The sequence below is a fragment of the Podarcis erhardii genome, assembly GCF_964252035.2.
Source record: "Podarcis erhardii genome assembly, chromosome: 6".
NCBI classification, from domain to species: Eukaryota; Metazoa; Chordata; class Lepidosauria; order Squamata; family Lacertidae; genus Podarcis; species Podarcis erhardii.
In genome coordinates, this window is record NC_138510.1 from 57391919 (window position 1) to 57455507 (window position 63589).

General features: G+C 42.4%; 3 protein-coding genes across 8 annotated transcripts; 2 read left to right on the forward strand and 1 right to left on the reverse strand.

Moving 5' to 3' along the window:
• Window positions 1-3006: 3006 nt before the first annotated feature.
• Window positions 3007-12847, forward strand: GPX7 (glutathione peroxidase 7). The gene is made up of 3 exons (XM_081865306.1): window positions 3007-3272; window positions 8936-9197; window positions 11325-12847. The coding sequence occupies exons 1-3, from the start codon at window positions 3030-3032 to the stop codon at window positions 11486-11488; spliced, it is 669 nt and encodes a 222-aa protein (XP_081721432.1). The 5' UTR covers window positions 3007-3029; the 3' UTR covers window positions 11489-12847.
• A 3049-nt stretch (window positions 12848-15896) lies between these two features.
• On the reverse strand, window positions 15897-42390 carry SLC26A8 (solute carrier family 26 member 8). 5 transcript variants are annotated; one of them, XM_081866881.1, is made up of 22 exons: window positions 42251-42378; window positions 41436-41584; window positions 40926-41028; window positions 39772-39959; window positions 38069-38208; window positions 36692-36808; window positions 34630-34805; window positions 33419-33583; window positions 32006-32155; window positions 30509-30591; window positions 28929-29076; window positions 28315-28428; window positions 27466-27543; window positions 26508-26603; window positions 25601-25707; window positions 23944-24013; window positions 23130-23222; window positions 22563-22694; window positions 20542-20871; window positions 18898-18952; window positions 18581-18774; window positions 15897-16405 (listed from the first exon to the last, which is right to left on the reverse strand). In XM_081866881.1, the coding sequence occupies exons 4-22, from the start codon at window positions 39942-39944 to the stop codon at window positions 16151-16153; spliced, it is 2676 nt and encodes an 891-aa protein (XP_081723007.1). In that variant the 5' UTR covers window positions 39945-39959; window positions 40926-41028; window positions 41436-41584; window positions 42251-42378; the 3' UTR covers window positions 15897-16150. The 5 variants fall into 5 exon arrangements, with proteins under 5 accessions (XP_081723007.1, XP_081723006.1, XP_081723008.1 ...); XM_081866880.1 differs by lacking the exon at window positions 41436-41584 and having other exon boundaries at window positions 42251-42383; XM_081866882.1 differs by lacking the exon at window positions 40926-41028.
• A 2703-nt stretch (window positions 42391-45093) lies between these two features.
• SHISAL2A (shisa like 2A) lies at window positions 45094-58823 on the forward strand. Of its 2 annotated transcripts, none has more exons than XM_081866964.1 (4): window positions 45094-45430; window positions 48484-48629; window positions 51858-51940; window positions 56142-58823. In XM_081866964.1, exons 1-3 carry the CDS (start codon window positions 45249-45251, stop codon window positions 51887-51889), a joined length of 360 nt encoding a protein of 119 aa, XP_081723090.1. In that variant the 5' UTR covers window positions 45094-45248; the 3' UTR covers window positions 51890-51940; window positions 56142-58823. The 2 variants fall into 2 exon arrangements, with proteins under 2 accessions (XP_081723090.1, XP_081723091.1); XM_081866965.1 differs by having other exon boundaries at window positions 56145-58823.
• Window positions 58824-63589: the final 4766 nt, after the last annotated feature.

A 63589-nucleotide genomic window follows, 5' to 3' on the forward strand; every position in this document is an offset into this window, starting at 1 on the left:
TCTGTTCCACGGCTGACAGTCCCCTCCACGCAAACATATGAAGTAAATAAAATGAAGCCCGGGTTAAAGTCGGTTCTGCGCTGACTGTGAGCTTTTGCTGAAAGGAAACCGCACATCCTAATCATCCAAACATTTTCTCGCACCAGGACTTTTGCTTTGCCTCCTTAATACAAAACACGGACCTTAAAAACTTGAGGCGTAGAAAGCAAGCAAGCAAGCAAACAAACGCGTAGCTGTGGAACAGATCCTCCTGATGACGCTCACAAGCAGATTCCGAAAAGGGATTAAGCGCAGTCCACCTCCATTGCCAACTATCTGCTCAGTTTTTAAAAATCGTGGGTCGAGAGGGCAATGTAGCATCGTGCGATAGATGAGGGATTTGTGGGACAAGCATGCTGAGAGTCATTTCATATGGTGCATCCAATCATGAAGGCCACCCAAACTGTTTTCTAGCACCAGTGCTTCTCACAAGGGCTGTAATGTTTGTAACAGCCTGACCATACATGTATTTCTTTTGAATTAATATGTGTATGAAGATCCTGGGCTGCTCAGATGATAAGACCCAGCTCATGGCCTCACTGATGTGGTCCAAAGGAAAACAAAGCAATACATTGACACCAGCATAGCTGCAGGAGTTGCTGGAAGGAGGCATACAAGACAGCATCCAACCATCTTAGGGACTCTGCTCTGGATTTGTAAACATCACCAGCACTCCATATATCAGCTCTGGTGACCACACATTTGAGGAGATTTTGCCTACCTGGGTTCCACCATTACCAGCAACCTTTCAATCGATGCTGGACAAGGGTATTGGCAAGACAGCTACTGCAATGGCTTGCCTCTCCAAAAGGGTATGGGAGAACGTGATGCTAATGTCCAATACCAATATGAAGGTCTACCAGGCCTGCATGTTGAGCATGCTGCTTTCTGGAAGTGAGCAACTTACAACCACCAGGAGCGATGCCAGGAAGATTTGGGGCATTACACTCCCAAGTCAGCGATGTCTATTCTGGCTTGGTCATGTCCACAGAATGGAAGATGGCAGGATTTCCAAGGATGTGCTCTACAGGGAGTTGGCTTCAGGCACCAGGCCCACTGGCAGATCAGCTCTGCATGACAAAGATGTCTGCAAACATTACATGAATGCTGGAGGAGCACAGAGAGAAGAAACACCATGGTGCATCTGCAGCCACACAGCTAGATGCCTTCATCTGCCCCAGCGGTAACAAAATATGTCTCTCTCTCCACAGCCACAGCAGGCACTGTAACCTTCCTACAGTTTGACTTCACACCCAAAGGTGTACTCTTCCATTGTTTCCCAACTGCTGAATTCAGTGACACTGAATTCAGCACAGAATTGTAGCACTTATCCTCTTACACCAGCAGTCTCCAGGATTTTTAAGGACACTTTCAGTGCGACCAGGCCAAGATGCACACTAAAAGCTAACAAATCTTACACTGCGGGTTGCGCTCTTTTCATGTTGCGAGTGGGCCTCCGGAATGGATCCCGTTCACAACCAGAGGTACCACTGTAAATAAATGTGAGCTCAGCTCTCCTACAAGTCCAACATTCTCTCACTGCACCACTGGGATTTATCATGGTCAGTGACTCCACTACATTCTCACTCTTTCATTTTATTTTTAAAGAAAACAAGAAAGAAACAGGGAATTCTAACCCCCACCCCCCAAAAATCGGTGCAGTTTTGAAAGCAGTTGTTAAAAAGCAGTGATTAAAATCAGTTATTTTGAAAGGTTCAGTCTGCCATCTTTATTCAAATGGTGCTCAGTTGTGTCCAAACATAGATGAAAACTTACTTCTTGATCTCAGGAACCATGATGCAGAATTTGGTTACAATATCTTAAAAGAGGTGTCCAAATGCATGGTGAACTTTCCAAAATATATCATATATTGTATTTTATTATTGCAAACTGCTTTAGGGGTTGAAAAAATACATATAAATGTCATATCAATATTGCAATAAATAAATCCTGCATACACATATTTATTCTGCCTGCTTCATTTATAAAACTAAGAGTGGTTTTAGATGTAGATGGAACATGAATGTGGATAGAACAGGAAATCCCAGTGACCCTGGATACAAGGACAGCTTCTGTCCAAGGATCAAATGCTGTTTCCAGACTGTTGCTTGCTGAGATTCAATCACTTACTGGCAGGTTCAGGTTACACAATTTAAGCTGATTTGAAGCTCTTGCATAAAAAACCCTTTCCCTCTTGGAATCAGACTTTTCGCAAAAAGGGAAGTGGATAGGAAACTTGCCCGTTTATTTTTACCTCCTGCTAAATGCAGAAAAGCAATACCCTCAGTCATGGGCGTAGCCAGGATTTATTTTAGGAGGTGGCAGGCTTTATGTTGGGGGGGGTGCGGTGCGGCAGAACCAAGTTATCTGTGACACAGTTGGTCAGTTAGTTAAGTATTTTTACTTATTTACTTGATTTAGGGGGGGGGCATCTGCCCCTCCCTGCACCCCCTGGCTACGCCCATGCTCTTGGTGGTGCTAAAGGGCTTCTTCACTGCTGGATGTAGTGGCCTCATGGAGCGGAAGCAAGAGACACCTGTGCTTCCTGGTCACCCCAATCATCAGTCATGGTCAAAGCAACTTTCAAATATATATCTCAAACTGGATGATGACAGCTTTTTTTTCTAGCTTGGGAATTTATGGTTCACTTAAAATGCATCTTTGATTTATTGGATTTATGTGTAGAGATTGTATCAGTCTTGTATAAAAGGCCAGAAAGATTACTGTACTAGTCTGGAGTTTTTTGGGTTTTTCAGCCTGAAAAGAGACTATTAGCCTTAGAGCCCTTTGCAAAACGAAAAGCGTGCACTGCAAATCTCAAATCAGGCATTTGATAGGCGAGATCACTAATAAACTGTTTAGGAGATTCCCTTGGGGGGGAAAAAGAGGGAGAGAGAGAGAAGATGTGGATCGCTTTTACACGGAAATAGGAAAAACTGTTGCAATTTCTTTTTGCAGCAGGCGACGCTTCTTTCCGGCTGTGCTTTGCGATGGTGGAGGACGTCAGTGCCGGGCTTGTGTGCAGTATGTTAGACCCTGAGGGCAGTGTAGAGCACAAAGCGGATCCCTCCTTCCCCAAAGTTTTTCTTATCCCCTTAGCCATGCTGATCGTCATAGGAGCGTTGCTCTTCTTAGCATTTTCCGCCACCGAACCGAAAGAGGACAGTTTTTACTCCTATAAAGTGGTGAACATCAGGGGCAAGCTAGTTTCCCTGGACAAATATAGAGGCTCGGTAAGTTTGCAAGGAGAGCTGCCTCTGCTGCTGCTGCTGCCCCAGCTAACCAGCGAGTCTCATCGGCATGCCTGCATGACGGACGGTGCGGGGGGAGATAATGCATCTTTTAACTGGCCTGACCGGTTTGGGAACGGTCTCGTTTGGGGCGCGTTGCCTGCGGATCGGCGCCCACGGCTCTGCTATAATCTCTATTAAAGCGCCAGAAGTTTGCTGCAGTCAGGTCCCTTTTCTGCTTGTTCTTGCATGAGATGTTCCTTTCCCACAGAGTATTCCGCGTATACGTGGCAGGCAGGCAAGACGCCTTTCATTCACTCGGAATCGCAACGCCTACGTTATTTTCTGGCGATGCCACTTGTTGAAACACCATCATCGGGATCCATGCGGGTTTCCCTCCTCTCTTTTAAAAATAGTTACAGATTGTCATTGCAATATGTTCGCTGCCTTCTTAAGAAAACTTCATTTTGTTTAACTGGGTGGGAGAAGAAACGGTGGGCGGGAGAGGCCCAGTGCTACAGAGGGATTCAACAGGAAACATCTAATTTGACATTTTATAACCCTGTCAAACTACCGCTGCTCTTTTAAATTTTAACATTGGTGTTATGTGATGCGGAGGATTACTTGAAGAAGAGGCACTTAATTTATCTGTTACAGATATTAAAGATGCTATATATGTTCTTTTTCTCAAGGTCTGAACTAGGTTCTACTCAGAATAAACCCGCTGAAATTAATGACGCTAAGTTAGTCATGCCCATTAATTTAGGTGGGGCTACTCTGAGTATGATACACATTAGATTCAACCCTTAACTTCATATTCTTGAAATGTGCTGCTTAACATAAGCAGTAATGTATATTTGCATATTATTCTTAAAAAAAAAAACTGCAATGGAAGCTGAAAAGCCTATCTTTTTCTGCAATACTGTACTTAACTTTTTTTAAAAAAAACAACAACCCTGTTCTAACACTCTCCAAGACAGCAGGCTGTAGTTCAGCCTTTGCCAACCTGGTGCCCTCCAGATGGTTTGAACAACTCCTATCAACCACAGTCAGGCTCTGTTGGCTAGGGATGATGGGAATTGTGGTCCAAAACATCTGAAGAGCACTAGACTAGGTTAGCTAAATCATTTCCTCCAGACTTCCCTCTTTCCCACCTCTGTCTATGCTGAAACAGTTTAGGTGGTCAGAACATATGGCCATCAATGTTCTGACAACTTGAACTATTGTATTTAGGTATAATTCTTCCCTTTTCTGGGTATAAACAACTGGTACTACATACAAATTAATTGCTTTAGTTTCATCCTCACATAGCTATTGCTCCCTATTTTCTTCACCCATACACCCTTGGACATTTCTGAAAGAGCAAAGTGTGAGGTGCTTACAGTGGACACTAGATGGCAAACTTGATTCACAGTAATTATGATATTCTAAGTATATCAGCTTAGATATTCTAAGTATAATAATATAATATAATATAATAAATATAATATAATATAATATAATATAATATAATATAATATAATAGTATAGTATAGTATAATATAATTGATATTCTAAGTATAATAATTCTAAGTATAATGGGACGCAGGTGGCGCTGTGGGTTAAAGCCTCAGCGCCTAGGACTTGCCGATCGAAAGGTCGGCGGTTCGAATCCCTGCGGTGGGGTGCGCTCCCGCTGCTCGGTCCCAGCGCCTGCCAACCTAGCAGTTCGAAAGCACCTCCGGGTGCAAGTAGATAAATAGGGACCGCTTACCAGCGGGAAGGTAAACGGCGTTTCCGTGTGCGGCTCTGGCTCGCCAGAGCAGCGATGTCACGCTGGCCACGTGACCCGGAAGTGTCTCCGGACAGCGCTGGCCCCTGGCCTCTTGAGTGAGATGGGCGCACAACCCCAGAGTCTGTCAAGACTGGCCCGTACGGGCAGGGGTACCTTTACCTTTAAGTATATCAGCAGATAATTGCTTTTGCTCTTACCGGCTGTCAGAAGCTAGAAAAGGTCCATTAAATCCTGAATTTAGGGTGCTTCCAAACAGATTTAATCTTGCATATTGGTTGCTGAGGTATCACAAATTGATTGTTGGTGGCAGGTTTTTTTTTTAATTACCCGATTTTCCTCTAAATGGGTAATTTTCAATTAAATGGACAAACTAATGCTGGAAATTATGGGTACTGCAAAGAATGATCCCACTGGAAACTCCCTCTAACTCCTAGGGCTCTGAGAATCTGAGCTCTAAGGGACAGAATCAATCCATCTCCCAGAGAAAAACTTGGGATTTCCCTTTCTGCCCTGGATGTATATACAATACATTGTTCAGCATAACAAATAAAGACACTGCTAATTTGAACTGGAAATGTATCATCTAGGGACAGAGTGCTTTGCATAGGACATTGCGTTTCTGCAAAACTCACTCCCACACTTGCATTCAGACACTGCCCACAATGTGTTCAGAAACTATTTATCCCTTATCCACCCCCCAACCCAAGGAAGCAAATACACAAGAGAGCTTGTTATAGAAAAACTATTGAAAATACCTGGCAGGGTTTTTTAAATGCAGTGTTGTCAAAGTCAGTCCTGTTTGTGGCTCAAGAGTGTTTATGCGTTCACACTGCCCTTACGAGCATGTCCAGACAAAACATTCTCATGCTCCTAGTCCAGCATTGTAGTCGGCCGTACCCAGATCCTAGAAAGCTATGATATATTGTGGCCATCTGGACACAGACTTCACTGACAAGCCTAGAGCCAGTGTGGTGTAGTGGTTTGAGTGTTGGACTAGGCCCTTGGGAGACCAGGGTTCAAATCCCCACTCACCCATGAAGCTCACAGGGCCAATCACAGTCTCTCAGCCTACCTCACAGAGTTTTATGAGGATAAAACATGGAAGAAGAAAACCATGTAGTACGCTACCTTGAGCTCCTTGGACAGGCATAGGCAAACTCCGACCCTCCAAATGTTTGGGACTACAATTCCCATCATTCCTGACCACTGGTCCTGTCAGCTGGGGTGATAGGAATTGTAGTCCCAAACATCTGGAAGGCTAGAGTTTGCCTATGCCTGTCCTTGGAGGAAAGTTGGGATGTAAATGCCAATAGCAACAACTATAGGCTTCATATTGGCAGGCCATTCCTAACTAACTCTGTGATGGATGTGGAACCTGTAGCCCTATGGATGTCCCCTCCCATCATCTCCAGCCATTGACTCTATTGATTAGGCTTATGGGAATTGGAGTCCAACATGTGCAGGGCCACAGATTCCCTCCCTCTGCCCTTTGTGAAGAGATGCTCCCAGTCTGGGGATAGCAAAGCTAGGCTGAAAAGCTCTGGAATTTTTAATGAGTTTTAAAAGAGAACAAAGAGGCCTGATATAATGCAGAGAAATAAATTGCATCACACTGAGAGTAAAAAGCAGTTATTGCAAAGAAGTCATGGGTCACAACAAGGGCGGCACCGGGGGGGGGGACGACCAGGGGGGCAATGAAGGAGCAAAGTATCTAGGTGGATCTCTCCAAGAACCTGATATCTGCATACATGGGACTCTCAGGAAGTTTTCAATTCAGCTCTTGTTCAGATCTAGATTTGCTTAGCTTCAGAGATAAAACTACATCTCATTGTAAATAGTACATTTATCAATGTCACATTGGTCGCCTGAACGAGAAAATAAGTCTGTGTGAGAGAGAGACACACACAGAGAGAGAATGTTACTTGCACACATGTGTGCATACGCACACACATGAGTCCTGCAACAAGATTTCGCACTGCTGAGTACTCCAGTTCATGAATCTTCATCCAATTTTCTATTCTCCCATTCCAATAGTCAGCCATCATTCCATCTCCACTGAGGATACTTTTTGGTCTATTTTAGTTTTTTCTCTCCCCCCTTAAATATATTTTATACTTCGGAAAAATGTGGCAGTTCCCAAGTCTGCTAATGCCTTCCTCTTCAGAACATTGAAAATAGAGGGAAATCTGTGTCATGATGACCTGCACTTCAAAATGTGCAACTACATTACTGCTAATTAACTCATACATTTGTGCCAAGGCCGCCTTAAGTGAGCCTGCTTGGGACTTCATGGCCTCCATAACAACCATGAAACTGTCTCTATTTGTCATTGACCTGATGCATAGAGCAGGGCATGTCTTCAATATACCTCTTGCCCCAGGAGATGAAAGAGATAGGTCTGGAAAAGGAGGGCTGGAGAAATTCCGTTGTCCTTCTCAGACCATTTCCTGGTGAGGTTTGGTACCAGAGCAAAAGTATTCTCCTACAGGAGTAGGGACCCATTAGAATGGTCTGCCCCCAGAGATGTATGGAATCCATGGAATTTCTGAAGGCTCTATGGGGAATTTTCTGCAGATAGAGCTGGGGTTCTAGTCGTTGCTGTAGTCTAACAATATGTATCAGGCAGTCAACAAAATCATTACAGTGGTACCTCGGGGTACATACGCTTCAGGTTACAGACTCCGCTAATCCAGAAATAGTGCTTCAGGTTAAGAACTTTGCTTCAGGATGAGACCAGAAATCATGCTCCGGCGGCGTGGCAGCAGCAGGAGGCCCCATTAGCTAAAGTGGTACCTCAGGTTAAGAACAGTTTCAGGTTAAGTACGGACCTCCGGAACGAATTAAGTACTTAACCTGAGGTACCACTGTACTGAGTGACCTCTCTGGGGTTGTAGTAGATGGCTCAGTGAAGACGTTGACCCAGTGTGCAGTAGCTGTGGAAAAGGCAAACTCTCTGCTGGGGATCGTTAGGAAAGAAATTAAAAATAAACTGCTGGTGTAGTAATGCTGTTCTATAAAACTATGGTGCAACAGCGTTTGGAATACTGTGTTCAGTTCTGGCCACCTCACCTTAAAAAGGATATGGTAGAGTTTGAAAAGGTTCAGAAAAGGAAAAGCAAAATGACCAAGGGAATAGAGTGAGCCCCCTGTGAAGAAAGCTTGCAGCATTTTGGAGTTTTTAGTTTTAAAAAAAGGAAAGCAAGAAATGGCATGACAGATATTTATAAAATTATGCACAATGTGGAGAACGTGGATCAACAAAGGTTTATCTCCCTCTCTCATAACACTAGAATTCGTGGACATCGAATGAAGTGGAATGTTGTAGGACAAACAAACAAAAAAGCACTTCTTTATGCAGCACGTAATCAGACTATGAAATTCGTTCCTACAAGAGGTAGCCATAGCCACCAACTCTGATGGCTTTAAAAGAGGATTAAAGAAATTCATGGAGGCCAAGGCCAGGTTATGTGAAGGACCTACCTGTTCACTGAGATATGCAGAGGCTCTCCTGCCCTGCTGAAATCAATATTGCAGCAATATGGGAGAGGGCCTTATCTGTTGTGGCACCCAGCTTATGGAATCACCTCCCCTCTAAAGCAAAGCAAGCATCAACAGGGATGAGTCTTCAATGCCTGCTGAAGGTTCATTTGTTTACCTGGGCATTATCTGGTCATTAATGCCAAGTCTGTAGCTGGGTCTGGCTTACTGTGGGCATTGTTGCAAATGTTGGTTGCTGTATTTTAATGTTTGAATTTTAGTGAGAATGTATTTATAGTACTATGAATTGCCCTGGGTTTTTAAAAATGCAGGGATCTATATCTATAATCTGTCTAGCTAGCTATCTAATAAGTGAATTAAATAATATGTCTCCTCATTGTTATTTTCCCTTTAGGTGGCCTTAGTTGTCAATGTTGCAAGTGAGTGTGGCTATACAGACAGCCACTACAAAGCCCTTCAACAGCTGCAGAGAGAACTTGGCTCATATCATTTTAACGTGCTGGCATTCCCTTGTAATCAATTTGGACTTCAAGAACCAGGCAGCAACAAAGAAATTGAGAGTTTTGCCAGGAAAACATATGGAGTCACCTTTCCCATGTTCAGCAAGATAGCAGTCAAGGGCACCGGGGCAAATCCAGCCTTCAAATATTTAATTGGTGGGTACAGCAGGCATTCTAAAGCAGCTGACATTGAATCTGCTTTGCCCCCAAAGTCGTAGATGATTTATGATAGCAAGCGGTGCCATTTCAGATGGGGGGGGGGATCAGCAGGGAGGTTGGCAATATTCAGCAAGGTGTAAGGGCTAGTTCTTCAATTCAGTCAAGGTTAAATGGTGAAAAGGCAATCTCTTTCTAGAGCATCTGTTGTGATTATGTTCTATCTTCTTTTTTCTATCCCCCAGGAACTCAATATGAATGACAGGAATTCAGTTGAGGTTTAATTGCCTTGTCCTTCAAATCAAAGTAGTACAAAAACATTCAAATCACAGATGTGTGTTCCTGGAAAAGTGTAGATGGCCTCCTCTGCAGGTTCCACTTAAACTTTTCCAGATATTGTTTGTGCAGTCTTTTGAATGTAAGCAACAGTTGGAGCTTATGCCTCCTGGACTGTGTCCGAATGAACAACTGTTTATTGAACATTTATCCTGATTTATTTACAGGGAGGTTAGACAACAGTGCATCCCACACTTTCCCCATCACTTTCCTTACTGCAAAAAAGTCCAATCATTTGGGGAAGTGGATTTACTGCACAGGACTTCCCAATCAACTATAAGTGAGCAACCTGAATTGGTTGGTATGTGACTGAATCTCACCCAAGAATAGCGACAGTCTGAAAGCGCCCCTACAAAAATGAGAGTTATAAGATGAGGAAACTCATCCTGCCTCTAGCCTTCTACCAGAAGCAGAATGACTGAAAGGAGCCCTTGTAAGAATTGCTAAGTGATCTCTTCAGCTCAACAAAAAGCAGGATGAGAGAAACCCAGAGATTCCCTAGAAGAAGGCTGATAGCTTGTACCCAGAGAAAGGGTTTGCATGCTCCAGCACCTGATTACTCGCAGAAGCTGTCAATGAAAATAAAGTTTTGGGCATTAAGGATAAAAATGCTAAACCTCAGCATTGTGTCCCACAACGTTTTCTCTGGGGGAAAGCAGCAATACAAGAGGAAGTGTTGATAAGCCCTTATAGCATATATTTAATACATATCCATGATTTCCCTCAAATAATCCTGGGAACTACTGTTTGTTGAAGATGTTGGATCATGTGCTTTGGAAGCCATGTGATTTAAATCACATGCTCGCAGGGGCAAGACAGTTTGATCACATTACCCTGATCTTGACTCAACTGCACTGGCTGCCAGTTAGTTTCCAGGGCTAATTCAAAGTGCTGGTTTTGACCTAGAAAGCCTTAAATGGCTCACAACCACAATACCTTAAGGACCGCCTCTCGCCATATAAAACTACCTGGACCCTGAAATCATATTTTGGAGCCCTTCTTCATGTGCCTCCTGCATGAGAAGTCCAGGGGGTGGCAACACAAGATAGGGCCTTTTTTGCAGCAGCTCCCCATTTGTGGAATGCTCTCTCTAGGGAGGTTCAGCTGGCACCTTGATTACCGTATTTTTCGCTCTATAAGACGCACCAGACCATAAGACGCACCTAGTTTTTGGAGGAGGAAAACAAGAAAAAAATATTCCGAATCTCAAAAGCCAGAACAGCAAGAGGGATCGCTGCGCAGCAAAAGCAGCAATCCCTCTTCCTGTTCTGGCTTCTGGGATGGCTGTGCAGCCTGCATTCGCTCCATAAGACGCACACACATTTCCCCTTACTTTTTAGAAGGGAAAAAGTGAGGCTTATAGAGCAAAAAATACAGTATATACCATCAGCTGCCAGGCGAAGACATTCCTCTTTAACCATGCCTTTGGCTGATTGACACAATGCCCTTTTAAATGTGTTTGTGGACAAGGGGATTATTGATTGGTTTTCATTCTTATTTTTATTATGTATTTTGTGTTTTTTACATATATAGTAATTTTATGTTGTGAACTGCCCTGTGACCTACAGGTATAGAGTAGTATACAAATTTAATAAATAATAATAAGAAAGTAGATTGGATGTTCTTTAAACGTGTGGTGTGCCCATAGTTTTTCCAAAGATTTTGCTTAGCCTACATTTTTATTTTGCTTAACTTCTGCATTGATTTTGACAATCAAATCCATCATTAGTATCTTTTTTCTTTATAACTGAATAATAATCAAATTATATGTCATTTCCCCTTCCTATGTAGATTCCACTGGTGAGGAGCCAACCTGGAATTTCTGGAAATACCTTGTAGATCCAAATGGGAAAACGGTCAAGGCTTGGGACTCTACTGTCCCTATTGAGGAAATAAAACCTCACATCACTGAACTTGTGAGGAATATCATCCTGAAGAAAAAAGATGAACTGTGATTACACCCATACCCACACCCACACACCCCACTAATTCTTTAACCTCTGATTATCATTTGGACCATTATTTTCACTCTTTTCATTCCTAAAAGAAAATGTAATTTAAAAAAAATTGTCAATATGAATTCCATCAACATGAGTTAGCTCCATCCTCCAAGTACAATACTGTATTTTATTTTTTGGTCTTGCATTCAATCCATTATTCAACCCAGAAGGAACTGGTTCTTTTCTCAGGGGAAACACACCAAAGGTCTGGGGTTTATTTCCCATTTCAAGTCACTTCTTGATTGTGGTGAGGTGAAGAACCAATTAGGATCTCTCTGTAGGCAAATAACCTCAGCACTCTAGGATTTCCTAGAGAAATATTACTAATAGCTACTCTATCATGAACTTGTTCATCAAGGGCATTTATGAAATGCAACCCAGAACAGGTATAATAGATCTTAACCTGCATGTGGTTTTAAGATGCAGTTTTTATGCTGGGAAACAAGAGCACATTGACACTATCTGTATCTGCACTCACACCAGTCACATTCATTTATCCCTGAGAATGCATACACTAGGATGGATCTAAGAATCCAGTGACTGTAGTTCTATTCAATGAAAATGAGATTTTTCCTGCCAATTATTATTATTATTATTTTAAAAACCTGTTTGAGAGGATTGTCGGAACCTCTCGAACAGAATGGAAGAGAGTATTGGGGGGCTATAGTTGGAGGACAAGAATCCTGTTAGCAGGAGCCCCTATTGGACCAACGTCCCTTTTGTGAATGGAAGGAAATATTTGGACCCATTAATCCCAAACTGTTGCATTCTTGTGTTCTGTCTGTTGTCATTCAGCATTTTGCATGTACTGATTTATTGTGATTTTTAAAAAAATAATAATAATAAGCAACTTCCTTTCAATTGCCGCAAAGTCCTCTTAGGTGTGAACTGAAATGTAGCATTGTTAGAGCAGAGGTGTGGTTGGTGATGTTCTTGATGGCATGTCTTTTTGGTTTCCTACCTTTCTGGCCCTCTCAAGTTCCAGAGGCATCTACCCTCACCATTAGTCATGCTAGCTGTGACTGATGGGAATTGAAGTTCACAACATCTGGAGGCCTCCAAGTTGGCTTCCCATGGGATAGAAACTAAGTAATGCTCAAACAGTGAATTAGAGCTCACATAGGGCTTTAAAAATATTTTTGTTGTTGTCTGGAAGCATCCATAGATTTCCTTCAGTTGTAATCCGTGTTGTTGGAATTAAGTGACTTGACTCAGAAAAGGAAGTACATATGTCAGTTTATAACCACTGGTGAAAGGAGTGGAGAATTTTTGTTGACTGAACCAGAATAAAAGGCGATTCCTACATCATTTTAACAGATGTTTGCGAACTTCCATACATTACACACAGTTTGCTTGAATGTGATCCATTAGAATCTTAAAAGAATCAAGCACCTTGAAGAGAGAGACCAAGTTTTTTCATAATAGCTTGGCTCATAATAACTTGTTGCCTAGTAACAGAGTTGAAAGTGACCATTATTCATTGATCCTGCTGATTAATACTTTGGACAGTCCTCCCTTACTCCCTCCACAAAATATTATAGAGGGTACCCAAATTGGTGAAAGACAAATTTGCAACCTGCCTACTCTCTTCTATAACTGAATTACTTGTCAGGAACCCTTTGTCAGTGGACCCTGCTATTTTACAATTTTACCCTTTTGAATAAGCCCCCCTCTCAAAATAAAATATATACAATAGGTTCCCACCAAGCGGGATGATCCTCCTGCAACACCCTAGTCTGTCAACCTGTAGGGGGCATTTCTGAGCTCTGTTTCCCAGGAGCCCATCTCTAGGAAGGGAGCTTTAGACCTGTGTTCCCAAAGACCCAAACACCAAATCTTACACAATGATCAGTAGAAAACGGCAATGTAGCTCAGGTGTGTTGTCATGGTATATGTTACTTACAGCCCACAGTTAAAACCACTCAAATGTATCACCTGTGATATATAGAAGAAGAAGAGTTTGGATTTGATATCCCGCTTTATCACTACCCGAAGGAGTCTCAAAGCGGCTAACAATCTCCTTTCCCTTCCTCCTCCACAACAAACACTCTGTGAGGTGAGTGGGGCTGAGAGACTTCAAAGAAGTGTGACTAGCCCAAGCAGCTGCATGTGGAGGAGCGGGGAAGCGAACCTGGTTCATTAGATTACAAGTCTACCGCTCTTAACCACTACACCACACAGGCTCTCACCTCATAGCCTAATCTGGATGATGATACATCCCTCACACAGACTCTGAATGGCTGACCTGACTTGCTTACAGACAGCTCCCCCAACTTAAAAAGAGCTGCTCACAGGCAACCAGTAGCACCCTAGCCTGTCTTCAGCCCCACCCCACCATCTCATTGGGGGGACGGGGACGTTCAGCAGTGGCTTCCAGTGAGATCTTATGGAGCTCTCACAAGAGTTCTATGAGATATCTCATAGAAATATCTCACCGGAAGCCACCACAGCTTCTCTGGCAGCAGCAGGGCTGGGTGTCCATGGGAGTACTGGCTCATGGGATTCTGCCGCCTGAGGCAGCTACTTCAGTCCACTTCATGCCAGCAACTACAGGCTATGTAACAGAGAGACAGACACAAGGAACCTGTGGCAGACCCAGCTGCTAACTCACCATGCCAACTCTTACAGGACCTAATGGCGTCACCTACAACATCAGGGCTTCATTAACCTTCTCACCTTCAAATACAATAGATTTTTATTTCTAAGGTATTCCTAATGTCCAATACCAAGATGAAAGTCAACCAGGTCTGTGTGTTGAGCACGCTGCGTTATGGAAGTGAGTTGTGGGCAACTTACAACCAGGAACGATACCTCACCGCCTTCAACATGTGCTGCATCAGGAGGGTTTGGAGTATCACATGGCAGGACAGAATTCCAAACAAAGATGTGCTCTCCCAAGCCTATATTTCCAGTATGTTTGTACTCCTATCTCAACAATGTCTACACTGGCTGTACATTCTGTTCACAGAACGGAAGATGGCAGGATCCCCAAGGAAGCTATAAAGATGACTGCAAACATGACATGAAGGCTGGCAACATCAACCCTGACATGCTGGAATCCCTTGCAGACAACCACAGAGCCTGGAGACAGGCAGAGGAGAAATGACTACTGGGAGAAGCACAGAGAGAAAAAACCTCCAAGGTGCATCTGCAGCAGCAAAACTGGATGCCTTCATCTGCCCCAGCTGCAACAAAAAACAGGTCTCTCCCGCATTGGCCTCTACAGCCACAGCAGGCGCTGCAGCTTTCTAACAGCTTAACCTCACCTGCAAAGGCATACTCCTCCAGTCTCCCAAGACAGACGGATGCCAACAACAACAACCACCCTCTCACAAAACATCAAGGCAGTGTTCAACAATGTAAAAATCTTCAAATGCAATACAAAACAATCACTAAAATGGCGGGCAGCTCAATTAAACTTTTAAGCTCCATAGGACTATCAGCATAAAAGGTCTTCAAGAAATGCAAATTAAAAGTGAGGATACCTGCTGAATCTGTGCTGGAAGTGTATTCCACAGCATGGGTCCAGTGACACTAAATACTCGACTTCAGCAATGCTTATTTAGAAGTACATCACTGCAAACAATGCACAAAGTAAGCAAGCTGAAACAGTTTCATTTCCCCCTACTGTTTTTCTTATGTTTTTGCCTGGTACTCATCATGAAGTAGGCAAAAGGGCACAAGGGAGCTATTGAGTTGGTGTAAATTTGAATATAGATAGCAATAATGGAAATCACTTCCTGCTTTTAGCACTAATCTTTCACCTACATACTATACTTTTATCTCAGTCTAAAGGTGAAAGGCTTCTCATTATCCACAGCAACTCATGCTTCTCCTTTTTCTCTCATTTTAAATTCCTGATGCATCTGTCTTCTTGGTATATATCAGGACATAGCAAGCCCCACCCCCTTTATCAGGATGCTCTTGGAAGAGATCACACGGCTGTCTCTCAAAAGAACTCCAGATCCACCATTGCGCTAACCAGAGATTTTCACTGCATTGCCAAAGCTGTGCGGCCTCATACAGATTCTGTTTCACCTTTGACAAGTCCTAAATCTTAAGGCACCCCGGCTCAGTTTGGGATTGGTCTGAATGAATCTGGTGCACACCCTTAGAATCCACTGCTATTGCCAGCAGAGGAGAAACATGGTACTGTTATTTGGCCACCAATGGGTCTTTCATGGCTTCTCTTTTGCTCATTCAGTTGTTCAAAATAGGCTCTAATGGAGGGTTAGTTAAGGTTTCTCAGCAGCACAGCTTCTTACAAGACAGTTCCTTTTCTAGACATTCCGGAGACTAAAAGTAGGGAGTCTTTTTTGTGAAAAGGTACTCAACAATAACACATGGCAAAATGCACAAAAGCTTTGGAAATTAAACAATTTAATTAATGGTTCTAAGTGTCATAGTTAATTTCATTTCTCTCACTCTTTCTCAATGTGTTTCTGATCTGCTCTGTATGTACAACAACATTTCCTTCAGCGATAGCTGGGAAAAAATGGTTAGCTATTTTAACAACATTAATTTAAATGCAGAATTTCAAAAAGGAGCAGTACAGACCTGAATCATGTCACATATGCACCATTTTTTAATGTAGCTAATTCTAATAGATCTCATAATTTAGACATCACTGTTATATTTCCATTTTCCATCCCAGTCTTGATCATCTTCATCTTCCTCAATGGGAGATGTTTCAAGCTGAGGGAGTGCCTCTATATCACTCTGGAGAGAATAAGTGCGGAAAAGATCTGATATGGGCTCATCAATGTAAGTTTCACTCCGTGCACTTTTGATTGAGGTAGTTTCTCTGTTCCCATTGGACTGCATGCTCCTCCTATCTGAATGAGGACTCCTCCCTGAGTGTTGACTCCTATCCTGAAACACGCAAAAATGCACAATGCCTATATATATATTATATTCCCAGTTAATGTTGCTGGTCCATCCAATTGGTTGCCAAATAGGTACTACATCTTATATGTTCGTAGGCGTCCCCATGGCCATGCACCGTTGCAGAAAGCCATAACTCCACAAACTTGCAATTTAGCTGAGGAAGCTAAAATAAAGATGCTCAGTCTGTCCTGTTAAAAGACCACAGGCAACCTTCAGAGAGGAGGGAATTTCTGAAAGCTACCATCTTTTTCACATTTACTTAGAAATAACTCCTGTTGACACAACAGCTAATCTGTGCCTTACTAATTGCATATTAGTCCAAATCTCTTGGGTTCTCTTTGGCAATGCAGAGTAAACAGGCAGCTTGATTCCTAAAGGCTGCTTTTATGATATTCTTCTCAGACTAGCTTGATGCCCAGAAGCATTTTCTGCCCTGAATATGTCTCCTTCCAGGCAGCGCTCAAGAATGGGTGGAGGTGGAAGAAGGGGAAACCAGTAAACTAACCACAGTGGGTGGGGAAGTGGTCATGCTACATGTTCCACATGTTCAGAAGACCTGCAACATCAGGACTGTATAGATAGAAACCTTTTGGCTGAATATGCAGACATTAGGGATAGGGCCTAATGACATGGTGATATTGGGGTCAGGGCTAGCAGTGAAATCCTGACTCAATAAATTTAGCCCATGCATTTAGTCACATTTGGATGTGACCATGCTATTTCAAGAACGGTTAGTCCAAGTGTTTCCAAGAGTATTTCATGTGCACAGGAGGGAGGAGCTATCAGGCTGTGGCAGCTGGCTGGTAGCCGCAAGGTCAGGCCAATACGCTTTGCAGCCCAAGGCAAAGGATAAGATGACACCTTCCCATTCCCATTCCATGCACAGGGGCTGGTTGTGCTGGCAGCTAAATCTTACTTTCTGAGTGATAGGACTGTATCTTCCCCTGCACATACATTGCACTTGTACAACTTCTCTCCACCCACAGCATCAACTGACATTAGCACTTCATTTTACCTGATAGTGAATGATACGGCCAGCCTTGGGCAGCATACTAATATTGAACATCATGATCACAGGGACAATGGGAAACAATGCTGCTGGCATTTATAGGCTTCAGAACATTATGTGACTACATGTGTTAGCCCCCTGGTCTTCCAAAATGCACGGAAAAATTAAATGTGAGGTCCCAGGGAGAAGGTAGATACTATAGCTAAAGCAGGAGTGAGGAAATCCAAGCCTGTGGGCAACTTTTGACCCACCATGCCTCCCCAATTGGCCCATAAGGCTGTTTTAGCCAAACCACACCCACCTGCACCGGAGAAGGGAGGGTTGACAGTCAGCTGGTTATTACCACAGGCATATTAGTCCCAGCCTAGTTAAACTTTGGTGTCAGATTCAGCTTGGGCCAAAGGTGCCTGGGGTGACAGACCATTGGGAGGCTGGTCTCAGGGCATTCCCGCCCCCATCAAAAAATTACACTAGTTAACAGGGATCCCTGACACTTGTGCATTTCACATAAAGGTAAAGGTAAAGGGACCCCTGACCGTTAGGTCCAGTCGTGAACAACTCTGGGGTTGCGGCGCTCATCTCTCTTTATTGGCTGAGGGAGCTGGTGTACAGCTTCCAGGTCATGTGGCCAGCATGACTAAGCCGCTTCTGGCGAACCAGAGCAATGCACGGAAACACAGTTTACCTTCCCGCCGGAGTGGTACCTTTTTATCTACTTGCACTTGACGTGCTTTCGAACTGCTAGGTTAGCAGGAGCAGGGACCGAGCAACGGGAGCTCACCCCGACACAGGGATTCAAACCGCAACCTTCTGATTGGCAAGCCCTAGGCTCAGTGGTTTAGACCACAGTGCCACCCACGTCCCATGCATTTCACATAGTACTCACAATTTAGGTGTTAGTAGAGGAGAAAGGGGGAGAATTTATTTTTCCTAGCAGCAAAATATTTGGGACTGATTCCCTATTGCAGGAAACAGATAGAATGTTCAATGCTACTGGGCTTAATAATTCATCTGGAAAGATCTTTTACTGCTAAAAAAGCCACTGAAACAAATCATTTATGTAACTCCTAGTTGAAATGATCAGACTGCTTTTCTGGATTAGCATTTGTCAGGTCATTACATTGATCACGGGTCTCAACCAACTATTATACCTTTTCCTCATTTAGAGTTACTTCAGCCAACACTTCCTCAGGCAGGATAATACTAGGTTCCACTGGCACAGTCTCTTCCAAGAGTTCTGGCTCCACTGCATAGAGTACTGCATCATGTAAGGTTGGAAAGAACCGTGCTTTAGTAACACACTGGTCAAAAAAGTCATGCTTTTCAAAGGTCCTTATTACAGTGGCTATAAGATTAAAAAAAAGAAAGAATAATCACACAAAACAGCATGATGTGGCTTTACAACAGCATTAATCATACAAACAATATCCAAAATTGCTAATTTAAAAAGTGCAGTGACTATACTCACGATGACAGGCAGCTATCAGGAGTGTGATGCCAATATTCTGAAATGCGTGACACAGCTGTAGAAGGGAAACAATGTATTAAAATGGGTGATGTTTTCAGTTTCTAGATCAGGGGTGACTAACACCTGGTTCTGGGGCCTGATTCCGAATCCCAAGCAAATTTTCCTGGCATGCCACCAATATTGGCAACAGTGAACATACACCAAAACAATTTATAGCAGAAATGGTGCAGGGGTGGGCAGAGAAGTTCAAACTTATCCACCTAATTCAGAGCCCTGATGGGGGATTCAAACTGCATAAATTGCATAAATTATGTAAGTTAAGTACTTTTGCTACAGAAGACAGAGAGACAAATAGTGTAGTTTTTTTAGTGTAAGAAGCACTGCAGCGGAATGAACACAGTACTGTATGTGACGAATACAGAGCAGAATGGAAAACGATGCCTTCCAACATCCCTACTTCCTAGTAATCAGAGGAATCATTTGATAAGATGGTTTTGGCTTCCCCCCCTTGCTTTTGGTATTTATTTTTTTAATGAAAGGCTGTGTACAAATAATGAAAGGCAGGTATACAAATAACTGGAGGAATGAATGGGTACTAAATGGTGGAAAGGCATGAAAAACAGAAAGGTCAAATCTGTAGCCCATTAGGTGAGCAGTAATGTGTTTACAGTCCATATGAAAACCTACCGTATGTTAGCGAAATGCATATATTGTTGGGCAATTTGCCACAGTGATATTTGTTCTTTTCTGAGTCATCTTTTCAACAAAATGACTATTGCTTTGATGATGTAACTTCTTTCAACCCCTCTTTAGTACCTTTTGTTGTTTCCAATTCTTAAGCTTTAGGACGTTCATTTTCAATGCTTCATGACTGCACTTGCTTTTTCAGTTTTGTGGAGTTTTTTTTCCCCTCTTCTGACTCAGTTACGTTCTTAATCTGATCTGACCCCTGTGTGGTTCTTAATGTTTGGGGGATTTTTTTGTTCTTTAATCCTTCCTCCCATCCTTAATCCAGGCAGACTTACATCCTAACACTTTTGGCAAACATCAATTCTCGTTTGTATCTAGAAGCCCAAGTTATGCTCCCAGTTTCCCCATCATCTTTTTTTTTGTAATTGGCATTTATAAATAATTCAATTCTTAAGAAACTTATTAAACATTTGGCTACCAAGACATTTCCTGCAAGCCCCATCATCTTTTTTTTTGTAATTGGCATTTATAAATAATTCAATTCTTAAGAAACTTATTAAACATTTGGCTACCAAGACATTTCCTGCAAGCCTGAAAAACTCACCTGCTGAATGTAAGTGGGCTTGGGACTTAAACATGTGGCAGGATCATATTGCACATCAATCCTCCCTTAAGTAACTGAAAAGCTATTGTATTAAAATATCCCCCCCCCCCACCATTATGGGTAGGAAACTGGCTATCTGAATCATTCTAGTTTCTCCTAAGACTTAGTTTTGCCACATTGCTTGCAGCTGATCTTGCTTCTGCTCTCGTATAACGTGTTCATGACCACCCATATTATTATTTTTTAAAAGGACCTTTAAAAATAAGAGCATGAATGCAAGAGAGCACTAGTTTAAATGAATACTATAGCAAAATAAAAACCACTAAGCTGCAATAGTTCAGGCAACTTACCTCTCGTAACAAATAGGAAGCTTGTAGATCTACAAAGTGTACCATACTGAAGTCTAAAATAATGGTGTGGATCATGTAAGTGGATGTCTCTGATTCAAGTGGGTGCAAATGAGTTGTGGATCTCGTGACAGGGGGGTTTGAGCAAAACCATAACCTGTTGAGATCTTCTTTCCTCTTTACATACTCCTGTCCTGTTTCCCTTTCTATGTAATGAATCTCAGAAGGGTATCTGCTCTCAATTCTTGACCAGCGTATTAATGCCAAAGAAGAAGCAGATGATATCTCATTAGCTGTACGAACCCGCCTTAGAAGCTTCTCTGTGTAAGGTACCTAGAAACACAGGAGAGATGAGGTTCTAGAGCAGGCTAGGACAATACTCAGCTTCATTTATGCATTTTCCCTTTCTCCTGTTAAAATACGTTTCAGAAAACTATGCCTGTGTTACAAAGATATGTTAGCATAGCCTGGCTAAAGCAAGAAGAACCCTCACGCACCCAAGAATTCTGCCATTCTCAATTTAGGCTGCAATCCTACACACAAATTTCACTGAACTCACTGAGCCTTGCTGCTGAGTGGATATGCACAGGGAGGCACTGTTAATCATGCCTCTTAGTGCTATCAAAAGCATATTAATTTTAGAAACTATCTTTGTAAAAACACCCCTGCACTGAGTTTAATGTCCAGCAGCCCCAATTATTTCAATAAAAAAAGAAACTGTGAACTGGATGAGAAATCCATCTGACCCTGTCCCATTTACTGTGGGGTGATTTTCAACAGGAATTCTGATCCAGATATTGGATGGAAAAACTAATGTGGAATTTTCATTCTGACATATAGGTTTGAGTGCTGTAGGTTTGCAAAGCCACCAAAGCTCAAATGTCTAAATGCATAAAATAAAAACCTTGGTGCATTTATGATGGGAATGGAAAACCCACTCTGTTGACCTAAAGGAGAAGAAGGGATTGAAAGGAAGTTTTCTTCCCTTCCCTATTACATGCACAGTATTCCTCTGCAGCATACAGGCTTTCTGCTTGCACTGAAGCATCAACAACAAAAAGCCTTTTCTATGGCTCACAGTGGGACCAGCTCCCACCACTACAGCAAGGGAACAGAGGTCTGCTTGCATTAGAGGCCATTAGCTCAATTACACTTCGAGAAAATCATGTAAGCACAGCGTAGGATAGGCATCTCTTCTTCATGTATTCCTCCACTGAACATCTAGTTTGGTCCTAAGGAATGCCATGTTTTATATAAAGTGATAAATGGAGCTAATAATAATAATAATAATAATAATAATAATAATAATAATATATTATTTATACCCCGCCCATCTGGCTGGGCTTCCCCAGCCACTCTGGGCGGCTTCAAACAAAATATTAAAATACAGTAAGGCATCAAACATTAAAAGCTTCCCTAAACAGGGCTGCCTTCAGATGTCTTCTAAAAGTCTGGTAGTTGTTGTTCTCTTTGACATCTGGTGGGAGGGCATTCCACAGGGCGGGTGCCACTACCGAGAAGGCCCTCTGCCGGCTTCCCTGTAGCTTTGCTTCTCACAATGAGGGAACCGCCAGAAGGCTCTTGGCGCTGTACCTCAGTGTAGAACGATGGGGGTGGAGACGCTCCTTCAGATATACTGGACTGAGGCCATTTAGGGCTTTAAAGGTCAGCACCAACACTTTGAATTGTGCTCGGAAACGTACTGGGAGCCAATGTAGGTGTTTCAAGACTGGTGTTATGTGGTCTCGGCAGCTGTTCCCAGTCACCAGTCTAGCCGCCGCATTCTGGATTTGTTGTAGTTTCCGGGTCACCTTCAAAGGTAGCCCCACGTAGAGCGCATTGCAGTAGTCCAAGCGAGAGATAACCAGAGCTTAGGTATTTTTCATTGAGTGATGTGTAGATGTATACACCAGGCAGGTGTGGGCTTTTGATTTAGGCAAGGTGGAAGCAATTGTCTAAGTGACCCCTGTATGGGAATTCTAAGAGAGTTCTATGTAAAACAAACAAAGAAAGAAATCTCTCACCCTGGGTAATGGTTCAGGTGGCTCACAAACACAGGTACAATTTAAATCCTTTTTCTGTCTAACGCTAGACATACTGACTGAGATCAAAGCTCTCATTTCATTTTCATCAAGTGGCACAGCCTTCAGGTCCATCTGAAATAGAAAGAAGGATAGATTATCAGATATGGCCAGCTTTGTTTACTGCAGAGGTTCTGAGTAGGGAGGGCAAGCCTGTCATTTTCATTTTCTCCTTTTTCCGATTTTAAATTTGGTTCTCCACATTTCCACATCTGTTTATGATTATATGCTGTTGTCAAAGTCCTCATTAAAATTCATAAGCATTTAGTATAATTCTCCTAATACACACTTTGGTATGCAGCTTTGCCCGATATACACATTTTTGCAAAGAAACATTTTCCAATAGAATGCACTTTTGTATATTATTTTCACTAATATGTGTATTAAATGCACATTTTTCCCAGTATATGCACGTTTGTGCACACTACAGAAGAACTGCACCTCAAAATTCAGAAAAGTGCAATTTTGGAAGGATCTTTATCTAATAATCATTTGGAGGGCACCATTTACCTTATGTAAAATGTAGGATTTGAAATGTTTCATGTTTGCAGTTGAAATGGAGGCACAGCACTGGAACATTTTCACCCCCTGAATCTCAATAGCCTAAAAAGAGAAATAAAATTTAAGTCTTCCTTAGGGGAACCTGCAACAAAATGTTGCAGTGTACAGTGCTCCAGTTCAGGATTCCTGCTGCGATCTTTCTCAGAATACAGTTTACCATTCCTCTGTAGCCCCAAGAGTCCATCAGCATTCATTGCCCAATAAGTATGCAGAATCACAGCAGAACTGTTTTTCGATTTCCCTCCTGCTCCATGGATTAATTTTTATCTCCGCAAACTTTTCCCAGTCCTATCAATACCTTTCTTCTGTGCACGGATGACACCATTTGGCTACATAATTCACATTTTTATTGAGATTAGTTGCTAATAAACTGGCACCCTGCAAAGAAGAATAATTTGCACTATCTAATACCAGAGGAAGCCAGACATATAAAACAACATTTGGACCATGCAGAGATTGAACAGAGTATATAACACAACATTTGTGCTACAAATCTGCTTTCATTGCTCATGTCAGGGTCACCAAGCTATAGTTGTTAATTAAATCGTGTCAGAAGGATCACTATGCTGTGTATTTTTCAGAGATGCTTGTGGGGTTCCTGCAACACTGTCTTTTCAAGTATGGCTCTTCATTACGAGTCATAAAGGTGGTAATTATACACAACACCATTCCTGGAATTAATTCAACTTGATGCGTCAGCTGCTAGTGTGCTAGTGAAGGGGACTGGTTACAGCAAAGAATATTTATTCCCTCCCACCCTTACCTCAGCATAGTCAGAAAAACTGCGATAAATATTGGTGTTTGGAATCTGACCCAGTGTCAACATCTTCATTCTGAAACAAAATGTTAAGTTAGACTGCCTTCTTAAAAATTGAGTAGAGCCAAACCTTTAGCCAAGGAAAGAAACCATGACAGACAGAGACAACTATCCAACTTTGAATGTAGTTTTAAAGAATGGAATGGTCATCAGCTCTCCTTGAATTATCTTTTTTACTTTCATGTCTCTCCATGGAGAGTGGATAAGAAAAGAGCAGGTAAAATCTGATCCTAATCTTGCTGTAGTATGGAAACAGAGCATTTAGTCAAATGTGCATTATGTCTCTCCATAAGAATACATACAATATTGTTACTCCAGGCTCAGTGCCAGACCACAACTTGTATGAGCATCAGTTATATCTATAGGGAAGGTGTTTTATCATCTTTCTCTCTTTGCCCTTGCCATGCACAGATCAAAGAAAACAGTGGTTATTATTTTTTCTAGTTGGCTTGCAGAAACTCCTGCCCCTCCACCCACTCACTGTTTTCCTTAGATCATTGCTCAAAATCATTGCAAGCACCACAAATACATGACAGTGTTTTCTCTTTAGTTAAGTCTATCTGACTGGAACCCAAGAAGAGATCCTTTCAAGTTACGCATCTTCCCCAATTTGGGCAAAGCGATTATTGCCCAAAGCACCCATCTCCAAAGGTTTATAGCGTATGTGACCTTGCTCACACTGTCTCAAGCCCCAGTTGCTTGTGCTCTCTCTTCCACCACCCTGCTACCCCAGTATATGGTGAGAGGATTTTACTAGTCTTTGCACTGAAGAACAATATACATTGAAGAACAATGCATATTCCAGGCATACTATTTGAACTTCATGGCTTGCTCAAGGGTAAGGCCAGCTGGATGCTAAGTTTGTGTTTTAGTTCACTTTGCACTCTGCTTACTTCTCCTCTGCTTCTTTACTCATTATAATATTTCATGGCCAGTAAACTTGAATTTTAGAATTTGTTGTATGCCTTGAGTGAGGCCACAAATGAGCTAAGGAAGTTAGAGAAGGCACTTTTAATTACCGTAATTAACTAAATGATAGTTATATATTATATCTAATTATATATAATTCATACACTTGTTAACTTTGAATTTATGGGATACACTCCTCCTCAAGAGCTTTTGGTGTAGCACCACTGCAGATCCAGCCTCCCAGTAGCAGCATCACTACTGCTTACCAGGATGGTGTGGCACAGGCTGTTGGTAAAGTCAGGCCAGCATAGGAGCACCAACAGGAGCACTGGATTGACTCTGCCAACTCAGCAATTAGCACATCCTGGTACTGCTGAGCCCCTGCACCCTCACCATCCTGGCAAGTAGCAGTGGAAGGTTCTGTGGTGGCACCCTAATGGCTACTCTTGATCCTCCTCTTTTCTTTTCAATAATCCTGTTAGGCTGTCACAACTGACATCAATATATGAAGAATGTCACAACCCAGCTACTATTCTTTGTAATTATCACAACAGTCTCCTTAGTAGTGGCCCCTTCCCATAGAATTCATCGTTCTAGAAACTTTTCTAATATACTGTGGTAGCAATATAATTCCCTTTCTCAGCACACACTCGCCTGTAGCTCTATAATACAACACTACCATAGGAGACAGTACCTGTGTGACCGCACACTTATTATGAAGAAGGCAAATCCCATAGAAATTCCCAAGCCAATATCCAGACCAAGACAGATTACAGACAGAAAGGTCACAATCCAAATGCCCTTTAAGGAAAAATGAAATAGGGGCAATATAAACTACTTAGCAGGGATAAAGTTGAAGATAAAACAAAGTACAGTGTCAATGTGACAAGACACCCCTCTGCCGTTTTTTGTATATAAAGAATAAAAAATCTGAAGTACTGGTTATTTAAACTATGAAGATTCTGTGTTTGAATTTAGGGTACAGTTCTCAAAACTACTAGAAATTCGAAATGATCTATGCACTTTTAACATTACAGAGTCATGATTGGTTTAATAAACAATAACTGATCCAAGAATAAGTAGTGTGCCTATGTGCTCCCTCCTCACCCCTCCTCCCGTGCATTGCTTCATAAAAGCTATCCTAGCATTTTAAACCACAGTTTCCCATGATGTCCAAAACCAGCATCACATCTTGGTTTTATATACTGGTTTGGAGGGAGCCCTTAAACCACAGCTTCCTGGTTGGGAGGTGGTTACTTAACACCACCGGGAAAAACTTAAACACACCTCTAAGCTTTGTTTGCATTGAGGAAAATGTCACAAGGGGGAAGAGTTACATCTCCCACAGTTCCATGGTCCAGATCCACACTGGGACACCCCATGGCTGTGTTGTTGTTTTTAAAGAGATGTTGAGATCTGACAACAGTTCTCTGTCAGTTTGTCTAGCTGGATCCCCAAATCATCTTGAGCAGCTGTACATGCAAATATATGTATGACAGCACATCTACACTGGCATTGCACCTCTGCTGCCGTGGTGTAACATTAGGTGATACCCCATTTAATTCCCCTCTCCAACCCCATGTGGATCATACGACACTTACAAAATCATATTTATCTTGCCTCCACAAGAAAGGGACATCCATAAATTTTTCAAGAAATGGGAACATGTTGACCAGTACAATAGCAGCCACAACAGCCTGTGGAAAAAACAACAATAACTGGCTATTCTTTTGCCAAGGATACACAGCTCATTTAAAATGGCTTTGTAGGAACAAACAGTTTTATTTGTTTAGCAAGCCAATGCTATATCAATATATCATGTTGTATAACTCTAAAGCCTCTACCATTATGTGTACATATTATAATTTTCCTACCACTTTCAGGTAATTTCAGAGGTGGTATTTCCACTAAACTAGTTCTGCCCAAGGTGGAAAGATGGTGCTATCCCAGGAGAAACCAACAATCCCTTGAGTTGCTTCTCCCTACATGTGGTAGAAACAGACCCAGAGAGCTATCCAAGGAAGCACTGTAGCTCTGCAGTTTCTCAGCCACTTGTGAGGTCACAGAAAAACATGGAGGAGCTGCCTCTCCCCCACTTCAGGATCTTTAAGGTCAGAAGATGTGACTTTGCCAGACTCCAAAGACTCAGAAGACAGTCTCAGTGCAGTCCACACCTTCCCCATGCTGTAGGAGCCAACAGAGGCCCTTTAATAATGGAGGTGGGTGAACAGTAAGGAAGCCCCTGCCAACTCATAGGGCCTCAGCAATCTGCTCCCGTGTGTGTGTGTGTGTGTGTGTGTGTGTGTGTGTGTGTGTGAATGTTGGAGCCAGTGCCTTCCATGGTGCTCTGTCCAGGGTCCTGAAAGACCATGTCTTGCTTGTTTGATTCTGCCCTATCTGCTACAGCCAATCTTCCCTATAGCCTCAAAACCGTGACACATTGAATGTGCCAACATTTACATGGCCAAAAAATGTGCTTTTTATATAATAGAATACAATTGAAATATGTCAAAGGTGTGGAATCAATGTTTACTGAAATAGCATTTCACATTAACTTACATTAGGAAGGTACTGGAAGTAGGTTCCCAGCTTTAACACAACTGCCAACATTAAGGAAACTCCAATGAGAGCTGCAAGCTAATTAAAAATAAATACTGCATTAGAAATGTGTTCTGGAACTGCTGCTCCAGTGCTGAGTTCAGTGGTTTAAAAAATCAAAGTTTTTATCAGGTACAACAGTCCATCTTACTGAGAACACATTCAAAATGGTGACTTTGATAGAGGTTAAAACCTTGACATTTCAGTTTGTGTGGATAGGTATTTTTATTAATTTGATAAGAATGTAATAGTATAGAGCCTTGGATCTATAGCAGAAGTTTCAAAAAGCAAAATTATGACGTGCCAATTTCACCTTTCACATACAGTAGTTAACCAATTTGCTTCTGGGACCAATTCAAGGTGCTGATGACTATTACATATAAAGTCTTAAACTATCTGGCACAAGGATATAGGAAATAAGGTAGCCAAGAGAGGTGTAGCTGGCAAGAACAAGCGACAGGACCTTTTTGATGGTGTTACTACAATTGTGAAACTCCATCTCAAGTCAGATTGGTCTCTTCTTTGCTGTCTTTTAGGTGAACATTTTTATTCCACCATTATTTATTCTCATTAAATAAACAACATCCACACTCCATTTTAAATAGGTTTATGTAAAATCAATACGTGTTGACTCTGAAGCTATTTTAGTTCCACATTCCACAGAGTAAAAAATAAGCCCTCATCAATAACCCTACTCAGACTTCCAATGAACTCAGTAGAGCTTGTTTCTGGTTAAACATGTTTTGGATTGCCCATCCTATTAATGGAGGTTTAAAAGAAACGGTGGGTTTCAACAATCAACCAACACACCTGAGTTTTTCCACCTGTCTTCTCCTGAATAACAGTTGTAGAAAGAGCACAACTGACAGCAAAACTTTTAAAAAATGAACTGGTGACATTGCATAGCCCAATTGCCATCAAGTCCTGTAGGAGGTAAATAAAAAGTAATCACAATCAGATTACAGTGGTAAAAAATAATTTCTTTTGAAGTATGATGCATTTACAAATCTTAAAGGAGAATGCATGGGTAAAATTGTTCATGGGAACAGTGAAAACTATCCAGTTTACCCAAGCTTTTAATGTAATCCCACCCTTTTTTTGGACATGCTACTTTTTTATGGTTTTATCTGTTGTGCCTTCTGCTTGATACCTTTCTAATAGCCTTGATTGTGAGTTGCCTTGAGGACCGAATTAATCAATTAAACAAACAAACAAACACTGGTGAATGAATTCTATAATTATCATGTAACATATCCCAGTGTGCACCCCAGCTTGCTTAGAGAACTAGTAATAACTGGAAATCTGCATCCTTTCTGCAGTCATCCTGCAAAACTACAGGAAATTATACGTAATCCTCATTGCTTTAATCTCCCTGTGCAACAAAATCTTCTCAAAGTTTCTGGCATATGACATTGAATTTATACCTGAGTGTGTCTGATGTGATAGTTGTGGATATTTCCATACTTCTTTGCCACAAAAATGAGAAGAAAATAGCTCACTATGGCCAGGGATGAAGCATGCAATAAAATCTTTTTCAGGTTTGAAAAGTCAGGTAATGTAGGATGCAGAAATCTGAAATAAGAAAGATTGCCTTCTTCATTTTTCAATGAACATTCCTGAGAACTCTGCCTTGTAGCTTTATTTAGGTACAGGATTTATTCTTTCTGTTTAAACACAAACACCTTTACTACCCGGTGGAGATGTCTGTAGTGAGAATTATGAGCTAAGCCTTGAATGCTGCAATGAAATCATTTTATTGTTAGCTAACTTGGAAGCTTTGGCCAAAACATGGGACACAAATCTTTTAAGCATGAAATAAATGAAGGTGTAATGATAGAAATGTCTTATAGAGGCATATGAGGTGGGCTTGTCCAGTGATTTCTCCATTTTTGGCCTGAAGTTGCCATCTGTATTCATCTTGTATTGGCAAAATCCTTTATATTAGCGGGTGCTCGTGTACTTTCAAATTATAGTCTGTAGTATGGGGACTAATGGAAGGACAACGAAAATGGATTTTATGACCTCTTGTCGTCACTAAGCAACTTGTACTTCAGGCCTGAGATAAATACTCACCATCTACTATAAAACAGACCTTAATGCCCTTGTTGCATTTGAACGCATGTTCTATAAACATCAACTTTATCTGGATATCTATTCAGACATTTGAATGGCATATATTGTCTTGATCTGTATGTGTAAATTAAGATGTATGTACTGATGCTTATTGCACTGTGAAGGTGAGTTGACGATTTTGCTTTTGTTTTTCCTATTTTTTGTTTGGGTATTTTTTCTCTCTTTTTGCTTTTTAAAATAAATCTGCAATAAAAAACATAAAGCAACTTTTAACAGAAACTAGCCTGGTGACCCAGTGTTGCTGGAGAGGGAGCATCACAATAAATACAGGTTTCATGATGACTGATGGTACATGAACATGACTGACTCTAGGGGCACAAAACTATTTTCAGTGACCAGAGACCAATATTCTTATTCTTAATTATTATTATTATTTCCTATTAATTAAATTTGTATACCACCCTTAATCAGCAGATATCAGGGTGGTTGACAGCATAAAATACAAGATAAAAACACAAAATAAAAACAAGAACAAAACAAAACAAAAATCCCCCCCTTCCTCCCCTCCCACAAACATATTAACCAGCCAAAGGCTTGGTTGAAGAGGAATTTTTTCACCTGTTGTCTAAAGGTGTATAATGAAGGCTCCAGTCCATCCTCCCTGGGGAGAGCATTCCACAAATGGGGAGCTGCCGCCGAAAAGGCCCACCCTTGTATTGCAACCCTCTGGACCTCTTACAGAGGCACACAAAGAGCAGCCTCAGATGATGATGCAGGGGACTTGAGGTTCATATGGAGAGAGGTGGTCCTAGAGGTTTGGTATCGAAAGCTGCTGGAAGGTTGAGGAGAATTAACAAGGACACATTTCCCCTGCCTCTCTCCCAACAGAGAATACTTAATAAAGCAATATATTAAGTTGTAGATTACCAACCTCTGTGGGGCCATTGAAAAAACTCCCATACTGGATTCAGCGTACATATGGGTGTGGGTAGAAAGTATGGTAAACACAATAATCTGTAAAAGAAAATGAAATTAACCAACAGATTTATTTTATTTTATTTTATGTACAATGCATAATATCTACCTACTTACCCACCTTGGAGCAGGTAACAAAATACTAACCAAGTAATTAGAAACACATCCCTACAATTCCTACATCATGCTCTGATTAAAGTTTGAAATTTCTCAGGAATACCATTTCACCTTCCCTGTTAGGGTCGCTCTGTGTGTCCATTTTACAGAGGACAGTCCTCTATCTGAAGAGATATCTGGTCAGATTTTAGAGATGAAGAACCTTAAGAAAGGAAAGCAGAAGCCTTGAAGGTACCTGGATAGCCAACTGAGCAGGCATATTGGCCGCCTGTTCACAACCTTCCTCAATAAGACAACATGTACTGTATTTAAATTATAGTGGCTATTTCTAAATCTGTATCCATGCGTACAAATATGCATATCCACATTTTATGCATATCTCTTCTGTGGGGTGATATGTACATATTCAAAGAGGATGCTTCCAACAATATGTTACAGTAATTTTTAAAAAGCTATCCTGAAATTCTAATGCCAACTCTAACATTGACTCTGCTTCAGACAGCCATGGCGACCGAGCCTACTCTGAACTCACCCATTGAAATCCAGCTTTGGGATTCCTCCGTGGTTCTGTGTTATTGCAGAAAGTGCATTGTGTTTGTGCTCTTTCACCATGGTCCCCTTTCATCAAAGGTCCCACCTCATGGGATCAAAGCCCATACAACCAGGTAATGTTGGGCATAGCTCCATGACATGCAAACGGTCACTGGAGTTGTGGCTGGCACATGCAGGGCTTATATCCTGTTGTGCTGTGATTGGCAACTGAGAACGGCCATATCCCTAGTGCTCCTGTAATGTGGAGCTTCCAACTCCTGTAGAGTTGAATTTCATTAATCCTTCTCTTTCAGTTTTGCCCCACTCCAAAGGCAAGACTGGTGGGGGTTTGTAAGTGGCAAAATGTCAGTCCCTAAATGCACCCTTAGCACACCCCATTTTTTATCTCTCTTCTGTCTCTTCCCAGGCATCTCTTGTTCCTATCATGCTTTCCACTGGTATGAGGATGTGGTTCTAACAGCATGTGGATTTTCTGTTGGTGTGGACCTATTTCCACCAGAGGTGTGTGTCTTCCTGCTCATCCTGACCCCTCCCAGCCAGCAGATCTGGTAGTTTGAATTACTCTGTAAGTGTGCCTAGGATTTCAGCCTCAGAGAAGCTGAATTTACTTGGTGAAATTCTCCTCTCTATACTAAAGCCTAAAGATAATACAAAGGTTCACAGATATTGTTCCTTGGACAGGTTCTATGCTTAAAACACCACTCAGGTTATTTTCCATCTAGTGAGGAAATGACTGTCTGTGAAGCATAACATATTTCTTATTCAAAGAATGTAAGGTACTTACCAAAAGAAGCTCCATAGGAAACTCAACGGGACTATGTTTGTAAGTTATCTTAATGCATTTGCTGACTCTCAGCATTAGTACAGATAGCAAGAAGAGCAGGATACTGGTGGAATTAGCTTTTGGGAGGCCCATGCAATAATACACCAAGTTCTGAGGGGGAAAGAAAATACTCAGCAAGAAGAATTTTTATAAGGGTTAATTAATTCAGTAGCATGGAAATCAAATTCAGTAGTATGGAAAATCACTAACATGCACACACAAAATATAGCAATTGCAGGCAAGTATGCTTTCTTCACAACATTGCTATACATTTCTGTATATTACAACCAAAGAAATCTGTATTCATCATTCATGTGTTCCACAACCAGGGATGGGGAATAAATTTGCAGAACTCAGATTCAAAAGCAGACTCAAATGATTTGATCTAGGTGGGTTATATTCCAGATTGGATCATGTGTCCACTTCAGAATCTGCAGTCCTTCTGATCCCTTTACAGTGCAGTCTAAGAGCTACAAACTGTTTCTGTCTCTCTCTTTATTAAAAAAAAAAACCACCATCAAATAATTGTAAAGTTGGAATGACCCTAATTTAGTCCAACCCCCAGCAATGCAGGAATCACAACTAAAGAATCCCTGACAGATGGCCATCCAATCACTGCTTAAAAACCTCCAATGAAGGAGAGTCCACCACTTTCCAAGGTAGTCCGTTCCACTGCTGAACAGCTCTTATTGCCAGAAAGTTATTCCTAATGTCTAGTAAAAAAATTATTTTCTGCAAGTTGAATCCATTGCTTCGAGATTTATTAAAATCCTGTTTTTAAAGGCTCAAGGAAGGTTATCCATCTGCCCACAACCTGGAGCAGCTATCATGCACAACTTCGGTCCACCCTGGGAGCAATGGGACTTGGTGGTGCTCTAACACTTTCAGATGGAATTGTCCAAAGAAACATGGCTGACCTAAGTTAAAAAATAAAAAGTGGGATCCTATCTGCACCTAATTCCCATTTATGCAGTGTCCTTAGACTGTGCGTACAGCCCCTGTGTGCATCCAGATTTTACATCAGATGCAAAAAGCACAGTCCTCAGTCACATATACATTTCTACACAAGTAAATGCACTGGGAATGTTCAAACACTCTAGCAAAATTGTGTAAGTCTGTACAGGCAAATTAGGTAGATTCGCCTTTAAATGGGAAGTGAATCAATTCCTTCTGCATTCCTACATCCAACGCATGAGTAAGACATAAGGGAAGCCTCTGGAGGGAACTGGTACTGCATTAATTCCCCCCCCCCAAGCAATTCACAGACATTTCAACTAGTGGCTTACAACTTTCTGCTTGCAACTTCTTAAACTGATCTACCTGTCCCCTGCCAAGAAACGGGATTAGCTTTGAGTAAAGGCTGGATTTACTCACGTAAAAAAATGCCAAGGGTCCTGAATGGAAGTCAATTACAATCCCAAAAATGAAGGAGAACTGGGAGATAATAACATGTAGCGCTGCTGCAGTGAGGTAAGCATTGATGAGACTTTCTGACAGATATGTTGTGACAAATCCCAAGCCAATGCAGCACAAGAACAGCTAAAAGGAAGAGAGGCAAAGAAAGAATATGGCACCTTTAAGGCCCAGTTGTACACCCCAACTTTCTGCAGTGCCAAGTCTACTTATAAAAGCTTGCCATGTTACTTGCTTAGAGTCAGAGGCAGGCAGGCATTTTTCCAGCTGTCCATTCTGCAAGGAAGGCAGGAAGAGACTGTTCTGGGGAGTCTCCAAATTAGCCCACCCTTTCAGTTGCCTGAAGTAAGTCTGTTGTTGCCATCCCCCACACTTTTCAGCAACCTCTTTCTATCTAACCTCGGAGACCATTGCCCCCCCATCCTCAGACCTACTTCCCGCCCTCCCTTATAATTCTAAATCTCACACCCCGCCCTGATCTTAACGTCCAATCCTAAAGAAGGCACATTTGCAAATGAGAAGAACAGTTGGAATCAATATAATTTCAGCATGGTGGGGGACCAAAGACCCTGTAAATGCCAGAGAAGGGCATCTGTGGGTGCATGTGCTTCTGCAGGCACCAAGTTGCTGATCCCTGGCTTAAGTTCTAAGGAGAAGCATGAAGGCACTGGAAAATGTTCACCTATTTAAAGTATCTGCACAAGATATCTATATAATCTAATACTCAGCTAATGTTAGTATATTTTCTGACCGTAAGCCCTGTTCTCATGTTTCCCACCTATCTGATCAAGAGTGAAGAGGGATCACACTTGCTTGTCTTGTCCATATCCTCCTCACAGGGAGTGGAGTGTGAGAATGTGTTCTATATTCATGCAACTCTATGTGGGATCTGGAATCCCAATTGTGGCACTTTTCCTGGTAGCAAGGACAGACCTAGGCATGCATAGCCTCTTCTCGTCCAATATAAAATGTATGTATGGAACATGGGAAGGGAAATATGGTTATTTGGGGGAAGTTACTTACAACATTGAAACTGCCCAATGTAACTGGTATTGAAGCCATATGCTATGTCAATCGTTAATTTCACGAATCAGTTTTAAGGAATGGAAAGCTTTCTGCAGAAAAATGTAACATTTCAGAAATGATAACCAATAACCAAGTGTGTTTCCTACCTGTATAATCCCAACCAAAAATGTCGTAGATGCAGTGTATGTTAATACTTCCATATAACTGACCATAAACGCTGCATCTGAGAAGTTGGCCACAGATCCGTTAAATGGCATTCTTAAGTTAAGATTAAGGGTGTTCTGAAAATTTGCCACCATTGCATTCAAAATGCTGAAAGAACCTGTTACCAACAGAAGGAGAAGACCCAAAGCTAAAAACAAAGCAATTCCAACAACCACTTTTGAAATTAAATTTATATCCCACTTTTCCACCAGGGAGCTCAAGGCATAAAATGTCCATTGATAGGTTTCACAGTAGCAGGGCTGTGCAAAGCTGGTAACAGGCCCAGACCAGATGTGAAATGTAGGCCCCATTTCAATCCCCTTTGCCTCTATGGGGGGATTTGAGTAGGTGCCCTCAAAATTGTTGGCCCATTTCAGTTGGACTCCCACTGTTCTGGCCTGCACAGAAGGTATAAGGACAGCCAGTCTGCATTTACGGTATATGACTGACCTGGGCTGGCAAGAGGTTGGAGCTATAACCTTGCTCCATTACAGCAGGAAGGGGAAACACTTTTCAGCCCAGGGGCCACATTCCCTTATGGGCAGCCTTCCAGGGGCCACACACCTATGGTGGGCAGGGACAGCTACTCTTAACTTTGTACAGTAAGCCACATTACAACCCTTGAACAGCTGGAAGTTTCACACACATATACCTGTCTGTGTAGGCAAGGAAGAGGCATCATCAGACTTGTAGGACATATGCCAGCCAGGCAAAAATTGAGAGTATACAGAACAGGGCCGGTGAGTGGTCCGGCCTAGGGAAGAATCCTGAAGGCTGGTTAGAGAGGCCCAGAGGGCTGTATTCAGCTCATAGGCCAGAAGTTCCCCTTCCTGGTTCTACAGGGCTGCTGTCCAGGGTTGGCATTGTTGGGCACCTGCAGAAGCCTACGTCCCAGAATATGCCCCACTGGCACCTCTTGGCCCTGCCTCTGTTGCTCATTCTCCTTGATGTTCCTCTGCCTGTCTCCCCTAAGCAAGTGGACATTGGCAGGAGGAGCAGGGAACAGTATTCTCCATTCACCTGGCTGCGTTGCAACAGGGCCCAAAGGGAGAGGGCGAGTGAATGAGAATTGGTGGCAGCAGTAAAGAGGAAGTGGGCCCAATCAGGAAGAAAGCCTGCCAAGACCAGCTTGCTCAAGGGCCTCAGTAAACCTGGAGCTGGTGTTGTTCTTCCAGGTTCAGAGAGAAGGTGGGAATGGGGTTCTCCTTCCAGCGTACTTCCTACTCTCCTCTGCCATGCCAGGCAGTTTAAGCAGAGCTTTCCTAGGCCTCAGTCTAGCCCACTCTTCACGGGGTGGCCCATTGCACATTGTCAAAGAAGAGGACATGCATCACTCCCCACAAACAGGTGAGGACACAGATATGAATACATTTCCATATGGTAATAGCATGTATAGAGAAAATTATAATTAATGAATCTTGAAGAAGTGAATAATCCATTTCGACACATTATTAAACTGTTTTGAATATCTCTGCAAACCTTTTCACGTGTTACAGGTTTTAGCAGAAAAGAGATCAAACAACACTTCAGTAAAAACAAGACAGCTGATATTTAAGGGGCTTGGTGACTTGTGAGTGAAATATTTATTACCAATAAATCAAAATGAAACAGAAGATGATATGTCAGAAGACATAGGGTAAAATCTAATGGTATTACTCATGCAGATTAAAGACTCTTGTGATTCAACAGAGATTTCTATCAACAAAATGGGGAGGGAGGCAATTTCCTGTCCCACTACAATCCCCCACACCACCTCCCACACTGTGCTAAAGGGTCAGCTAATTCTTTGGAGCAAATTTGGGAGTGGAGGGGCTTCAGAGAGGAGGGGCCATCAGCAAAATTCTCTTCCCCCCCTCTTCTACTGATAGAAGCCTCTGCTGGAGCAAAGAACCTCCTATCCACATGGATATGACCCCTAGATGAATAAAAACAAAGTTTACAATCTCTGTTGGCAAACAGTACATTTCCTAGAAGACTGAAATAGCTGGGCAGAACAGTACTCACCAATGGACATATGACGTGAAGTTCCAAATATGACATATGCTAGAGAGCAGCAAAATGCAGAATAAAAACTATTGATAACTGGTAGCGGTAGTCCGGTTATCACTATTCCTGATAGCCCTGGAAGAATGTGTTTTATAAATAATGTATCAAAAGTATCAGACAGATTGTGTCAAAGCAGACAGTTCATTAAGTATTGGAAGCAAGCCAAGCCTAGTATAAGTGATAAATTACTCTTATAGCACTTTTCTGTGCACAAAGTGCTTTACAATGGTCTCAATAGGAGATTTTCCTTAAGGCTAATTTCAGTGCAAGGTGTGATTCTAATTTGAATTAAGGAACCTTCCCTCCGTGTATGCTGTGGTTCCAATGTAACTGCAACCATGCCCTATAACTGAATAAAAAAAACTTCCCTGGCAGGCTTCCTAGTTGGGCAATTAAAGTAAGGTCTTCTTTTGGCCTTCAAAGCCCACTTCTTCTCCCTCCTGAGTCTCTTTGGCCTCTCTTTCACCATACTTTTAAAGCACAGCTAATGCACATTAAAAGTAATGACCAAAAAAGCCTGGGGACTGTGATTTCTTAAGGGCATTGGGAATTGTAGCTGTTTGATGGGGAAACCACAGTTTGCAAAATTCTTTGAAGGGAAGTCAGGTGCTTTAAATACATGTTGGGTGTGCTTATGGCATTGATCTGCCTTTCCTCTCGGTTTGGCTTTCTCGGTCAGCCGTACACAAATAAAATTAAAAGTAGCACAACGTTTAATGACTCCCCTTATCACCTAGGAGTCAAGGAGCGGTGAAGGAGAAGATTCTGTAGCTCCCATATTTTCTGGTCTGCCAAACAGAGGACTACTCCTCTGGAGTAAGGTAAGGGCAGGGCTGGCCCAGGATGTTTCGCTGCTCCAGGCAAAACTGAAAATGCCCCTCCTCCTCTGCCCAGGTATTCAAAGAAAGCTGGAGAGGAGCAGGTAGTGTGTGACAGGTGCATGGGTGGGAAGAGGATGTGTGGTGGTTACAACAACCACATGCTTGCACCAGCAGTGCCCCTCTCAGCTGTCTGGAGCCTGCCACCTTGTGGTGACCGATTCCCCATGCCTCATGGGCAGACCAGCCCTGCTGCATAAGGGGGACTCCAGGTCAGGGATGGAGAATCTGCAATCTTCCAGATGTTTTTGGACCAAGCTCCCAACACCCCTGACCATTGGCTGTGTTGCCTGGGGCAGATAGGAGCTGGAGTCTAGCAACATTTGGGGAACCTCAGTTTCACCACCCCAGCCCTAATACTTTTTAAGCTTGTGTTATCCAAGGACGGAAACTCTTAAGTATTTCCTAAGGGAAAGGGGAGAGAACTTAAAATAAATAATAAAGACATCTGGTTTACCTTGAAAAATCTGCACCATCCCTACATTTATGCCAGCGTGTATGTCTCCTAAAATCCATTCAGTGACACGATATGAACAAAGCCAGTTTAGAAAGGGAAACACATTGAGAATGAACTTCCGGAAGAGTACCCACGAGAATCTGAAACAAATTGAACTGTGCTGTTTCTAAGAAAAAGCTTTGCAACTCATCAATTGGATGACTTTCTCCACTAACTAGATCAACACCTTTGTGGATTAATACTTCTCAGCCCTGTGCTTTCATTTATGTTTGGTGACAAATGCCAATATCCCTGATGCCTTTAAATTGTGTTCAGCTTAATATCAATTTTACATCCATGGTTGCAAAATAAAAAATAAATAAAAATGTGAGGGTTTCATTCTAGGAGACAGAAATTTGAACACATAAACGTCTTAAGATCAAAAGAAGAAGCTGCTGGATCAGGCCATTGGCTCATCTAGCTCAGCATCCTGCTCTCATAATGGCAAGCCAGATGCCTGTAGGAAACCAACGAGCAGGATCCACGCACAAGAGCCCTCTCCTCTGGTTTGCAGCAACTGGTATTCATGGTTAGTAGCCCCGATAGCCATATCCCCCATGAATTTGTCTAATCCTCTTTCAAAGCCATCCAAGTCAGTGGCCATCACTGCCTTTCATGGGAGTGAATTTCATAGTTTAACAATGCACTGTGTGAATAAGTACAGTGGTACCTCGGGTTAAGAACTTAATTCGTTCTGGAGGTCTGTTCTTAACCTGAAACTGTTCTTAACCTGAAGCACCACTTTAGCTAATGGGGCCTCCTGCTGCTGCTGTGCCGCCGGAGCCCGATTTCTGTTCTCATCCTGAAGCAAAGTTCTTAACCCGAGGTACTATTTCTGGGTTAGTGGAGTCTGTAACCTGAAGCGTATGTAACCTGAGGTACCACTGTACTTTATTTTGTATGCCTTGAATCTGCCAACACCCAGCTTCTTGGGATGTCCATAAGTTCTAGTGTTATGAAAAGAAGAAGAAAAACCTTTCTTCTTCCACTTCCCACACAATGCATAATGTTACGCACCTCAGTCATGTCTCCTCCTACTTGCCATTTCTCTATACTAAAAATCCTCAAACTTAATATATCCTAATGGTGGGGGTGGGAGCTGCTCTATCCCTTGATCATTTCGGTTGCCCCTTTCTGAACCTTTTCCCAATTCTACAGTATCCTTTCAGGGGTGAGGGAACCAGAACTATACACAGCACTCCAAATACAATCACACCATCAATGCATTATCAGCAGGAATTTGCTTTTTCCACAGCTGCCACACACTAGGTTGACATCTTCACTGAGATGATACTGACAGTTCTGACTCCATAAGTGTATATGTGAAATTTAAGGGTCCCCCCCACATGTGAATCAAAATGAATATTTTTTAAATCGTGTGTAATTTACCCTAATAAACACATTTTGGCCTGCAGTTTCAACTAATATACACATTTTTGCAAGCAATTTATCCTAATATAATGCATTTTGGTATGCTGTTTTACTAACATATTCATTCTTATACACATTTCCCCCTAATTTTGCATTTTTGTTTGGTTGGAGAACTGCATTTCTAATATATACAGGAAATGGGGATCTATTGGGTTCAGTGCTTTTGCTGCTCACTTATAATATAAAGTGTCAATGGTGATCTTCAAAGGGATAGGAGTCCCAGTTTACAATACCTGCACTGGATTTTCCGCCTTGTTGGAGGGGTATCAACTTCCCTGGTGGATGTGGCATAAATCTTTTGGTCGTGATCTTGTTGGAATTCTTCTTCATTGTACACTTTTCGGCTGATGTGGTATGTCACCCTCAGTGGCTGTCTCTCATTCACAATATTCTCATTTGAGTCCATTTAGTCACAGTGGTTCTAACATATTAACACAAAAAACCAATGAGATCAGGAGAGTTAATCCCCTACTGCATAAGGTTTTTGAAATCAGAAAGTTATAGTTATAGCAGGGGCAAGCCTGATCCCGGAGACTGAAATTCTCAGTCCACAAAGCAAAACCAGGCCAACTGCTGATCAGTGTGCTGATCACCATATAGTGGTGGAAACATAGTTTCAGGAGGTGGTAAAGAGAAGGCCTGATTTTTATTTACATGCCAATAAACATTTGGGGGGGGGGCGGTATCTGTACTAGCAGCTCTCTGGTCACCTTGATTGTATATAAAATAATGATTAAAATTTAAAAACACAGAATTTGATGAAGAAAAAAACTAGTTTTCCTAATATGCCTTATAAAACAATGTATTGTCCCAATGTATGTTCAGGGAAGTTTTTAATCTGTGATATTTTACTGTATTTTTGGTTTCTATGGAAGCCGCCCAGAGCGGCTGAGGAAACCCAGCCAGATGGGTGGGGTACAAATAATAAATTATTATTATTATTATTATTATTATTATTATTATTATTATTATTATCAGGGTGGCTTTTCCTGAAGTTCCCCACGGCAAATGCATTAAACCTAACTTAACTCAATATATTATTTCTATAGAATTCATCTTACAACTTGTGCCTGCAAAGGGTTTCTTTTTCTTTTTCAGAACTGAGTTAACAACAAGAGAGGAAAAAAATGATATTAGGGGGCTCACATAAAACCAGGCAAATTATACTTTTGTATGAAATATTTAAAAGAACGGAGAATCAATGAGGCAGACAGAAATGGAAATAATTTTACATGGTCTTGTTAATGATTTTAAGATGACCTTGGAGGTTGATAGGCAGATGTTATTTGAGATCTATTGATCTATTTTGTTAAAAAATGTCATTTGTGGCGAATATCCTTTAAAAAGAACCAGTTACACAAATAATGAAAATGTCAACCCTTAATACTTAGTGATATTTGTTCCTGGAAGATGGATTGGCTGGCTTCTAAGAACTATTCAGTACTTCCATCCAGTGACAGAAAACAGAAGTGCTATTCTTTGTGGCAGCCCTTTCAGCGTAATTGAGAGAATTACATTCATGAATCAGCCAAGAAAGAAATAGAATAGAAGGATCATTAGGCATTTCATTATCCTTTTTTATCCACTAACACAGATTTTAATTATTATTATTTTTGATCAGCAATAGCATGGAAGGTGCAATTGGGGGGGGTGTTAGATTCACTCCTTTTGGAAAATCAAAAAGCTTCTGGATAATCTGCCATCACAACATGAAGAATAACTAATAATTTCCCACAAATTCTAGATAGTTTTTTCATATTAGTACAACTGCACCTATGAGCTGGCTATATGAGAACCACTGAAAGAGGATAGAGGATAAGTAAAAGGATAAAAAAAATTGTATTTATATTCTATCTGGTAGTTATAGGAACTACAACTGAACTTTAAGAATTGGCACCTGAATTTGCTTTTCTTGCCTCCTCCTTCCTCTTTCCTTTTGTGCTGTGTCTTCCAGGCAAGCTGGTGGGTAGGGACTCTCTTGTTTTAAATGACTGCGTAAAGGCCCCTCTGGGAGCCTTCTTGGCTGAAGAATGGGGTACAAATGCTCTAAATAACAAATAAATAAGTTGAACAAGAACATGAGAGAACATGTTCTTAAAGGACTGATAAGAAAAGTTTGTTTTGTGCATGGAAACAATTAGAACTTAAAAATTGTATAACCACCATCACCACTCTCATCAGCCTTTCTCTTTAATAATTATAAACTCAAAGTGGCTTGCCAAATTAAAATCTAAGCGTTAACAGCAAGACATAGCAGGGAAGTTTTTTTAAAAGAAAGTATATAAGAGTAATAAGCCAGATTTATATCAGTAGTGGATTGGCAGGGGAATATGATTATCTCCTTTTTTGTAACAAAGTAGTATTTGCTTATATCAGACGCCCCCACCTCCAATATACAGAAACTGCTACCCTATCCATGAGGGGTCCTGTTTCATGGCCCTACTGGTTAGCCCCAACACTGCTATCTAGTTAAAGGTATGTGTTCATGGTCCTATTTCCAAAATGAATTGCAGGCGGAAGAGGTCTTTGCCATCCCCGAGGCAGGTGAATACCTGCTCTTTAATGTGAAAGAGAAAAAGGGGTTGGGGTCCTATGCTGTGTTGCAACAAGAAATTGCCCCCCGCTTTTTGTTACTAGCGACTGACTTATTTTTTAATTCTTTAACAATATTAGCCCAGTTTATTATCCCACTTCCTCTTGTTGTTCACTTACCATTCTGGATGATTCAGCTCTTTGATCTGCTGCTTTCCTTTTCGTAGCTACGTTACTCGTTTCTCTCTAACAGTTAGAACAGTTTAGAACCTCTGTGTTCTTTTAAATAGCATCAGTGGCAGTCTGGCACTGGGACTGAGCGTTCTGTTGCATGATGTAAACATTTCCCAGGCTTCCATAGTTCCACTTGATGGTGCTAACAGTTGTCAGTAATGCCTAATTTTCTGCATTAGTTTAGCATTTCTGTTTGAAGATTATATCCTACAATTTTGCATCCGTGTGTGTGCTGGCATGGATGTGTTCTTTGTTTCCCCCCTTTTTATTCTTAATGTCACCCTGAAGTTGAGCATTATAGGAGTGAACTGGGAACATACTGCTTAATTAGGTACAACCTCAGAGCAATATAGTAAGCCTGCAACTTGTACACATTTAACTTGTGTGCTTTATAGAAACCAATGCGTTTTGACTATATGCACAATTTTGACTTTGGTTGTTGTTGTTTTTTGGGTTTTGACTTTGGGCACAATCCCCTAAACGTAACCTTTGCAAAAGTTGTGGCCCTACTGCACAGCAATTTCCTGATAGTGCTAAAGCTCTGTGCTCCAGTTGTAGGGTGACTTACAGCCTCTGTAGCACCAAAGTTCACTGCTATTGCCTTAAAGTAAAACTGAGATAATATGACTTTGATATTTAGCTGAGTAAACAAACAGTCCCCTGGATAAATGGGTGTGGGTGTGTGATTTAGAGCAACTTCCTTCCTTACCCTCAATGTTTTTGGCCCACCTGACTTTAGCACTGTAGAGCTTTACAGTGGTACCTCGGTTTAAGAACAGCCCTGTTTACAAACTATTCGGTTTATGAACTCCACAAAACCGGAAGTAGTGTCCCAGTCTGAGAACTTTACCTTGGTCTAAGAATAGAATCTGAAGAGTGGAAGGGCACTGGCAGCGGGAGGCCTCATAAGGAAAGCGCGCCTTGGTTTAAGAACGGTTTCGGTTTAAGAACGGACTTCCAGAACGGATTACGTTTGTAAGCTGAGGTACCATTGTACTTCACCATTTGGTTAACCACTATCTTAGCCCTTATACTAAGAACTAAAGCCCCAATGTGACAACGTCCTAGAACACTATTTAGACTTACAGTGTGCATTTTGTAACACTAAGGATACTTAAAGTGCATTTTGTAATTACAAGGCTGAAGTTCATCCTGGTTTTGGGGTGCAAGATTTTAGAATGAGCCAATGTTTGTTTTAAGGGCAGGGTATAGGTAAAGGTAAAGGACCCCTGACAGTTAGGTCCAGTCGTGAATGACTCTGGGGTTGCAACGCTCATCTCGCTTTACTAGCCAAGGGAGCTGACGTTTGTCTGCAGACAGTTTTTCCGGGTCATGTGGCCAGAATGACTAAGTCGCTTATGGCGAAACCAGAGCAGTGCACAGAAACGCCGTTTACCTTCCCGCCAGAGCGGTACCTATTTATCTACTTGCACTTTGATGTGCTTTTGAACTGCTAGGTTGGCAGGAGCAGGGACCGAGCAACGGGAGCTCACCCTGTCGCGGGGATTCGAACCGCCAACCTTCCGATCGGCAAGCCCTAGGCTCAGTGGTTTAGACCACAGTGCCACCCTCACTTCTTTATTTATGCTGTTTGTCACAAACCCTGCAGCAGTGTTAGGATCAGGCTTGGGTTGGAAGGCCCCAGTGCAGGTGGAGGTAGAAACCAGGAAGGGAGGGCTGACAGGTGGGAACTGGGGTTGGAGGCGGTGGGGGGGCTCTCTCTGGTGTGCAACTTCAGCCGCTTTGAAAGAGAGGCAAGGTGGTGCCTGATATGGTTGACTGCCATATATGGAAGTCAACAAAATCAGTAGTGAAATGTTACTTGCAGTAGTGACACCAGGTTGGCACCCTCCATGGCACCCAAGAGAAGGAGGCTAGGTCAGTGGCGTAGCATGGGTTGTCAGCACCCGGGGCAAGGCAAGTAATTTGCGCCCCCTAACCCATGGATTTGCGCCCCCTAACCCTAACCCCCAGATGTTGCGCCCGGTGCGGCTGGCCCCCCCTGCACCCCCCACGCTATGCCACTGGGCTAGGTCAGGGGGTGCATACCTAGCTCTCTCCTCTGGTAGAGGGGAATCTGTGACCCCGAATCTGCCACCAGAGGCGGTTGCCTCACTTTGCCTAATGGTAGGGCCAACCCTAAACTTATCCTGAATCTAGACTGAAGTGACACTTTTGTCACCTAGCACAGGTGCCACCTCCACAGCTCAGAGCTGGTTCTTAGATACCCTGAGCTCCTTCTTACCCTGCCTCTTCCATTCTTGGATCAATCCAAAACTATCCGTGTGATCCCAGGGTGGTTGATTCCGGGGCGTCTTTTGCTGATCAAATGTCAAAACTGGAAAGCAGGTGTCGAAAGACCGTGGTCTGTCACCTCACCGTTTTAACTGCGTTGGTTGGGCCAGTTTTTCAGACGACGGCAATCTTCCAGGCTGCTGCAGCCTGCCGGACCTGGTTCGTCAAACACAGTTGGGCGCTGATGTGGATATATAGGTACCCATGAATGGGACCCTCCTGGCAAGAAAAAGGGTCTGGAATAAGGCCTGAAATTGTTTCTCTTGAAACCCCCCCCCCCACTGCGCCGAGGCTGCGTGATCCATCCCTCAGTTCGCCTTTCGCTTCCCTTCACAGGATCGCTGCTGCGTTAGCAATGGCCAGAAGTCCTGCTCAGCCGGGCGAGGGAGGCGGGGCGTCGCACAGGGCGAGCGCGGGAGTGGCGGGAGAGGGAGAAAGAAACCCTCCGCCTTAGCTACAGCAGAGAGTCCGTCGGCGGAGGTGGAAGGGGGAAGCGCCTTTCTTCCTCCCTTAGCGCGGGCGTCTTTTACCCGCTCTGCCTCCGGCGCGCGGTTCCTTGCTCTGCGGCGCCTTCGATTCCAATTCCCCGCCGCTTCTGAAAGAAGAAGCTGAGCTGCCTCGCCGCAGACTCCGCTCGCTCGGCTGCACCATGAGCGCCGACTGCACGAGTTACATGAACGCCGACAAGGTGCTGGTCAGCGCCTTCAGCTGCCCGGGGGAGGACGGCGAGCCCGGCTCCATCTACTGCTGCGGCTTCCAGGACCTCAAGTATTGTTGCGATGACCCGAACAGCTTCTTCCCCTACGAGCACAACTACATGTGGTGGCTCAGGTGAGACCAGGAGGCAGGCTGGGGGGCTGCCCGCCCAGTCCACCACAGTGCCAAGACCCTTTGGTGTGAGTGTGTGTGGGGGGAATTAGTGGAATGCGCTCTGCACACGCTCAGAGGTTGTATAATGATTCTGTGCCCGTTTCAGTGCTGCCTTAGCACCAGGCTAAGCTTTGGCACTAAGTTAAGTTGAGCCACTAGCAGAGAGGGAATGTGTGTGGCAGGGGTGTGAATGTGAACACTGGTAATGTAACCAAATATGGGGACTTTCTGGAATCTAAACCGGTTGCTTAGAGCTTGCATTATTTTAGGAGGGGATTTTTTACCCCTGTTTTAGCAACCTTGTAGCAGCAGCAGTATGAGAGGATTGTCACTTTGCAGCGAGACAAAGAGGTATGCTCAAGAGACGACTTAACATATAATAATTTCCCCTCTTGTCCTTTGAATCATTGTATATCTATTACTGGCGACAACCAGGGTGACAAAATGATGGGTTCTCTGGGACTCCAATGCATGCCTTTTCATTAACTCTAATTAATATTAGTGGTACAGAACAGGAGAATGGTAGCTACTAGTCTAGTCTAATTAATCCAAATGAATGATTTGTCTCTTTGTAGAAATAACTCATCATTAATAATTGGCGAAAGAGTTTTCTTAACAAGAATCTGATTTGGTTCAAACTTAAGCCAGGTGGTTTTAGGCAAGTCATGTTATATTCACAGTGCAATCCTATGCATTTCCACTTCGAAGTAAATCCCGTTGAATTCAGTGAGGCTTACTCCCAGATAAGTGGGTACAGTATAAGCTTGTAGCCTCCATGTCGCATTTGCAATATGGATAGTGTAGCTGTGGCAAGGCTTTGTGCAGCCTTGGAAAAGTCCACCTGAGTTAACAAGCTGAGGGGGCAGGAGGAGGCAGAATCCCTTGTCTAGTACTCCATTATATTATTGTATTTACTTGTGCTCAAAAGAGGAACAAACTATTGTAGAGGTTTCCCTGCCTGGTTACCTGGAGGTGATTAATAATTGTCACAGGCAACCAACCCTGTGAGTGGTTTACAACAAGCCTGTACTAATACACAGAAAACACTTTGAACACATTTAAAAAAGTTCTATGTTACTGCTAAGTTTGTATGAGTAAAAGATAAAAAGATTTCTCCAATCTGAAGAGAAACCAAAGTATTGAATAAGTTTATATTTTTAAGGAGTATCAACTGTGATCACCTGGATATTGAGTAAAAGAGTATTTGCAAATGACATCTTGTGGGTGGGATCCTGCCTCCCCATCATGTGTTCAGTGACACCTACTGTACATGCAGACATCACTAAGTACTGTGGCCAAATAAGTGGCTCCTAGGAGGCATAGCCTTGCAAATGTATCATCAAAGTTGAAGTTTTCTGGAGCTTAAAACTGTCATAGTAAGCAATTGTGAGTTTTAAGGCTTAGACGTCTGACACCATGCAGAGTTATTTCAGAAAAGTAGACAGACCAAATAGCTACCAACAAGAACAGCTATTTTATTGTCATGACTAGTCAAAAACAGCAGCACTTTCAATGCTGATGGCATCATTAGGGATGGGATGTCAACTATGGTTGGAATAGCAACATAACACTTAAAGTTCCTCATTACACTCTCTCCTCTGCCAGTTTCTTCCTCAGATGTAACAGATGCCATCTCAAAACAAGAATATCAATCATCAGTGACTGAATTTAGGTACTAATCTATGCAGGCAGATGGTGCTACTACATTTCATGTGAGAGAAGTCCACCTCACAGAATACAAAATTTCTACAGCAAAGGCTGTGTAGGAATTAAATTCCTGTGTAGGAGTTAAAAAGAAACCTGCGGAATTTCACTTTTTTCATATTAAAAAGTAATAATTTTATACAAAGGATCATTCAAAATAATTATCCTCCACATGTGGTCTGAAGTGGTACAGTCCATACCTTGGGACTCTACACCTGTTTCTGTTGCATGTGAAGACCAGACCAGCAACATGGAATCTACAATGGGGGCCTGTGGCAAAACATTTGCTTCAGCACACCACTTCTGTTTTAGTCCATTTAGAACTGAATATCACAATGGGTGTGTGTGGCTGACAGGCATATTGTCCTTCCTGCAGCAGAAAGTTGGACTAGATAGCTTCAGTCCCCTTCTCTCTCTCTGAGTCTATGTTTATCTCCCCGGGAATAGTGAAGGAATGTGTTTGCTGTAAATTGCAGGTCTAGCAACAAAAGGCTAGGATTTATTCTTGTAGAAGGAAGGTGTACATGCAATGTTTTTTCTATAGGCGTTTTGCATATCAATACTTCCTGTACCTAATAAATGGGGGGAGTATCAGTTTGCATTTTCTCAGTACAGAAAGTATTGTTCTGATGTGTAAAAATCTTTCCTATTCTACTTAATTCAAGAGGGTTCTGGAAGCTTCTCTGTGTGAAAGAAACATGCAGAAGGTTCATGATGTTTGGGTTATTCCTTCAGAGAAGCTGAGTACAGCTGGTTTAAACTGGATCTATTTTCTGTCAAGATCATGCTGACTATAAAAGTAAGGCCAGAAGGAGCCTGGGTTTCAGTTTCTCTTTCTTTCTCTTTTCCTTCTGGTGTGGTGTTCTGTATATAGTGTTAAGTTTTAGTCTTATTATAAGTTATTGTGAGTTTATGTTAAGTCCGCTGCAACTAGATTTCTTATGGACAGTGCCAATCCTGATTGTATTGGATTTGTGACCATTATGCTCATTTGCCTTCGGTAGCAGTAAAGCTCTGCTGGATGAAATACAATTGCCTCTGATCTATTTTTTGGGAATCCTGCAACATGTTTAAGCTTTTACTCTGCTAACTATACGTTGGAGTTCTGCTCTGGATCAATAAGAGTAGAATTTCATGACAAATTCAGTTCCCATGAGAATATTAAAGACAAATCAGTTTATCTCTATTCTGTCAAAACATCTGTCTTCCTTCTTTAAGTACATGTGATGCTGATGATTTCTTGTTGTGGTGTGCTTGACAATGCTCCTAGAATGTCCAGCACATTAAATTCTGTTGCTTTCTTTTCTCAGTGTTGGAGCACTTATTGGCTTGTCAATTGCAGCAGTGGTCCTGCTGGCTTTTATCATCACTGTGTGCGTTCTTTGTTACTTGTTTATCAGCACGAAGCCACAAAGCAAACTGGATAGAGGCCTCAGTTTAAGCTTACAGTCAGCAGGTAAGAGCTCTTCATTCAGCAGAGAACATTCAGATGTTTCCTTAGTAGTCAGTGGCGTAGCGTGGGGGGTGCAGGGGGGGCCGGCCGCACCGGGCGCAACATCTGGGGGTTAGGGTTAGGGGGCGCAAATCCATGGGTTAGGGGGCGCAAATTACTTGCCTTGCCCCGGGTGCTGACAACCCACGCTATGCCACTGTTAGTAGTTCCAGGATTCCTCACCACCTGAGTTTTTAAATTGTTCTGATATCAAGCAGTCTCAAATTTTAGCCTCTCTCTAAATCAACACTAAGCTCTCTGAGTCTTCCAAATTCAGATGGCTCAGGCAACATTTATTCCTTCTTGAAGTTCTAGAGGCAAAAAAATATTCAGACAGTATGTAGCAGGAGAACAAGTAGCCCATTGTGCAATAGAACAGTCACTCAGCACAACAGTGAAAAGGAGCAAGCCAATCACAGGGCTTCATTTTGTGCTCATTAGGAAAGGAAGGGAATGGGCTGTTGCATAGCTTGTTGGAAAAGACACACACCTGGACTGGGAAGACTTAGCAGTTCTCTTAGATCTTGCCTCCATCATGTTAGGGAAGACCTTATCACCATTTGAGAGCTATGGCCTGACCTATAAACTGATCACCACAGTGTCTTCCTGTCTTTATATACAATATCAGAAGACTTATCTGATGTGTTTTCTGGTGTCAGTGTTCTCTGATAGTGTAGTTTATCCTGGCAGTTAGGGGAACATGGATGATAGTTGACAGATCCTTGATTTCGAAGTGTGGTCATAATCCCACACTGTTAGTGCTCTGCAACTCCAAAACTGGTGCTGGGTCCAGGACTACATTCAGATGCCGAATCTGATTACCAAATGCATGGTAGCCACCTTAATCATGGGCATCCCCACACTATACAAAGCATGCAGCTCCCTTGCCCATAACCACAACTGCCTGGTCTGGCTTCAGCTGCAGACTAAAGGCTCCCATTGATGTTAGCAAGTTCTGGTTAAGGCTAATCAGCACCTATTTCTATTCCTTCATTACTGCTGACATACAGAAAATAAGACCAAACAAACTCATATCAAAGCTCATATTGAAAATGTTCATAAATGACAGGAGTCAACATTTCTTTAAAAAGAGACGTCTTGTTCACCTTCTTGCAGAGTATTATAAGCCATGCTGCAGGAGCCGCAGAGAAATTCTTTCTAATATGAAAGATTTCCTGATCCCGACAGAGAGGTGTGGAAAGATCTTTGAGGTGCAATCATATTATAGAGAATTCTGTCAGCTCTCTTATTTTATTTTAATTAGCAAAAACACCTAATACTCTCTTTTTTTTTTTTGAAAGGCAAAGTTGAGCCTGACAGAAACAGCAAGCTACTTTCTTTACTCCCTTTTTTGTTGTTGTTGTTAAAAGGTTCCTAATGGGACATTCCAGCCTGCTAATTAAGAGATTCTTAGTCCTAGTTGTCTCATCCTTAGGCAACAGACCTACTCAATTTAATTCAATTCCAGATGAAAACTTTTTGTTCTGTGAATTCAAGGGAACTGTATTGATTATCCTTTGAAATTGGAATAAACCCATCATCAGTCTCCAGCTATTTTTCTAGTTATTATTTCAATCTTTTGAAATTGGGGGGGGGGGCAGTTGTGGTGTTTCACTAAAGCTCTAGCAGCATATATACTGTCAACTAGGGGTGCAGCAATAAGACTGCTAGCACATTTGCAAAGCTAAGCATGATCCAGGATGGTTTCAAATTGTATGGGAGGGGGGCATGTGTTGAGATTCCTGCAATGCAGGGAGTTGGACTAGATAACCCCCAGGGTCCCTTCCTCTGCTCTGCTTCATGGCCTGTGATGCAGGCTGCTTCTCCAGATCCTCCAAAGAGGTTTCCTTCAGTGAGGTCATGACAAAACCTCCCATCTGGAAGCACCCCCTTTCTGCCTCATATGTCGTCATAACGTTGGTAAAGCAGTTGATTTTGTGGAACTTTATCTACCATCAAAGAACACCAGGTCACAGCAGAAAAGATGACTTAGCAGTCAATGGACTAGAAAAGGAATAAGCTTTAATGTCCGTCTTTGAGCAACAATTGCTTGTGGGTACAGATACAGCAGCAGATATATTGGTCTAATTATTAAAGGAACTTCAGAATCAGATAAACTCGTTTATTTCCTGTTTTTTCCCTTAAAAGAATGACCTGGGGAAAGATCACTAAGTGGCACATTTGGTAACTATGACAACCTTAATTAGGTTGATTTGAAATATATATATGTGAATTTGAAGTTTTCCAGCTTGTTAAAAATGATTATTATACTCTTGAGTGCGTTAACTTAAATTTGTTGATACCTGTTCTTATCTCTCTCTTAATTATAAGGTTAGCTGATGATCAAGTTGCTTTATCATAACTGGATATCTGTTCATTTCCTTTGGAACTAGTCAGTCATTCTTTGAATTCCCCTAATCTGCTTAATTAGAAACAGTAAAGCTGTTGAAACTTTCTACTTGGCCTTTTTAAGTGATAAATCTGAGGCTTTGAGGAACAGCTGACACTCTACGCAGTAAGTGTTAAAAGGCCAAATACACAAATTGACTTTGGTGCCTCTGCTTATTAGGGTTGCCAACTTACTAGAATAGTACAAGATGCATTTTAATTGTGACAATAGAGCAAGTTCAGAACCAAGCGGCAAACCCAATTTCAGCTTATGCAGCCATTGCCTTCCTAAACCTTGCTTTGTCAGAAGCTCAGAGATCAGATCTGGAAAGAAATTATGCTAATTCATGCCATCAATAATAACTACCAGGAGTAGTTGGGGCAGTGCTGCAGAGCTACCCACCTAACACAGTAATCACCGTCACTTACTGGGATGATGCAGGGCAGGGCAGTGTGCAAGGTTGGGGCTGTGCAAGCACACCAATGGATGCTCCCACCAGTGTGCACACACAGCCTTGCTCTAGCTGCTGCCTTGCCCTGGTAAGACACCTCCCCACTGCACTGCCTGCTCTTGCTGAAGCATCCTTTATTTATTTTCTTAGAGTTAGAGCCCCCTTTTTTCCTGTCACTGGACCCAAGGCAGTCACCTATCCAGATATTGATCAGACTCACTTAACTTCAGCAAGGTGATGGCTTCATGTATCTTCAGACCATACCAGCAGAGCATCCTCATTAGATCCTGTGACTGAAAGATGCCTCCTTCATTTCAGGTTGACTGAGAAAGATGTCCTTTTTGTTTTTCAGGTCGAGAAACTAGAGGAAGTTCTTTATGTTAAAGAAAGGTGTGTGGAACAGGACATGTACGGACCAGTTCTGCAAGCAAACAGGTACAGTGTTCTTCCCGTTACAGCCCCCAGTCTCTTCTTTGTAGATGAGGGAATGTTTGCTTTTGAATTCAGGATCGATGAGAATTGTTTGCTATTTGAAAGGCAGTATAGGTGTGTTCAAACAAACCCCTTCACCTGTACAATGGCGGAGGGTGTGTTCCCGCTACCCTCTTGTGCAGTCATGGAACTTGCAAGATTATTCATTTGAATGCTTACTTTGTTGCTGTATTATTTAGTCAGTAAGAGTCCTTGCCATCTTAGTGACTTTCATTGAGAAGGCCCATTCAGGTCAAATATTAGCTTTTGTGAAATGCAGGGATTAGGTAACGTTGGGTTATACCCAGTACTGATGTTCCACTAGTGCAGTAGACTTTCATTTGCACAAAGGAACTTTCCCCATTCCTCCTCTCCAGACCCCTGTGCACCCTCCAGACATGCCCCTCCAAGCATCTTTTGAAGGTGCACAGAGGAGAGGAAGAAGTCTCTTTCTGTCACCCCCTTCTCTCTCTAGCAGACTGCTGGGAGTAGGACAAATCACTCTTCTTAGAGGTCTGAACCGATCACTTGGCAGAGGTTCTACCCAAATCCTCCTTTTCTTATTCTGAGCTATCTGGGGCTAGTTCAAGACATTTTGATGCTTGAGGCAAACCACAAAGTGGTACTCTGCTCCCTGCCAGGGAAGAAGGGGTGAGGGAAGATCTACATCAGGAACAAAGGGGGAATAAAGATCCCTTTTAGGATCTTCTGCCTCTGGATCCTGTCACCCGAGGCAATTGCCTCAACTTGCCTCATGGGTGGGCCGGCCCTGCCCCTTACCCCATGAAATTAGGCTGAAAACCACCGGTTGCCTTTCCCACCCTTATGCGATGCTAATGAATTTCATAACTGACAATTGGAAGCATTAAAACTCATTGTGGAAACAGTCAATGAAACATTTTCATGAAAGCAAATATTCTGGGACATGGACCCCTGGGTAAGACAGGAAATTAAGTTTGGGCTAAGTAGCTTAGCATTGTTCTACTTCCTGAATAATGAGTGTGGATTGTTTCTTCCTCAGAGAGATGGGGAGATAGTATGTTGTATTGCAGTAGTAACATTTCAGGTGAAAGGTCAAGCTGTCTGCGTCATAGAGCACATAATTCAGCTGAGACAGAAGGATTTAGCCATTGAGAATAAACACTGATTCATCTGGACAGAAGAAAATTATTTTTGTAGTGCACTTGTCTGTGGATTATTGAAAGGGAGGCAGCACAATGTTGCTGTCTGATCAATGAGGATTTGAACTAAAAATGCTGATAAAAGAAACATGCTTTAGTCAACAAATGAAATATACTGCATTCCTTTGGTTGGCTTTACAATCTTGTTTGTGAGTTTCAGGGTGCATTTTTAAAAATAACTTTTTATTGGGTTTTATAAACAAGGATCATAATAAATGATACAAATAAATAGACCAAGTCTTCTTGTCATGTGTAATATCTGCAACATATGGTTCTTTATTAGTGTTCAGTGTGTAAGTTCTTGGTTTGTGAATTGGTTTAAACAAAGGGGAAACAGGGTAGAACAGAGTTAACAGATAATGTTCAACATTGCAGCGCTAAACAACTTGTGATCAGAAGCCCTTGTGTTTGTGCTTAGATTAAATATGAGTAACAGTCATTTTCCTCTTATGTTACCAGTGAAACAATATAAATCCTTGGTATATTGATGAACATGGGAGGCAGGGTCAAAGTGAAGATAATAAAATTATTAATAGCAGGGGCTTTTTCTCCAAGCTGTTTTTCTGGGTCTTGAAGCAGAGCTTAGAGTTTATGTAGATATACTTCTTTCTTCCATGTCCATGTGTGTATTTAAGATGAGGAAAACGATCTGATGGCTAATTCAGTGCAGATAAAAAAGAGGGCTGGAAAGCAGCTACCATAAATTTCTATGGTTTTTGCTTAATGCAGAGTTGTGAATGGCAACAGAACAATCCATGGCCAAGGAGGAATGCATATATAACATATGCTTTCTATGGTACTTAGCTTGATAGCCTAGAAAGAAAGAAAAACCATGCAGTTTAATATTGTTTTTAAAATCAGAGCCCTTGGAGTTTCAAAAGCAAGTCTTCTCAAGGATACATTATAGAAGTGTAACTGTCCTCCCCCCGCCCCCTGGATGCCACTTTACAGAGTCTTCTGCTGCTCATGAAGAAGCTGGCTATTTCCTTCTGTTTGCACTTTGTGCCTGTTGATATTTGAAATGTGGCTTGATCAAATCTTTCTGCTGTGCCTTTGCTGCACATCTCTGCTGCATACCTGTATTGCTACGTCCTTTGATGCGCAGCATGACAGAAACTAATGTAGCTAACTATGTGAGAGCTAGCACTGATTCAATAATGGGACTGAAACCTGATTCAATGTAGTTATACAGTAGTTACATAGCACTACATCAAGCACTAAGCTGGTGTAACAGAAAACCTTGTTCTTGCACTGACTAGTCCCTGTGCAAATGAAATCTTTGTTCCACCACTGCAAGGCTGCCCTACTCCATCTGCTGGGGGAGGAGCTGAAGCCATGACACTGTAGCAGCAGTACCTGCAAGGATCATTGTCAAAGCTATGATTCTTCAACATCAACTTGGTTGGACTGGGCATGTTGTTCGGATGTCTGATTATCATCTTCCAAAGCAACTATTCTATTCTGAACTTATAAATGGAAAGCGTAATGCTGGTGGTCAACAAAAGAGGTTTAAAGGCTCTCTGAAGGCAAATCTTTTAAAAATGTAAACACCGACAATTGGGAAACACTGGCCTGTGAGAGCTCCAGTTGGAGAACAGCCTTTACCAAAGATGTCGTGGACTTTAAAGTCGCTCGAACTCAGGACAAAAGGGAGAAATGTGCTAAGACGAAGGCACGTTTGGCAAACCCTCACCATGATTAACTCCCGCCCGGAAACCTATGTCCCCAATGTGGAAGGACTTGTGGATCTAGAATTGGCCTCCACAGTCACTTATGGACTCACTGTTAAGACTATGTTCATGGAAGACAATCTTACTCAGCTACGCCAAAAGAAGACCTGCAAGCCCCTTTCATGGAGCAGCTTTGGCATCCAAGAGACAGACTTGGGGCAAATAGGATGGAGAAAGAGGCAAGGCTGTGTACTACATTTGTATCAGCATTGCTCTGACAAATGAGTGGGGATTTTATACAGGCAAATGGAGTGAAGTTTCATGGTTGTTTTAGCTGTTGAAGTGCAAGCCTTCCTAGCACTCTAACCTTGGGCATTATTGATCCACTGTCCCCAGCAGAATGCAAGAGGGCATTTTCCTACTTCAGCTACTATCTGTTGATGAATCTGTTTGTGCTTATGGCAGACAGCTGTTGATTTGGCTAAATTAGTGACAAGTCAAATGTGAGGTCAGAAATCCACTAATAGACTCTCCTGCATTTTTGTTATTGTGCTGTTTTGGAGGTTGGCAGAGTAGTGCTCTGAGGAATGTTGTTTAACCCTTCCTTCCCATGCCCCTTTTCTGATGGAGCTGCTAATAGTTTCCTGGCTTTAGCCTCCTTTTGGGGCTGATAATAGCTTGGGAGGGGAAAGCAATTTGCACTAGAGAAAACACATAGGAAGAAAGGATGAAACTTTCCCAGAGCTGATCTTCAAAGTCACTGTTAGCAAAACAGGAGCTGAAAGATCCTAATCGTGGATGTCCCACATCACATTTGATTTGGCCCCGTGCCAAGATATCTTTGTCATCTTCTTCATGCATTCTTTTAGGCTAGTATTACGGTAATCACCTTCTGTGCTTCATCACAGAACTGGATTGTTAACTCAGTGTTCTTGTCTTTTCTTTTTTTTAAGCTTATACTTATGAAGCATGTGTAGAGCTACAGCTGTAGTAGTTAACGTGTTCCTGGGTAGGAAACTGATAGTGCAATTCTCTGGAAGCAAGTCCAGTTGACTTTAATGGGGCATTCCCAGATCTAGGATTCTAGCCTGGGGTACACATTCCTGCTTAGCCCTTGATCTTGGCTGGGGTAACATTATTTCTTGCTTCTAAGGTTATTAGTCACAGAGTTATTGTGCAAATAAAATATGATTGCCCCATGTATGCCATTCTGAGCTCCACGGAGGAAGAGTGAGATTCAAGTATGACAAAGACAAATCTATTCAAAAGAGAGAGAGTCTGTTTTTAATAGTGGTATCTGTTTTGTTTCCATAGCAGAAAACTGCATTTTTCAGAACACACCAGCAAAACTGCCTACACAGCCCCACAGAAACAAAAGGAGTCTCTTGTCTTTAAGCTGGACTGGAAGAATCCAACTCGAAGAACCCAAGGAGCACTTTGAAAGTTGTTCTATTGCTGCTGTGAAAGCTATTAATGCTCAGGGGCCAACCTGGACAAGTATCCAGGAAAATGAAATCATGATTGTCACCATTCATGTACACTGCAGGCCCTGATCCAGTGATAACCTTCCCCCTCTGTTTTACAAGTATGTATTGTCTTATATTTGCACGAATGTTAACTTTTAATTAAATGAGCTAATATTGCTTTTTTAAAAAAACAAACAAACCTGTTGTTCATATAGACCATCTTACATGCCCAAAATGCAAATGCAATAGTATACTTTGATTTCCACAACTTCTGTTAAGAAAGTGATTTTTTGTGCCCCAATATTTTCTTTGAATTATACATCTGCAAACTTTTGCGTTAAACACTTGGTTCTTTCTGAACAGACAATACCCCGCTTCCTAACATTTCATTTGTGTCTTCATCGTGTACTGTGGAAACACATTTTAATGATACAGTATCTGCTCATACATATTATTTATTTATTTCTGCCCCACTCTTCCTTCCCAGGGGTCTAAGGTGGCAAAGAATATAAACCAAATCAAAACCATAAGTACATTATACAAAGTAATATCAGTAAAATGATTTAAAAGACAGAATTCACAGTACATCAGACAAGGGATTACAAAGGATCAGTTTCATTCACTCTACTCCATAGGCCTGGATTAGCTGTTGGCAGAATCAGGGAGGGGGGCACAAATGCAGCTCTAGCAGGAGAGAGTTCCACACTGGGGTGCCACCACAGAGAAGGTCTTGTTCAATGTCACTGCCAAATGGGCCATGCTCACTGACCCTGAGCAGGGCCTCCCCTGCAGCTCTTAGGGTGAAAATAGGCAGATGTTGAGAAGGCACAATAACTTCACTATATTTCCTATTAAAGTTAGTTGTGGCAATTCAAATTGCAGCAAAAACCAACAGTGCTTCACTCAAGGCACCAACATGAGCAAAAGTTAAAAGTGCATGCTCAAAGCCAAATTGAAGAGACTCCTCAATGTATTACTTAATCCTAAATAGAAAGATGCAATTAGCAATTAAAACCAGTTCCATGAAATTGGCTTGATAAAATTAAAAAGCAGGTAAGTAAACAGTTTACTAATTTGCCAGGAGCATTTGAGGCCCACAGGATCTGCTTCAGTGGCTTACAATTTATAAAGACATCTGTTAGTGACACCTTTGTTCATCGGAGCAGCTGTTTCTCATTAAACCATAGGCTGACAGTCTTCTATGCATCATGTTAACGATAAGCAAGCCTGTTTAGCTTCCACTATTATTTTTGAAGGCTTACAGTGATCAACTATCCTATATTAATTATAGACATAAGCTTGCATGGGGTGGAAAACCCATGGCTATATAAATAAATGTTTCATTCATAGCAGGAAAGGCATATTGTTTAGATCACGGCTGCACATCACTTTGAGGGCCACTTCTGTAGTTCTGCTAACTCAAGTGAGCTACATTGTTATGTGAACCATAGAAAAGTATTTTGATTACAGTGTTAACTCATTATCGTCTTTTCAATTCATTCTCTATTTCATTTCTGTTCTATGCAGTGCTTTCTCACGTTTCACTAATACCGAACTCTAATTTCTGATCATTTTTCCTCTTTTCTTTCTTTCTCTCTGTTCCATAGTACACTGTCATTTCTTTCTGTATCCCAGAAGTGAGGAGGCTATGCCTTCCACATGTTGCTGGCCTCCAAGTGCCATCACACCTCATCATTGGTCATGTTGGCTGGGGCTGATGGGAGTTGTAGTCCAGGGTTTCAGGCAGGGAGACACTGAAAGCTCTATCTGGAGATGCTGGGGATTGAACCTGAGACCTTTCTGCATGCAAAGCAGATGCTTTGTCCCTGAACTATAGCCCTTCTCCACAAACTATTCCTTTCTCTGCACAATCACAGGTCTGCATTTTGTTTGCTTGCCCCAGATACTGTACTCAGTTTCTCAACTGCCTCATCTGTTTTTGCCCACATTCTCCTCCACTGAATTCCATTTCTGAATTCCATTCATTATCTCTCTGCTCCGCCTCTGTACTTTAGTCTACCAATCCTCTCTTTTCTTATTCACGTTTGCCTGCATCCACACATCACTTTGTTTTCCTCTCTCTGCACTTTTCCTTTCTATTCCATAGTTTAGGGGCTGAAGCTGATATGAATAGTCATAGACAACATGCCCCATCATCACAGGTGCTTTTGTGGTAGGTTTTTTTAAAAAAACTGTCATATTAAATTGATTTTTGGCATGAGAAATGGTCTAGCATCTTATTCTGCATGCTCCATGCATCATGCCAGTACTCCAACACTAATTGCTCCATCTGTCCACTCCATTATTGCCAAAACGTTTTTAAAAATGTAGAATGAGATCTCAACCAATTTTTTTCATCAGAATCCCTAAGGACCTGCTGCTCTTCCCTCCGGAAAATGTGCATTTGCCATCACAGAAAAGGGGCAACTTCAAAAGCTATTGTTGCTAGTCTGCCATGCTTATGTGAATTGTATGCAAATGATTTAAACTGGTGATTGTATGGAAATTAAAATGTGGAAATTATTGGTTACCCCATCAGCTTCTTTAGTCATCTTTCTTTAATCTAAGATGGTTGCATGACACCTTGTATGCCTCCTTCTGGCACCTCCTGCAGCCAAGCTGGTGCCAAGCATATTGCTTTCCTTTGGACCACATCAGCAAGGCTGAGAGGAGGGCCTTGTTGTCTGGGCAGCTCAAGACCTCCATACACACTGCCCAGGCTTGTACTCTGGGGAGGTCACTTTGGTACTGCTAACGCAGCAGTTTGACTTCACCCCAAGAGGTGCACTCCATTGTCTCTTGAGATAGATGCCAACAAAAGGTCCCAGGAAATCCTGTCTGTCTAATGGGTTATAAGGGCTATGTGCGCAATAGGCATGATTTTCCCCCATGAGAAAGGTACCAGCTTCGCATACAGACTGTTTATGCCTCTGTTTGTATGCTCAAGCTCTTAAAGGTAAAGGTAAAGATACCCCTGCCCATACGGGCCAGTCGTGTCTGACTCTGGGGTTGCGCGCCCATCTCGCTTAAGAGGCCAGGGGCCAGCGCTGTCCGAAGACACTTCCGGGTCATGTGGCCAGCGTGACAAGCTGCATCTGGCAAGCCAGCACAGCACACAGAAACGCCGTTTACCTTCCCGCTAGTAAGCGGTCCCTATTTATCTACTTGCACCCGGGGGTGCTTTCGAACTGCTAGGTTGGCAGGCGCTGGGACCGAGCAACGGGAGCGCACCCCGCCGCGGGGATTTGAACCGCCGACCTGACGATCGGCAAGTCCTAGGCGCTGAGGTATTACCCACAGCGCCACCCGCGTCCCGCTCAAGCTCTTAACTGTCATTTAATCACATTGTAGTCTGAATCAGTGGCGTAGCGTGGGTTGTCAGCACCCGGGGCAAGGCAAGTAATTTGCACCCCCTAACCTGTGGATTTGCGCCCCCTAACCCTACCCCTAACCCTAACGCCCAGATGTTGCGCCAGTGCGGCCGGCCCCCCCTGCACCCCCCACGCTACGCCACTGGTCTGAATCTCCAGCTAAGATTAAGCGGCTGCTTTCTTTCTCCTGCACACACCCCACCCGCCCCAATGCTTTTGGTTTGCTTCCAGATAGTTGCATGGTTTCAACATCTCAAATGTCATTAAATGGGAAGTAACAAAGGAGGTTTGAGAAGAGTATCACAAGGAGAAAAATGCAGGCTTACCTGTTGGGAGGGTGATTCTTGGGACACAAGCATCGTTTCCCTGCTTTATTTCTTTTCACTTCAGGTAGTGAAAAAGCAGGTCCCAGCTCAACAAATGTAGGGTGCAATAATAATAATAATAATAATAATAATAATAATAATAATAATACCTTTATTGTCATTGTACAACCTGTGTACAATGAAATTAAGCGAGCCTCCCCCCCCCAAACACTCAATCTCTTATCGAACAACACACCACCTTGCAAGTCAATTTTGCTGCGTTATTTTCCGTTCAACAGCCTAACAGCTCATGGATAGAAGCTATTTTTTAGCCTGTTTGTACGGCTGATTATACTTCTATATCTCCTGCCCGAGGGTAGAGGATTAAAGAGGTGATGGCTGGGGTGTGAGTCATCCCTGAGAATTTTTCTCGCTCTCCTAAGGCAACGATCCCTTGTGATGTCATCTAATGGACTCAAGGGACAGCCCATGATATCATGTGCTGTATTCACCACCCTCTGTAGAGACTTTCTGTCCATGGCTGTCAGGCCAGCATACCACACTGTGATACAATATGAAAGGACACTTTCTATTGTGGACCGGTAGAAGGAGTTCATCAGTTGTTGTTTAACATTATTCTTTTGCAAGACCCTGAGGGAATGGAGTCTCTGTTGGGCCTTTCTGGCCACCTGAGTTATGTTGATTTTCCAAGTGAGGTCCTCACTAAGGTAAACTCCCAGGAATTTAAAGGAGGAGACTCTCTCCACACAGCCCCCCCCCGATATACAATGGGGCAGGTTCCCCTCTCTTCCTCTGGAAGTCCAACACCATCTCCTTTGTCTTATTAATATTTAGGTGCAAGTTATTCTCTAAGCACCATGTAGATACTTTTGAACCTTCCCCCTGTAAGCTGTTTCATCTCCGCCTGCAATTAGGCCCATTATGGTAGTTTCATCTGCAAACTTAATAATTACTGTGGATGGATCAGATGATATGCAATAAGTACAGGTAGGGACTTAGCACACATCCCTGTGCCAGTGCTAAGCTTCAGGGAGGTAGATGTAGCCGTCTCATTCCTCACTGTTTGTGTCCAATCCCTTCAGCCCATCATGTACTGTAGTGCATGGATGGATGGTTTGTCAGGATTTTTAGACTGCTTTTGTACATCTCAGTGCACACCAAAATGAACAAAATGAAAACAGCACTAATACAAAGCAGGCATAAGGGAGAAACACACATATACTTCTCATATTGGATGCTGGATGGTAATCAAGTTCTGACAAGTTTTGCAACACAATTATCTGTTGTGTGACCATGGGCATTCCATTGTCTCTCGAGATAAGATGGATGCCAACAACAACTGACATTGGGCAGGCCACTCTGCTGAAGGGGAACAGTAGTTTAGGGTGTGATCACATAGCTGAGTACAATATAGGTGAAAACAATATTCAGTTGGCATCGAGTGGTGGCTGAGGTGCTTGAGGGTTTCTGTGAATTGGCCTGATCCTCACCTCCCAGACCAACATGCAAACTGAAACATTGTTCTTCAGATTTTGCACTTCTCTGAATTCTATGATAGTTTCTGGCTCCAAAAAAGTACAGAAGTGGAAATGGGTATACTTCAGGTGCTGATGGGACCATCCCTCTCAGTACTGGACAGCAAGGTATGAGTGTGATTGTTCCTCTACCATGCCCCCCCCCCCCAGATCTGGGGAACCATACTTTACCCACCACACAGCAACAATTCTCAGCACCATTTTAAAAAATCAGCAACCTGTAGTTCTCAGGATTCTTTGAGGGCAGCCACACGCTTTAAATGTACAGTGTGAATGCGACTAGGTAGTATCACCCAGGTGAGTGCTTTCCTGGCACACTTCACCAATAGTGTTGGCTGCAGTATCTTCCTAGCTCTTTCCTCTGAAGCTCTTTGATTTTAACAAAGTTGTGTCCTTTCACCCCAAACACAACTTGTCACAAGCTCAAAGATTCTTATTTCTATTTGTGAAAGCATTTCAACTTAAGGATGCTGAAATAACGGCAACAGGAAGATATTTGAGAAGGGGAGCCAGCTGGGAAACCAACAGTCAATACTCTGTGTGTCCACCTCCCTTATTGAACCATCCATCATAAATGTTGCACAAGGGCATTGCCTTGGAGAGAATACATTTGCTTTGATCAATACCAGTGCCTGCAACCCACTAAGGGCAATTTCTTTGGGTTGTAGAGCTCATAGCTATGCTTTCATGCAGGCTGGGATTTTTTTGTTTTTGTTTTTTTTTTGTTTTGGATTTAAACAGCTTTCCCATATTAGTTCATCAAACTCACACTGAATCAATGTGATTGTTTTGATGAACTATCAATGCTGCAGTGAGCTCTTTGCACCTGAAGCCACCAGGGTATGCATGCTACATTAAAAATGGCAGCCCTACCATTAAGGCAGAGTGAAGTGGTGCCCTCAGGTTTTGGATGTCATGAAAGGATAGCAAAATTGTTGGATATTCAATTTATTATTGCATTCACACTACCATAGAGGCGGAGAAGCACCTGTGGGGTCAGTGCTGAAGTAACTTGACCTGCATAGGGATCAGTACACCTTAACCGGGGCTGGGTAGATTTGTTGCTCTGTGCATCTTGCTGCTGCTGGAAGGCAGGTGCTCTAGCAGGGCTCTTGTGTTCCGAGGTATCATGTTCAGTGCTGTTCAAAGGAGTTATGCGAATGCCTGTTCAATACTGCTGAAGTTATTTCATTTCAGTGCCTGCTCTTGTCTGCCATTAGAAGCAATTGTCTAGTGGTGCTTTTCCTCCACTCACAGAGCCATTAAGAGGCTAAAGTGCAAGGCAGCATAATACGATGCAGTGAATATTGGAAATGTGAGGTCGAATTTCCACTTGATTGTGATTGAGTTTGGGTGACCTTCAGCAAGTTGCTTACTTGCAGCTTCAGTCCCCCCATACTGAAAGTAGCGGTTTTGTGTCCTAGGGACTGAAGGTCCTCTAAAACCTTGGATGGAACCTCTTCCCCAACTGGTAATATAAAGCTGAATTTTGAAACAGCCGGGCAATTTCAAGTTGGGGCAAATTGGGAAGACAACAATGAGGATATACTGAATGGAGAAAAAAAAAAACATGGCAAGAGCCTGGATCCCCTTACCAACTTTTGCTGCTAAAATTGCACTCTCCCCATCTCATTGTCAACACCAGGGGTAGACAATGTGATGCCCTCCAGATGTTGTTTGAGTACAGTTCCAATTAGCCTCAACCAGCATGACCAATACCCACGGATTATGGGAGCTGGAGTCCAACAGCATCTAGATGGTGCCACTTTTGCTATCCTTGGTCTACACCATTAGGGCAGGGGCAGGCTCATAGAATCATAGAATTATAGGGTCATCTAGTCCAACCCCCTGCAAAGGAAGGAATCTCAACTAAAGCATCCATGGCAGATGGCCATCCAACCTCTGCTTAAAAATCTCCAGGGAAGGAGAGTCCACAACCTCCCAAGGGAGTCTGTTCTGTTAGGATATTTCCGTTCCACCTTAAAAGGGAGCAGGCTTTGTGAGTCACAGAGTCTGCGTATTTCCTGTTCACAGGAAGTTTGTTTTGTCTTTGCTTTCATTTCT

Coding starts and splice junctions, on each gene's coding strand:
- SHISAL2A (XM_081866964.1), top strand. CDS start 45,249: ATGAGCGCCGACTGCACGAGTTACATGAACGCCGACAAGGTGCTGGTC. Junction 45,431..48,483: donor AACTACATGTGGTGGCTCAG/GTGAGACCAGGA, acceptor TTCTTTTCTCAG/TGTTGGAGCACTTATTGGCT. Junction 48,630..51,857: donor TTTAAGCTTACAGTCAGCAG/GTAAGAGCTCTT, acceptor TTTGTTTTTCAG/GTCGAGAAACTAGAGGAAGT.
- SLC26A8 (XM_081866883.1), bottom strand. CDS start 39,944: ATGGACTCAAATGAGAATATTGTGAATGAGAGACAGCCACTGAGGGTG. Junction 26,604..27,465: donor ACTTCCAGTACCTTCCTAAT/GTAAGTTAATGT, acceptor TTTTTTCCACAG/GCTGTTGTGGCTGCTATTGT. Junction 25,708..26,507: donor GGCAAGATAAATATGATTTT/GTAAGTGTCGTA, acceptor TTTTCCTTAAAG/GGCATTTGGATTGTGACCTT.
- GPX7 (XM_081865306.1), top strand. CDS start 3,030: ATGGTGGAGGACGTCAGTGCCGGGCTTGTGTGCAGTATGTTAGACCCT. Junction 3,273..8,935: donor TGGACAAATATAGAGGCTCG/GTAAGTTTGCAA, acceptor TTTTCCCTTTAG/GTGGCCTTAGTTGTCAATGT. Junction 9,198..11,324: donor AGCCTTCAAATATTTAATTG/GTGGGTACAGCA, acceptor CTTCCTATGTAG/ATTCCACTGGTGAGGAGCCA.